This window comes from Amphiura filiformis, chromosome 17 (genome assembly GCF_039555335.1).
Source record: "Amphiura filiformis chromosome 17, Afil_fr2py, whole genome shotgun sequence".
NCBI lineage: Eukaryota > Metazoa > Echinodermata > Ophiuroidea > Amphilepidida > Amphiuridae > Amphiura > Amphiura filiformis.
The window spans coordinates 56,594,808-56,666,896 of record NC_092644.1 but is presented as its reverse complement, the minus strand read 5'-3'; the positions used below and the strand labels follow the sequence as shown (position 1 = coordinate 56,666,896).

General features: G+C 36.8%; 1 protein-coding gene across 1 annotated transcript; it reads left to right on the top strand.

The window, feature by feature from the left end:
• The first annotated feature begins 13,286 nt into the window (after window positions 1-13,286).
• On the top strand, window positions 13,287-49,550 carry LOC140138017 (uncharacterized). Its single transcript, XM_072159849.1, has 9 exons — window positions 13,287-13,468; window positions 19,402-19,807; window positions 21,620-21,667; window positions 24,703-24,753; window positions 25,126-25,455; window positions 33,658-33,911; window positions 39,505-39,651; window positions 40,221-40,374; window positions 47,874-49,550. The coding sequence occupies exons 1-8, from the start codon at window positions 13,355-13,357 to the stop codon at window positions 40,368-40,370; spliced, it is 1,500 nt and encodes a 499-aa protein (XP_072015950.1). The 5' UTR covers window positions 13,287-13,354; the 3' UTR covers window positions 40,371-40,374; window positions 47,874-49,550.
• Window positions 49,551-72,089: the final 22,539 nt, after the last annotated feature.

Below are 72,089 nucleotides of genomic sequence, written 5' to 3'. Positions count from 1 at the left end.
ATCCACGACCTCTGGCAACACCACCTTGTCACGGGTCAACGACCTTTTGCCACCAGATCATCAGACGGCCTGAAGATGCACCTTGGATTAGGTGCGATACTGTAGCCTCTCAAATAAATGTGAGTCCAGTTGATCAGTTTTATGTTTAATTCAACATTTTATGATGTAAATTATGTTTTTCATATTCATAGGCCCACTCTAAGGCAATAATTTTGTTCACATGTGTTTTAAATGTTGTTGCTGCCTGCCTATCTTGTGCACTGTGATGCATCCTGTGTGCAAAAGTTATGTAATAGAGTGAGTCACTCATATATATTTTTTTCCTACAAGTGTTTTTGCTTTAATTAATGTGTATCTTGTATTTATATTATTATTGTTATTTTATGTACTTTAATATAATCAGGAAAGGAGAACACATTGTGCTTGGACTGTTTAGCCTACTTCTTCTTTCCTGGATTGTCATTTAAATTGCTTTTAATGTTTTTTCATGTTTGTAATTTATGGCAATTGAAATAAATATTATTATTATTATCTATCCAACTAGATTGCCTGCAGGGCTACAAAGAACCACAAACGGCAAAATTTGGATATCCAACTAGATTGCCCCAGGGCTACAAAGAACCACGTACATTTTAGTTATAGGTCTAGCTACATATACTAGCATTTTTTATTGTCATAAACCAAGGATAATATTATTTAAACATCTATTTTTCGTTTTATTCGTCTTATGGAGCACTTCGTAACCGGATGACTTTTCAAGCTTGGAGCTACTCGGCTACATTCATAAAAAGAAAGGAAATCTATCAAAAAACGTTGACAACGTAAAGAAAGCAGCAAGTTTAAAAAGCCCCACCTCGGCTCAGTTTTTGAAACTTGGTCCCATTTTGAACATCAACAGCAAAATCAGCATTTTTGTTTTATTTTTTAACAAAATACAGCGTTTCCAACAAGTTATAACATTTTAATAATAGCATCACTGGCATTACATGCCTACTTGTTATTCATTTAATTCAATCATTAATCATGAAATAAATATTATATTATAAAACAAAACATATAGGATGTTGGCTTACCATGCAACAGCAAGATTATAACCTTTCTGGTCTTAAAAATTAATATCGCATCGGCACATTAAAGATGCATAAGTTAACACATCTGGAAATGTTTTAAGTTGATAATATGATCAAGTTTAAATCAGTCCCAAGAAACTCCATTGCATGATCGATATCTGTTTATGCGACTCCTGAAATTTGACTGACATTCACAGTTAAAGAATTTGATTAACAGTTAATGGCAAATAGCGACTCAAACAGAACCACAGAACCAGAAATAATGATACTTTCATTGTAACGTACCTAGTTAATCATGTACTACATGAGTAAATGGCGTTCATAAAATAATTCAAAATCCCTACTTGTTGTATTTTACATGACCACATTGTTTGTAATTACGAGGGCAGGTCAAATAGTTCGTAGCAATCGGTATGTTACTTTGTCGCACAGTAATGAATTTGGTCTCATTTGAAAGCTTGTTCCTTCAAAACATTACTGCAAAGATATCATATTTTTGCATCATTGTATATGGGCAGGACACTCTTCAGAGGAAGCCTACCTCCATGAATTCACAGGTGCTACCAGAAGTGAATACAGGGTCATCATGGAAATTTCTCCCGACGGTGGTGAAAACTCAAATAAACTTTAACAATGTAGAGTTGTTGTAAATGGTAATGAAGTCCTTGGTATTCAACAGCAACGAAATGGTTTTTAGAGTTCAAGAATGGCATGAGCGTCCTTGAAGATCATCCAAGGTCCAAAAGACTTGTTGACGTCACCACTAATGATATACGCGCTGGTACAGTGGCATTGATAATGAATAAAGAGCCAAATAAGAAAGATGAGATAGCCACAAAATATGACAACTCTGATGAATGTGTTTTCAATATTAATCCATTAACATTTTGGTATTCCAGGGTGTCTTCTAGATGGGGTCCCGGAATCTTTATGTACGAAATTGATACCAGTTGACATATTCAGGTCCACACCTTCTATACACTTAGAATGAGGACCAGGACAAGTTTGATCTATATGTGGCTAAAGGTGATAGGGCATACATTAATCACTGAAATTATGAGTGAATTTGGTGGAAGCACCTGGATCTCACACCCCTAAGAAGATCATCACTCGGTCACCGTAGTGCAAGGTCTTCATCGTTGTTTCTGAGATCCAGGGATAGTCTTGATGACAGATCATTTGCCAAATGAAAGTACGATCATAGACATATATCATACAATTTTGATAGCAAAATTGAGGCAAGCCATCATGTGAAGAAGGTTGATGGTAGGAATGTGGCTGTTATCAGATTGTGTCCTGTACGCTATTCTTTGTTTGTCAAGCTGCCATTCACGACAGAGGGGTCAGTTAATTAAAGTAACCATATTGTGGTTCAGGCATGGCCTCCAGTTAGTGAAAACTATTTTTGAATTTTAAGTCCTACCTCCATAATATCAGGTTTGCTGATGATCAATGCTGGTGAGCCTTCACTGAAGAGTGGCTCAAGGAGCTATCGGATGACTTCCATTTTGTTGACATAGAAGGTTTCAAGAACAAGGCGGTTCTCGAACCACGAGTCTCGCCTGCTTTTGCGACCGCCTGCTTTTACAATTACTTTTGGTCGAGGTAAATGAATTTGGCGGCTGGGCACGATTATCTGGCTGATGGTGACTGTACCCACCAAGTGTCATGCCCATGCAACAGTTTTTACTAATTTGACCCCTGGTGACCCTGAAATGACCTTCCAATAAGTTGGCTCTAAATGTTGACTGTACCCACCAAGTTTCATGCCTATCCGACAGTTTTACTAATTTGACCTCAGATGACCCCTGGTGGCCTCGAAATGACCTTCCGAAAATTTGGCTTTGAATGTTGACTGTACGCACCAAGTTTCATGCCCATACAAAAGGTTTTACTAATTTGACCTCGGATGACCCCTGGTGACCTCGAAATGACCTTCCAAAAATCTGGCTTTAAATGTTGACTGCACCCACCAAGTTTCATGCCCATACAATAGTTTTTACTAATTTGACCTCAGATGACCCCTGGTGACCCCAAAATGACCTTTCAAAAATCTGGCTTTAAATGTTGACTGTACCCACCAGGTTTCATGCCTATCCGACAGTTTTACTAATTTGACCTCAGATGACCCCTGGTGGCCTCGAAATGACCTTCCGAAAATTTGGCTTTGAATGTTGACTGTACGCACCAAGTTTCATGCCCATACGACAGAATTTACTAATTTGACCTCAGATGACCCTCAGATGACTCCTGGTGACCTCGAAATGACCTTCCAAAAATCTGGCTTTAAATGTTGACAGCACCCACCAAGTTTCATGCCCATACAATAGTTTTTACTAATTTAACCTCAGATGACCCCTGGTGACCCCAAAATGACCTTTCAAAATTTGGCTTTAAATGTTGACTGTACCCACCAAGTTTCATGCCCATCCGACAGTTTTACTAATTTGACCTCAGATGACCCTGGTGACCTTAAAATGACCTTCCAAAAATTTGGCTTTAAATGCTGACTGGACCCACCAAGTTTCAGCTGGTTTGAGAATGGTGGACATTGAAGCTTTCTCACAAGCTCAAAAACTTTTTTGGGCAAAACTATTGCTTGATCCTGGTTATTATGTCTCTGCTTGGAAATGTATTGAACTAAGCATTCTCAGTAAATTCCATGAAAACACATCTCTCTTGTGGAGAGCAATGCCCCTAAGGCAGTTCTTTCCTCTTTGAAAAACTGCCAGCTCTCTGAAACCATCAGGACTTGGTATATTTACAGGGATAAAATTAAGCACAATATGGGCCTTGGTGATTATCACTTACAGGATCTGCTGTGGTGGAATAAAGATATTCATCTAAAACGCAGGAGCTTCTTTTGTTATCCTGAATGGATTGACGAGGGTATTTATACGGTTGCTGATCTGGATCGGGGCTATAATTTTGTTAAGACATTTGAGGATCTTGTGATCGAAGTTTAATATTCCCATCAAACATAGGAGAAAGTATAATTCCCTTATGAATGGTATCCTTCTTGACTGGTTCTACAATCCTCCTAATGTTGATGTGAATATATTTGATGAAATTGTTGAGGGCCTGATCAAAGCTGACAAGGCAACTCGTCATTGCTACTCTGTTCTAAAATCCTGTAGTAAAGCTGATCATGCTGAAAAATTTTGGACAGAATCCTGTGATGTAGCTGAGGACGACATTAATTGGTCCGATATTCATGCCAACAATTTCGAATGTTCTATGGATACTAAAATCAAATCTTTTTACTTCAAAAATATTCCATAGGGCTATTTGTACAAATGAATTCCTGCATAAGATAGGCAGAATTACATCTCCCAATTGCTTCTTTTGTGACAGGTCCACGAAACCCTTGTGCATTTATTTTGTGAATGTACTATTATCACTCCTCTTTGGGATAATCTCTTGGTTTTCATCAATGATATCACTAAGGAGAATCAAACCTTTTCCACATTTGAGAGATTATTTGGAGTTACTAAGGACGTCTCTCCTCATAGTACTGGCATTAACTTTTTATTTCTCTTTCTTAAATTTTATATTCATAGATGCAAATTTCAACAGGTGGCTCCTTCTCTTCAGAATTTCCGCAATTTTGTTAAGCTTAAATTCAATATTGAGTACAAAATTGCTGAGAAAAATGGCAATCTTGGCAAGCACTTTAAAAAGTTTCCTTTCGACATCGATAAAATTTGATTGTGTTTTTTTTTCAAGTAACTTTTATATTTTGTATATTATGTATACTAGCGGGACACCAGCGCCACGCTGCTGGTCCCCGCTAGATGAGTAAATGGGAGCGTTCACTAAAACAGGAGGAATTACTGAACAGGTAGAATCATTGAAAAGGTAAATTTTATTTATCTGAACCTGACCATCTTTAAGCCTACATTTCCATTTTAACTTCTTTCTTTCTTTTTAGTTTTTAATTCTACATGGGCCAATTTTGTTCCATTTTTAAAAAAAATTCTGCTGCTAAGCTTCAGATTTTCCGTTACCATGTTTTTTTATTTATTCAACCCCGTTCCCGTTATTTTCTAAATCTGTCCTTTCTTACATTTCCATTTTAGCTTCTATTTTATTTGCTGCATAGCTTGTGATTTCAGGTTTTCATGTTATTTATTTAATTCTGTCCTCAGTTTAATAGCTTTTTTATTTAAACTTCCTGATTTTATTATAGCTTTTTTTCCCCTTACATTTCCTGAAGAGTTTCTTTCTTTCCTTCTTTAGCCTATTTTATTCCCGATTTCCCGGTTTCATTTTGTGACTTAGTATAACCCACATACTCGTACAGCCTGTTTGTCCTCATTTTGTTTTCTTTTTTATTTATAGTAGGCCTAGGCCTACCTCTTCATGTTGTTTGTACTTTTTAACACAGATTCTGTTTCCCGTATTTATTACGCTACGGTCGTTCACCCGTAATATCATTCATTACGTGACTCTGCGTCGTTTACGCGTGCCATGTCGTAGTGCTGCGTTTCCCACGCAGTATTGCTGCGCTACGCGAGCGGCTTGGCATTAGATACGCCCGTGCGACGCGCAGGCCTAGCTTAGTAACTGACTCCTCTTTTTGTTTACCTTGGATAGCAACGGACCACATTTTCACTGATTTTGAGGCCAATTCTTGACCGTTTTCAACCAAATAAAGTTTAAACACGTTCCTGTATATTCCTCGATCTCCCGTATGAATTTGGCGACATTTGGATCGAAACTGACGGAGCCTTTATAGTGATACATAGATAGATAGATAGATAGATAGATAGATAGATAGATACATACAACATTTCCCTATTTATAGCAAGATATCATGGCTAGTTTTTTTAAAGTGTGTGAGTAGAATATGAATCCTTTTTTCTTGTTTGTCTTCTGTCCTTTTGTTTGTTTTGTATGAGTGTGAGTGTTTGTTGTCTTCGTCCATAGTCTTTGCCTTGTCTGTCTCTCTTTGTACCTGTTGCTCAAAAAGAATATTTTGATTATGTAATTATTGTTCATGATCGTTGGGAACTGATGGCTCATTTTGTATGTCTTTTCTCCCTCCATCAGTTCCAAGCACAGGGAATAAAAAAATTTAAAAAAAAGTTTCATGGCCATACGACCCCTAGATGACCTCAGTGACCATGACCCACTAACCAATACAAACCGGTTCTGTCTCGGGTCAAGATGCACCCACCCACCAAGTTTGAGGAATGTGCGACTCATAGTCTCCGAGAAAATAGGCGGAAAGCAAACTTTAACCAAAACTTAAACCAAATTTGTCACATACACACACACAGACACACCCCCACCCCTACACACGGAAAAGTGATTATATAGTCTCCTGCCTTATCAGGCGAGACAAAAATTGCAACGGGTACATTCAGGTATGTAATGACCATGCTCAAGAGAGAGATAGAAAGAATTTGGCTAGTATTCTTTCAAGTACCTTGTTCTACGAACTTATTGACCGTCCCTCGTATTTGACATATTGAACATACATGTATATTGGAAACTATTATTATATGAAAGAAGCACAAGAAATGAAAAGAATTTATTTCATAAACTACTTCAATTGGTGTACGAGACAGAGGCGTACCGTGATTTGCCGACTCCAATGTTCATTTTGTACCATGATTATTTGAGGCACAGCGCTCGAAAATGTGTAAAGCGGGGGTAAGTAGCGGGGGGGTAGGAGCAACAAATTATCCATGACGATGCGTGAGATTTTACTCATTTTCCAGCTTTGCGTGAGATTTACTACCTAGGCGTGAGATTATACTACCTTGGCGTGAGACCGTGAGAAAGTGACCGAATGCGTGAGACTCACGGCCAATGCGTGAGAGTTGACAGCCCTGTCCTTGATCAACACTATAGTGTTCGTACTTGGTCATGTAAATGCAGGGTATACCCAGTCAAGCTCAGTCACAAGGGAAAATGGGAAATCAGGGGAAATGAAAATCCATTTTCCAGACTGTGATATTCAAGGAATTTGAGGGAAAAAACAGGAGAAAAGCAGCTAAAACTAGACATTGTGCTCACAGAGCATGGCCCTTAGCCCAGCGGCGTAGCGGCATAGGGGCACGGTGGGCATGTGCCCCCTAATCGATTGCAAAAATTAGAAAATCCCATAGAAAAATTGCAAAAGCGGCTTGTGCCCCCCAATGTGATAACCCACGCCACGCCACTGCCTTAGCCAGTTTATGACCTTTATGGTTATGATGGGTCATTATATCGCTCATTCTACAAAATCCGGTGCCAATAGCCTTTTTTCCATTCTTTGGTCCACAAACACTTTGTCGAGCATTTAGGGCATCAAATATGTTGTTTTTCTGCTAGAACTCAACGAGATCTACACGGACATATATAGTTTTCCATACTTTAAATGCTTTCGTCAGCCTGATTAACCCTTGCAAAGGCTCAAAAATCGCTAAAAATGCGTTTCCACTGCTCAAGTGTCACATCTAACCCTGAATATTTTCTTTGAATAAATGCGATTTCTTTACATATTTGTTGTTTATTAATTAGATAATGCACCATCATATTGTTTATCAACATTATTTTTTAGTGATTAAAACGTCTTTGTGTAATTCTAAAATAAATTGCACTTTCCACCAAAACACTGTGAGCTACGTTACCCCTTTTTAACACACGTTATTGGAAAGAAGTAAAACGGAGGTATCAATGTAATTTGCGGTTTTGAAAGGAAACATTCATAGGTTTTAAAAATCACAGTAAAAATCGTGATGCTGTAGCATTTTGGCATAGAAATGTTGTAAACATTGAAATTTCGACCGACCATGTTAAGATTGGTGAGCTACGTTACCAGGATTCTATAGTATGCACTTGTATTACATGTACTTCCTAATAATATGTGAAAGCTACCAGTGGTCGAAACCCATTTATATTAGAATTAACCGACATAACGTTCTAACGTTCGCAAATCACATTAAAAACATTAAAAACCAGTGAATTACGTTACTGTGAGCTACGTTACACACTCATTTATGCATCTTCAAAACTTCTATGAAATGGTGAAATATGTTTTACATTTCACTCAAGTGATCTTTAGTTTGCTTTTTATGACCTTGGATTGAGTAAAACCAGCCCATTTTGTAGTCGGTAACGTAGCTCACATTACATTGAGTTTTAGTGTTAAAAAACATCATGACTTCCTGAAAGAAAAATATGCAAGTGGTGTTGGCAATTTTTTACATCTGAAAGTAGTGATACATTTACTCTTAAAAAACACAAAAAGCAGGTCTTTTTGAACAACTTTTATTTTTTCAATTTTTATAGTGGATTGGCACCGGATTTTGTAGAATGAGGGATATGATTGATAGAAGAAAGAAAGAAGAAGAAGAACCTGACAGAAAGAGGGCCTTAGCCAAATGCTGGGTAAATACACAGATATGTCCTTGAAAAGCTTTGTGAAGATTGGTTACCTAATCATACAAATAAGCTACTGTATAAGTATAGGCCTATTAAGTGGACTGATCAGCCTATTATGCATAGCTCATTGAACCACAATGGGCCTGTATGGATAATAATTTTATCTTTGCTGTCTAAGCAAATCTATCATGAGGGGTCGTAGTCAATTTTAATGAAAATCATGTTTTCGGTTATTGACCGGAAGTGGGTGACCTTTGACCGGAAAGGATCATGTGACATTTGTGGTACCACCCAATGGTCCTTGTGACCAACTATGGTCAACATAGCCCAAAGCATGTGGCTACGATGGTTGATTTAAGGTATTTGGCTACATACCGGAAATGACCCCTTAATGATATTTGACCCCAATTCTGTGTACAACTTTTAGACACTGGTTATAGACCATGCATGTGTGCAAGTGACGTCACGCTGCTATGTAATATGGGGAAGGAGAATCATTTTAGGTGAAAAACACGTTTTGGCCATAATGACCTTGACATGACCTTTGAGCGACACATTTTCATGTGACATTTGTGGCATCCCTAGATGGTCCAAATTTGGTCAAAATTGGCAAACGCATATGGCTATGATGGCTCATCATATGATTGATAGAAGAAAGAACCTGACAGAAAGAGGATTTGGCTAAGGTAATCAGGGAAAGAGGCAATTATTTTTGGCATACACATGTCTTGTTTCTTAATTGTACCCATTGACTGACTGGCTAAACATGTGACTTTTTAGTGTGCATGCAGTATGTGTGACTGTGAATATAACACACATTTTCTTTATTGCCTCTTGCCTTCCCAACAACCTTCAAAAGTGGAAATATTTCTTGTGGAACTTTGGGTATTTGTCAAGGAAATATGGAGAAAAAATTCAGGAACCAAGTTTTAGGTGTTGGAGGGGCATCACCCCTTATTTTAGTAGCCTACATGTAAGCCAAAACTATCATGATCCTCAACTTATTTGGGACCCCTCCAAAGAAACTGACAGTCCCCATACAAAAATGTATCATGACATTGTTGAGTTGAATCAAGGATTGAGTCCACCCCAGACTAGTAAAATGTAATAAGTCACACAAAATTCAGGTCAATTCAAGTCATTTGGCCTCATTTTTAGACCCAAGTCACTGTACAAATTCAATGTGGGCAAGGCCTATAGCCAGAGGGGGTGAGGGTGGCCATCCATGAAATAACTACCCAAAAAAAGTCTGTCTCAGGATAAATTGATGCGGGAATTTGCCTAAAATCGCAGAGCTTTGGGGGGCTTTGAACCCTGGACTCCCATGGGGCTTTGCCCCTGGACCTCATTAGGGGCCATATATAAGGCAGGCCCTGCACCCTACCCATTCATGCTTGCACTCAAAAAGACTGCACCCTACAAAAAATCCTGGCTTACAGGTCTGATGGGGTCAAGTCATTGAATGTCACTTGCTTCTTCAAGTCACAATGAAGTCATGACTTGTTACAACACTGCCCCAGACCCCCAGGCAATGACTAAGGGCTAGTGTATTAAAAGGGCATTTCGTGATCCACAGCCTCATCCCCCCCCCCTTTTCTCAAAAAAGTTATATCACTGGAAACCTCTGGCTACATAATGTTTATGTACAAAATATTTCTTGCAGATTAATTCGTTTTGCAAAGATATCGTGAAAATTGAATTTCGTTCTGGTATACCAGAATGAAATTACAACACATTGTCTATGGAGCGCAGTGCAATACACATAATCATGCATAACTCGCAAATGCAAAATCAGAATCAACTGAAATTTTGGGAATAAACTTTTTTCGTGGATATCTACTGAAAAATGTCATAAAAAGAAGATGCTAGGATCACGAAATACTTCTTTAAGTAGTGGTAGTAAAATTGTAAAAGCATAAAGTCAAAGTCCAAATTTTTTTTAAATAGGCCTACTAATAAATATCATATTGACATGAAATTATTATTTCTTATCAAAAGAATCTGAATAATATGGCGTATTTCGCTGTTTACATGTCTATGTCACTGTTTACTTTCATGTATCGGAGCTGTCAACATGACTGTCACATCGACATGAAACGAAATTTGCTTTGACTTGACCCCATAATGCAACACGAGTGCAAAACTCAAGATCCAGGTAAAGCGTAGCGCTCACATAATGTCATTTATTTTACTATTTGCTGATCTTTTTCTTGAAATTACAGCCGCAGTGGGTTTCTATGGATCCAATCTATCAAAATGAACCATGTTATATCATGACATATCACATGGCACAGAACCGCTGAGATTGCAGAAACTATCAAGTGTTTAAGAATAGGTCTAGACCTGTTTTTATACCCGCATGCGAAGCATGGACGGGTATATTGCCATCCTATGGTTTCTTCTCCTCCTCCTCCTTTTCCTCCTCCTTTTCCTCCTCCTTCTCCATCAAACACATCATTCTGTCAAGGCTAGCGTTAAAACTACAAAGGCCCTGGGGCCCATATGTGGTACACTTATGGGCCTTACCCTGTAGAAGTGCCTTTTGCCCATCTTGGCCCCAGAGGTCAAAGGTCACGGGCCCCAGGGGCCCAAATGTTAAAATACAAAGCAGGCCGTTTCTCATCAAATGAAGCAGCCTCAGAGCCCTGAGTTGGAACACTAATAGCCCTAGGGGTACTCTATATTTACAAATATACAAGAGCCCAATATGTTATATATTGTGGGCCCCAAGGGCCCAAATGTTAAAATATGGTGCAACAGATTGACAAGCCTAGCTCAAAAAGTACAAGATCACTAGGGCTCATAAGTGGCATATGTATGGGCCCTAAGTTGTAGATGTGCCTTTTGCCCATTTTGGCCCCAGATGTACAAGGCTAGGGGCCCCAGGGGCTCAAATGTTAAAACAAAGGGCCGGCCGTTTCTCAGCAAATAAAGTAGCTACAGGGTTCAGATTTAGTACACAGATAGGTCTTTAGTATTATATTGTCATATGTATATATAAGTCCTATATGTCACATAATATGGGCCCCAGGGCCCCAAACACTAAAACATAGGGCCGGCCGTTACTCAGTAAATAAAGCAGCTACAATGCCCAGCTTGAGTGTACTGATAACACTTGAGAATTATACTTCATCATATGTAAATGAGCCCCATAAGTCAAATATTATGGACCCCAGGGCCCCAAATCTTAAAACAAAGGGCCGGCCGCTTCTCATCAAATAAAGCAGCTTCAGGGCTCAGAGTTTGTACACAGATTGTACCTGAAAATTACATTGTTCTATGTACATATGGGTCCCATATGTCACATAATATGGGCCCCAGGGCCCCAAACGCTAAAACATAGGGCCGGCCGTTACTCAGTAAATAAAGCAGCTACAGTGCCCAGCTTGAGTCTATTGAGAGCACCAGAGAATTATACTTTAATATATGTTCATGAGCCTCATAAGTCAAATACAATGGGCCCCAGGGCCCCAAATGTTAAAACAAAGGGCCGGTCGTTTCTCATCAAATTAAGTAGCTTCAGGGCTCAGAGTTTGTACACAGATTGCACCTGAGAATTATATTGTTACTAACACCCACCCCATACACGTAGGACTAAACAGATCCACAGAGAATCGACGTTAAGGCTATTCCAGTAAAATTACATACCCATTGGCTGTTCCATTTAATTTACACACTCCCTCTGAAATGGCCCCAAAATAGGCTGTTCCGTTTAATTTACATACTCCCTCTGAAATGGCTGTTCCATTTAATTTACATACTCCTTCTGGAATAGTTTTCCCTAATCATATTGCATAGCCTCACTGTGAATAAGAGACTGACAACAGCAACCTATGGAGAGTAAGAGAGACGCCTCCCCTGGGAGGGGACATTTTACAATTTCTTTATTTTAAGTGCTACGAGAGTGCAACCTACATTAAATTAAAGCTTGTGACTTGGACTTTCACTTTTTACACATTTTCCGTCCAATTGGGCGACTTTTTACAATTTCTTAATTTTAAGTCCTCAGCAATAAAGGACTGTAAGTTTTTTTACACCGATAACATGCGGGTATAGCCGTATTTGTGTACAAATATATAGCCTTCTAGTTGATTTTGCCTTTGATGATGTGATCTTAGGATACACTGGAAAAAGTAAGTAATAAACTTACAAAAATAATCTTGAAGATTTTCTTTCATTTGTTTGGAATATATTTTTATATTAATTTATTTCTAATTTTGTAATTGTCCTTAACAATAAAAAAAATCTCAAACCTGATGACAATTCAGGGCTCTGGTAGCAACGTTTGGACAGTATTATTTTTGTGGGAAATGAGAGCACATCAGACATATTAAATTGGTGTTCTCTCAGCTCCCACAAAAAATACTGTGCAAACTATCCGATACCTTAATGTTATTATTATCATAGCTATAAAATACAGTCAAAATGACAGCTGAGACCCATCATGTTAAAGACTTACATTTATTATGATTTAAATCAACAGTGTATCTATGTGTACTCAAAAGTGTCTTGTTCATCACATGAATAATTGAGAAAAAAGTCAATTGATTTCAGAAGTATGTGGAGTACTGGTCCTGTTTACCAATAACTTTGCATGTAGAATAAGTCACTGTCAAATGCCTGTCTAGGTTTTAGGAAAAATAACTAAATTTAGAATTCATGACCAACATCGTCTGAAAGATAGGACTTGTCATTTATTGTCATATAAACCCTCCCTCTATTGTATGAAGTGATGTGATAAATATATGAATATTATTTACACAGTGGAATTTTAATGTGGTAATGAATATGATTTTACCCACTATATTAACTATATTACCGTACCCATTTGATGATTTGATAATGAACAGTCAACAATGAAAGCAGCTTATTGTTATATTTTTGGTGCCTATTCACAAATTTTCTGAATCATGGAACGAGGACAATTAAAGGTCAATCATGCAAGTTCATGGTTCAACTTCCAACATGTCACTATCTGTTCGGGAAAGAACGAAATGACATGCCAAAGTACACAATTACTTGAAGTGAGTATTATTCATTGAAATTGTAATTGAAATCATAGTATATGTAGGCTTAACATATATATATGTTATTTGTAAAGTTACATTGTAGTCATGGTAAACCTTGTAGACTTATTTTCCTGATGTGATGGTAGACCTTTATTAAAGAAAGTATAAATAAGTAAAGAAGACTTGATATGAACTGCCAATATTTAAGCTTTTTGTGGTAAAGTTTGGCTATGCGCAGCGGCGGTGCCAGGTATCTTGATAGGGGGAAATACAATTTTGAAAGATTGTTATGCAGCACGACTGCACAGGCCGTCGCGTTTGCGCAGGGGGTGTCTGAGGGGGATGTGCCCCCTCTGAATTTGGAAAAAAAATTCAAAATGAAAGCACAAATGAAGCTATTTGATGCACCATTTTCACCCTTTTTGGGGTTATTTATTTTCCAACCGCATATTTTTATGGTTCATTCACGATCACAGGCCCGACTTTCGGCCCGCTGGTTTTAGGCATGGACCTGATCAATTACTTTTTTTTCCTGCATGCTTTCACCTTTTCTTGAAATTAAATTTCTTTCTTTTCACCATGTTTACCCCCATTCCTTCCATATTGTCATCCTTATACACAAATGATCGGGCATTACAATAATTATTAGAGCGTATTTTCAAAGCCCCAGTTATATATGCAAAGTTTAAGTCGCAACCAGTGGCATAGATTTCTTTTTGACATGTGGGGACAGGATTGGACATTTTTTTTGAAGTATAGTAAATCCAGCATCTTTTGGCAACAGAATAATGGTACAAATGTTCGCGAAGCGCGCAAAATTTTTGCAATATTGAAGCTAAACTGGTGAAATATGCATGGTGGACAAGTGAAAAAAGTCGCACAAAGTGCGCAAAAATTGGTAGAAGAGGCCATGTGTGACTTTCATAGGGGGAAAATTTGCCGAACATATGGGCCCAAAATACAAAAACCAACAACTTAAAAACCGTGTCGGTCAGCATTCCACAGGGGGCAAGATGTCCGAAGGGGGAGCTTCCCCGTTTTCCTAACCATGGCCAGGGAGGGGAATGGCTCCTTTTCTTCTTCTTCTCCCCTCCTCTCTTTCTCTCACCCCTCCCTTTTCTCTCTATCTTTTCTCTTTCTCTTTTTCCTTCCTTTTACCTATTTTGTGCAAATCACAGGGGGGCAATTGCGCCCCCCCCCTCGTGGCACCACCCCTGGCTATGCGGATAGTTTACAAAATCCTGTCATTTTACTCCAGTTGTGTGCAGCATGTGGCCAATTGTATATCAAGGCAGATACTATGCTTGTTAAAAGGACAATTAACCCAGCAGACACAAAATATTGTACAGATAACGTTTGTATGTGGGTTACATATAACCTCACACTTGAATGTTATTGTTGCCATGGCAGTGGCACTAATATGGAATTTGCCCTTTAAAAATAGCCCATTTGGGTGCTATGTGGGTCTCTTATCTTTTAATTACTTTATTTATTACACCCAATGTTGGCGGAATTTATGTCTAATAACATTGGGCTCATACTGCTATTGTTGCCAGATTGGCATGGAATTTGCTAAATTTGCATTATGCATGAAATTGAGTTCATGTTAGTTGACAAGCTTGGCACCTATGTTTGCACCTATATGCTTCGTCTTGAGTTCTATTCAAACACATCGTGCACTCCCTAGGATTCACTGACTATTGGGTTAAGTCCTATCTGGTAGAATACATGATGACCATGAGATCGAGAGATAAACAATTTTCTCCAGCAGTTTTGTAGACTTGAAGATTAGGAGTAGGATGACTTTGTTTATTTTACTACAATAATTTAGGCAGATATTAAATGTGCTGGATATCTTTTTTGTTTGTGGGTGTATTTTGCTATAATCAACGAAATCTGGTGCATGACTCAATTTCAGTTCAGAATGACATCAACATGTTCAAATTGTTAACATTTTGATGGAAATATGATATTTTCTTTGAAGTAATGTTTGGCATTTTTTCCTCCTATCAACAATATTTTAGTAGTTGGTAGTATCATTGCAGACCTGCAAGACCACTGACTGAGCATAGCGTTAGGGTACTTGCCTTTAGTGCATGAGGTCCCCGGTGGCGATTTGCTGGGATTTTGACTTGGGAAAAAAAGTCTGAAATTAATTGGCAACTTCTGTAGATTAAATTCAGACTTCCGCTCTCCCCATGGTTTATTTAGAATTGGGTAAAAGAATCATGAAAGTACTCCGTCCTTCGGAGGGGACATTAAGCTTTACAATGTACCCATTGCCGATAACTCATCCAAGTTGGTGCCATCAATTCACCTACACTTTTCATAACATTTATTTGTTTTATTGTATGCAATTGCTAGAGTTCCAGAATTGAACATTTTTATACATTCCAATAGTGATCTAGGTTTGTTACTTATATTTTTTATAATTGACAGTATGTCTTTCTATACTCAAAACATTTACACACAACAACAACTAATTGTGCTGTGGCAACAAACACAAGCCCTAAACAAAATAGGCAAATACTATCAAACAACACAAATTGCAATGATGTATGCACGTACTGCTAAAGATTGACGTCAGAAGTCAACACATCTATACGTTGCAATGAAGAACTGAATTTCGTAATAATTACCCTATGCCACTATGATATACCATGTCTCCAAACAATACAACTTATAGTTCTGTATCTTCTTGTAACTTTTGTATCAACTTTTTATGTACATTACTTTTGTACCTTTTATCACTTTATATGTACCAAGTGCCATCTATATGTGTCATATTAATAAATATCATGTTATCAATAAAAACTTAAAACCAAGCAATGCTTGTCTGTACTTCATTTCATGTGTATTAGCGTCAACAAGGAATAATCCTTTTCACCATGATTACCACCAATCAACCAGTACTTCCCACCATCCAAAATCTCCCTATTTTGCCAGCCAACAATATCACATAATTATCAGAGATTACCCTATATGTTTAATTGCAAGCATCCAACCAAGGCCAATCAATTAGATGTACATCCTTGAATCACAATTGTCATTTTAAAACCATGTCTCGCTTGTCAAATATTACACATTACAAGCATCTTTCAGAAGGATTATTTAATCTTCACATGAAATCATTCCTGTCCCGGTACATCCCTTTTTAAAGGTTTTTTTTTATTTTACCTTTCCCAAAATGAATTGTCAAAATGCTGGTCCTGATGAAATCGCTACAAGAGTCCTGAAGATGTGCAGCTGTTTCACCATAGGCTATTAAACATGTTAACTAAAAGGCACTAAATTTAATGCCCATGTGACCCATGGCAGCCATTTTGAATATTTCAAGATCAAGTGAGGAGACATTGGCACTCTGCCAATAATAGAAATTCTATCTGACAGCTTTCAAAACTTTTAAAGATATGTTCACGGCCGTGTGTCCTGAACTCGCCACCCTTAGCGTTACATGACAAATATTATGAATTTTTACACCAACCGGGTTTCTAATTAGATTATCTCGACAATCATCAACCCTAAACTAGCAAAAGTATACATTTTTGGAAAGCTGAAGGCATAAGCAATTCAAATATATACATTTCAACTCATTATACAGGGTGACCTGCAAGTTATACAGGGTGGAATAAAAAGATTTTGATAAAAATGGGTCACTCAATGCATTGCTTATTACCAACTTACAGTAATAAACTGGAAGTAAACATCATTCATTTAGTTAGAGGATATGGAGAGCCAACTGACTTTGGAAGAAACCAAAATCACAGCTGTTTGGTAATCTAGGAATATAGGGTGTCCCAAAGTATGTTAGATTTTTTTACAATTCAACATATTTTGAACCTAAACATTTTCCGCCTAACCCATACAGAAAAAATATGTCCATATTTAGATTCCTCGTCAAATTTCCCTTCAGAAAATCTATACGTTGACTATGATAGGATAAGTAATTAAAATTTTACAGTAACCTTTAGATTTTGAAGACATCTGCATTACTTACTACAGTGTTTAATATGACAACGGGTAGTTTTGTATGGAAAAGTTTGTATTTTCTAGACTAAACCAATCATAAATTATTAAAAACAATTAGTAGAATTGTTTAGCTGTAAGGCCATGAGTGTTTTAGATGCTAAATAGAGTCCAAATCCGATTTACAGCCTTTACAGAAGCAGATTACGCACTAAAAATACCAATCCCATAGAGTTTGTGTGTACCACATCCCCCACCACCACATCCCCCACCACCGCCACCCTGCCCATTCTGAATTCTATGAAGCACAGTGTCGGTATTTAAAAAGTTCAAGTATTTCTTTTTACAGGGTTGAAAGTGCATTTTATTTAGCAATAAAATGAGACCACAAGCATGACAATACCTTCTTGCTTGACAGAGATATCATCATTTGTTTTGAGTTGACTTTGGCAAAAGGTAACGTCGTCACCTTTTTTTGGTGGCGAGCTCAAGACACGCGACCTCACGTGATGTGAAATTTCATCACCTTTCGATGCTTTCCTTGAACAGTGTTATAGTACTAAATAAGTAATACCAGCCTTTGTGTGAACTCATCAGTCTTGATACATTATACACATGCAAAATCATATTGTTTAAATTTTGGTTTGACAGTGTGTGTCCACAATTAAGTGGTGCCCGGGATAAGAATGTTCGGGTTCAATGCCTAAAAGAGCAAGGCAATCGCCAAGTACTATAAAGCGTCACTAATGCTGCCATCGGTTCCAAAATTGTTTGGCAAATGCTTGTTAGGGCAGTCAATGCACGGTGTTAATGTTCTGCATTTGTCCTCTGTAGGATTGGCTTTGGTCTGCTCTTTGTTTTGTTTTTTTGTAGTCTCAATGTTTTATTGCCTTTGCAACTTTCGTTATTTTTCAAAATTCTGGTTTTTTTTATATAAAATAGAATATATATGTCACTAGCCCTGTTCACACAGAGGGCTATTTGCTCGAGCACTGCTTTTCTCGAGCACAGACTCGAGTAAATCTGCCGTCTGAATGCTTTCGAGGATTCCAGCCCTTGAGTTTTCCCCAAATTTATCCCCAAGAAATTTAGGGATTTAACAAGTTCCCCGAGTGGTTCTCAAGCTCTACTGCCGTGTGAACGCTACATTTTGTGATTCTCGAGCACTGAGATTGACCTGTGCATGGTGGTAGAGTTCCATTGTTCTATATACAGTAATGGTCAATGATCTGTGCCTCAAGTCCTCCAGGCTCCCACCCAATTATGTGATTTTGGGCTGCTGTATGCACAGCGCCATAGCTGATTTGTGAAAATTTGTGAACTAGACAAGTGTGATACGATCGACCTCAAACCAGTGATATTTTTCATATTGCATGAACAAGTAGGGGATAACACACACTCAGGGATTGACTTAGGGATGGCAATCCTCGAGCACGCCGATCCTCGAGGTTCCTATGACTGTCTGAACACGGCTACTGTCAATCAGAAATAATATGTCACAGGCAGTTAGTCTACTGAGCTGGATAATGGGTAGACCTGTATTATGAAGAGCTTTGTTGCAAAACCCCTTACATCCACTTGAGCAATTTTGAGAAAACATCAAAAAATCATCAAAAAAAATCACTGATATAAGGGGGTTTGCAACAAAAGCAGTTTTTGGCAGGATGCTTGGGTAGGATAAGCATCCCGCCAAAAACTGCTTTTGTTGAAAACTCCCTTATATCAGTGATTTTATTGATGATTTTTTGATGTGCTCTCAAAATTGCTCAAGTGGATGTAAGGGATTTTGCAACAAAGCTCTTCATATGTGTCCAATGCCCGGGTCCAACAAAGTACATATTCTCAGTATATAGAAACACTAATTGGTGATTATTCAAGATACTAATTATTTGTACAAAAATTAAACACAGTAATCAGTATAACCTTAACTTGGATGTAAAAAATGTATATGATTTTTCCCGGGGATTTTTCTCTTTTTTCAGATTCCAACACCAAAAATGGCATCCCATGTTGTATCTGAAATAGCAAAGGTAGCAGACATTGGTTTATCTATCAGAACAAGGTTGAAAATTGTCAAGCAAAATGATAAAAACTCGAGATCTGTATACCAGCTATTGGAAGATTTAGAACCAGTGTTATACCGGTTTACTGATGAAGAGAAAGTACATGTATTTGTTGAACGGCTAGAAGAGATTGACAAAGAACTTGGAGAACTGCTTGGGAGGTTTGATGATCCATCTGTGCAGCAGAAATTAAACCAATTCTTAAAGCAGCAAGAAACAGCAAGGAAATTTGAAGCAATACACAGGAAACTTACAACTTGTATATTATCCATACTTTTGTGTCAAGAGCCAGAAAGGAATCGTAATGTAGAAAAACTAAGCCAAGGTAAGGGGAACCTGTGATAATATAATGGACATTAGTCCAATGTCAGATTTGAGTCACTGGCGTGGTTGGCTGGACGTCTGGTTGGAAGATGGTTGCTCAATGGCCATACATCTTTCCGACGATGTGTAAAGACGTTGGGTTGACTAAGGTCTGACTCTTTACCGACAGACGTTTTTACCCCAATATTACCAAAGACCTATTCCCGACTAACACTGACGTCAGCCCGAAGAAGAATCTACATTGGGCCTTCACAAGTACGACATAGCATTTCCGACGTTGTGCCAACCTAGTAATATATAAGTACGATACACCATAATGTTGAGACTGCATGTCCGACATCGTATGCTCAAATTTGTACTTGTATAAAATTGTTGAAGCATTTTTGAGTAAAGTTGATAACCTAGGTATCTCCCGGGAGGTATCTTTACTAATTTGGACCTGCTGAATCCAAAAAATGTGGCAAGCAAGCGTTATTTTGAGTCGATGACCCTCAAAATGACCACAGAAATGACCCCATATGGTTATACAGGAGTCAAAAATTAAACATAAAATTATAAACAAAAGCATATTCAATATTATGTGAGTTTAATAAAATTGTTCAACACATAGCCAGCATAATAGACTAGATTTCAGTCCCCAATAATTGGCTGGGGAATAATTAATTCAAAGGCCTACCCCTTTTCCACATGACACATAAAGTTTGCCAAGTCATGATGATCCTGATTCTGGAAAACATTTTTGTTTTAAATCATTTTGCATTTAGGTTTTTAAGCTACCTACAGGAAACAATGGTGTGCAGTCCTTACAGGTTCAGGTTGACACATTCTATAGGCCTATACCACAATTTTTTTTTTTTTGCGGGGACTGATACCATTATACAGTGATTCACCTCAAGTTTGGTAGGGACGTTGATGCTTTTTGGCGGTTGTGCCTAAAGCGTGCTGACAAAACGCCCTTGCACTAGTGCATGTACACTCGATAATGCACTAGCCAAACTACCAAATTTGAGGCGAAGCACGGTACCGTGACATAAAGTAACACTTTTTATTTTCCCCTAATGATGTTAAAAATATATCTGTGCTTTATAGGAGGCGAATTCAAACTTTAAAAATAATGGTTGTTGTTGTTGCTGGTGCTGTTGTTGTTGAAACCAGATTTGAGAATCTGTGCTTATATTGATCGAGTCCTCCCACCCAATTATGTGATTTTGGGCTGCTGTATGCACAGCGCCATATAGCTGATTTGTGAACTAGTCAAGTGTGATACGACCTCAAACCAGTGATATTTTTCATATTGCATGAACGCCTTGTGTGATACGACCTCAAAACCAGTGATATTTTATCGTATTGCACGAACAAACAAGGGATAACTAATAATATTGCTGCATAGGTTATGTGTACATATATTGCAATGTCAGAGGGTCTTTAAAGGTTAAAAGTTAAAAGAAATAAAGAAACGGAGACAATTTTCAAAAAAAATTGTGCGATGTGGAATTTAAGTTGAAAATTGATGTATTCAAGAACAAAATTAATATTTTTGAAGCACAAATAGTCAGGATGTTATTTTGGGATGTTTGTCACATGCCTACAGTTTGGTAGAGAAATTAGCAAATCCATAAAAATACTTGGTAAAAAAATAGATCAATAGAGTTTATAAAGGTGTTCTTTCTGTTATTATGATTATATTCAGTTTTTTATCATTAATCCCCAATTTGTTGGTAAGTTGGTTCACAAAACAAAGTGTCTTCATTAGCTTTCAGTTCTACAGGATTAATGTAACCTTATGTTTTTATTCATCTTACTTATATTACAGATTGTTCCAAGGCAGTAGATCAGCTAAAGAATGACATTCAAACTAAAAGTAAGAAATTCATACATTTATTCAACACATATTCAAGAATTATTTTTGTTTTGTTTTTTTGCTTAAGGGCTGGGGTATGAACGTTTGGACAGTATTTGTTTTGGGACATCAGAGTACATCAGACATATCGAATTGCATTCTGAATACGAAGAATGTCATTCTGATATCAAATAATTTTGATTTTTGAAATTCGCAATTTAATACACATTTTATGGCAAATCATTAAAATTGATATTTTTGATATTTAACAGTATTTGAAGTAAACTTTATAAATCTGATGATTTATACTTAAAGTGTATGTAGGTGGGATGAAAAGCCGACGATCAATTGAAAATTTTGACCTTTCATTATTGAAGATATGGATTTTTTTCCCAAAACACCAAAAAAATTAGGTCTTTTGGGAAAAAAATCCATATCTTCAATATGAAAGGTCAAAATTTTCAACTGACCGTCGGCTTTTCCTCCTGCTACATACACTTTAAGAATATATCATTAGATTTATATAATTTACTTCGAGGACTGTTATATATCAAAAATTTGAAAAATATCAAATTTTTATAGTTTGTCATAAAATTTGTATTATATTGTGATTTTCAAAAATGAAAATTATTTGATATCAGAAAGACATGCTTCGTATTCAGAATGCAATTCGATAGGTCCGAGGTGCTCTCATGTCCGACAAAAAATACTGTCGAAACGCAATAAACGCTCATTGTAGATCCCTTAAGGATGCAGAATAATGTTTTGTGCATTTTTAAAAGGATGCAAAATGTTTTATGAATTTTAGACTGAATTTTAGACTGAATCTAAAAAGTTAACCAAAATTGGCACTTAAATGAAAATTCAGTCCTTAATTAATACAGGGATTCTGTTCCAACAACCCCCCTTTGATATACCATAATTGCCTATATATTCCTTGCATATTCTTTGTTTACTATGCTAATGTTACAATTGTTTTCAAGATTAAATGTTATCCAATTGGTTACATTTCCAGCTGTTTCAGCACATCGCATCAAAGCTCCCATTGGGTGCCCCATTCCTTTTTTAAAGGAATATTTATTTATATGTGAAATGATCTGGTCCATGGAGGCCAAAGGAAGCATTTTTGAAAATTGAGTTATTAAAATTATTACCTAGAAGCATTAGTACGGTGTACCATGAGGGACATGAAAACTTCAATCAGGTTTTTGCAAACTTCAATCAGTTTTGCAAACTTCAATCAGAGTTTTTGCAAACTTCAATCAGTTTTGCAAACTTCAATCAGTTTTTGCAAACTTCAATCAGTTTTTGCAAACTTCAAGCAGTTTTTGAAAACTTCAATCAGTTTTTGCAAACTTCAATCAGTTTCTGCAAACTTCAATCAGTTTCTGCAAACTTCAAACAATTTTCGCAAACTTCAATTGTTTTTGCTAACTTCAATCAGTTTTCGCTAACTTCAAACAGTTTTCGCTATCTTCGATTGTTTTTGCTAACTTCAAACAGTTTTTGCTAATTTCAATTGTTTTTGCTAACTTCAATTGATTTTGCTAACTTTAAACACTTTTTGCTAACTTCAATTGTTTTTGCTAACTTCAATCACCCGCGCGGGTCGCGATAAGGGTATCAATTTCAAGCTTTTTGCAAAAAAGGGCAGCCTTTTTAGCCACTTAGGCCTGCAAGTAGGCATTAAGGGTAGTGATATTCATGTTTTGTCCGATCGGAAGCCGTTTTCCAACTGGTATTTTACATACACAGCAATAAATATCAAAGCCTGTACGGGAGCCTGAGTATTTAAGTCTACTTTATTGTATCAGTGAAAAGGGTGTACATATTTTGAGCTGATCAGTGAAAAGGTTCCTACTTTGCTCCAAGGTCAGTAATAAGGGTTCATTTTTTACACACAATAAAGGGCGGTGTTTAGGGTTGGGAATCTGAGGGGGTGCTTGAGGATGACAACACATAATGGTATGTGAGTGGCCCTGGGGGGTTCTCAATGTAATGGCGTAACAAGACATTTTCTTGGGGGTATGCAGGGGCAGGAGTATTGACATGGATGGGGTGGAACTACATAAGCTACATTGAAGTTACTGTGGTGGGGGCATCATGGCTTCTGAGTGTAAATGCCCCTTTCTGGTTCTTGCCACTGCCGGCTCTAGCGTCCAGTGATGTTGGAAGGGGGAAGGGTGATGTGGGGGAAGGCCCATAACCAGGGGGCTGGGCGGATGCACCCCCAAATGCCCCCATAGTTACACAAAAAGTCTCCGGAGTTTTTTATGCCTTTTTGGTTCAAAAAAAGGTCAAAATTTTGGGGGAAAATCCACTGTGTCAAAATCCGACCCCTGGGACCCCTAGTCCAAAAATTTTGAAAAAAGTCTACTTTTTCTAAATCAGCCCCCCACCATTAGTCCTGGTTACGGGTCTGGGGCCGGGGGTCACTCCCATTGTGGCCTGTATACCATCCGCGATAATAAAAAAACGCGTTAAGGGTAGTTTTTCGTGGGTATAGTCATGATACACGCATATCGTGTTTAGGGTGTTAAAAACATGAAAAATTGGAAAAAGGCTAGCAAAATTGCAATTGCTAATATGGCCAATGAAATTTAGTAAAATCCAAAATTACGAAAATGTCGCCCCCATTCACTTTGCCCTCCTCCCCGAAAAAAAATTCATGGCGCCGCCACTGGCACCACTTACCTAGTATCATGTCAACGAAAATTCCCGGCGAAAATACTGGGGTTTTATAATTACAAAAGTTTGCATGTCCCTCATGGTACACCGTACATTAGGCTATCATATACTAAAAACGCCAAGGAATTTTTGTTCTTTTTTACTCGATATTTGCGCCTTAACTCAATTTCAAATTTTCTACCTTTGGCCTCCATGGACCAGATTGTGTCACATATTGTAAGGCACTTTGGCCTTTGTTTAAAGGGTCCCAAATAAATGACTTTTAGTAATAATAATAAATGTAGGGAAATCTGTTCCATTTCTTAAAAACAATATAAAAATGTAGGAGCTACTAATTTCTGTGGAATTGCTCTGCTTTTGTCTCACAGATTATTCCAAGCAGCAAGAGAAAGTGGATCAAATGTGTGAAGGCCTTCAAGGTAAGTGTGTACATATTGTATGGTAGATCTGCTAAGCAATACATAATGCTTCATGACTCTGGCTCCGGCTTAAATATCAGGCAGGTAAAATTTCTGTCATGCTAGTTAATTATAACTTTTATTAGTTACCAGCCCGACTGGCTAATGACCAAAAACGTTAGAGCACCCCCTCTGTTTAAAATTGTGTCTTTTGTACCTAAAAGTGTTCTGACTCTGCCTAGCTTTTGGTGCAGAGATGTTGCAAAGTGAAATTCAAAATATTGGTCAGTGATTTTAATACTTGCAAACAACATGACGATAAACATGAAGATGTAAAAAAAAATTCCCTCTGTAAAACTTAAACTAAATATTATTCTCATTGTTCTTCCCCAGGCGACACTCATAGCAAATCTGTGTATTGCAAAGAATATTCAGCAACTCTAGACCATAAGCATCATGTAGTAAAAGTTCCTAATACCAGCGTCAGGCTAGAAGTTCCAGAAGGTGCACTTTGTGTCACAGAAACTGTGGAGATCACTATATCAGTTTATCTAGATGGGAATCATCACCTGCCTTTAGAAAATAACCAATTTGTTTTAGGACCAACTGTGTGCATTGAGCCACACAGTGCCAAATTTCTCAAGCCAGTTGTCTTAGTCCTACCGCATTCAGCTCAAAACATCACAGAGAGAAATATAACAGTTTGGTCCAAGATCACAAAAGGTAAGAACTTTTGTAATGGCATGTGCAAGAACAAATTTAATACGGTATCTTTGTTTTTGATGCTTTTTTACAAGCCAGTTCATCCACAGAGTAAAATAAAAACTTGACCCCTCCAGAAGTAACCATACCATATACAGTGAGCACTGTTGATAACATTGTTTTTACCTTGCTTGTAATTGTCATATAAATCCAGTTCAAATTCTACTTCTCATGCAATAATTTGTTGTGATAATTGCTTACCTTGAGTGTATAGTTGCTGAGCCCCATCTGAAAGGCTAGACCAAATTCATTTTGAATAAAAGTGGTACCATAAAACAGCCGGGTATATGGTGACTTTATTAGATTTAGTTTTTAATTAATAATGAAAAATATTTTATTCAAACTTACAGGATGGTATAATGCTTCTTTATTGTTATGCCAAGTTTGGTTTTCATCGATTGAGAATATTTCAAATAAAGTAAATAAACATGGCAAGGCAAAAAACATGATGTTTTCAACCCTGCAAAACTAGAGTTTGCATTAAGCATCAGGATTCATATTTTTCTTGAATATTATAAAATGTCCACATTTCAGTTGTGTAAAAAAGGTGGATGGTATTACACATATGGTATTGTTACAGCTAAAATTATAATGGGGTGTGGTAACTCGCTTTATTTCTAAACATGCCAATATCCATATGCCAAGTCAGGCATAATAAACCTTATATTAGCACTTGTTCAGTGCCTGTATGGGACCATGACAACCCCTCTCTGACATTACAAAATCCACCAGTCCTAAGCGCCTCGTTGGCCGCTTCGCGGCCATGCGTGCTTCGCATGCACCCCCGCGGCCCTCGAGGAACTAGAACTACAATGCTGGCCATAAGTGTTGGGACGGTTTGATAGGGTAATGTAAATAAGCCCCCCACTCCCCCCGATCAATGTTGAATCCAACTTTTTTGGTCACACGAGCCTTGTGGCACCCAACAAAGTGAGAAATTGGTAATTTTAATAAGAAAGCAAAAAAAAAAACCCAAAAAAAAAAAAAATTTTTTTAGATCGTTAGGAATCGAACTCAGACTTTTTGAGCATAAGACAGACGCCTTATCAAGTGAGCTAATAGGTTCAAGTAACATTACGAAGTATTTTGGGGCATAAAAGCTATTGCGAAGTTAATAAAAGTGTTTAAACTAACCCGCTGCTATTAGGACATGAAAATTGTCTTATTGGCTATAGAAGAACGGTATTCCAGGCCTTTTTGAAGAAAATATATTCTAAAAGTGTAAGAAAGTCTGAAACCCACGGTATGCACTCGTAATCTAAATAAAGAGATAGTAGTGATTCTCTTTTATTATAGCGGCATACCGTGACCGAAATCACCTTCCGTGTACAAATGTCAATGATGAATCGAATTATTGAACGGTTCACTGAGGCATTGTATTATCTAAATGACCTATGCCGTGCATTAGGGTTTCAGCTTTGCGCATAATGGTATACGCGAGTTATAAATATGTTTAATAAGGAAATAAATACAATTATTATGGTGCTGCTGCTGCTGCTGCTGCTGCTGCTGATGATGATGATGGTGGTGATCATCATCATCATCATCATCTTCATCTCATCATCATCATCATCATCATCATCATCATCATCATTATCATCATCATCATAATCATCATCATTGGATCCAAAAGGTGTGCCTATGCCTTTAATAGACTAGTCGAATTTCTTGGAAAGGGGCATAAGCCATCAAGGTGCATTTTTTGTTTAAAGTGGTATCTATGAAAAGTCAGTTTTGGTATGCGGAGTTCATGAATCACGGATACCAAAAATAATTTATATACTTTGACTTGCTAATTTGCATCAAACAAAATGACTACCAAAGTTATCAGAGTTTTAAATATTAATTTTATGATTTTGGCGGTTATTTTGTTTTTATGCAAATTATAATGTCAAAACATTACAATTGTTGATGGTATACACGTTTGTTGGATTCAGCCTACCCCAATCATGCCAATTGACTTTAAAAAAAAATAGATACCGTTTTTAACTTTAAAACAACGCACCTAAGACTTCTATTACTCAGCAGAAAGTCGACTAGTCTAATAGGATATGAAGGTGAATAGTCAATGATGTTTGCTATCTTCTGAAGATGATGAAAATCTGATTTAGAAATTATGTGTAATATTATGATAATTACTTTTTTATGTGCTATGTTATTTTTTATACGTAAGTTTCTTTGAAAGCGCTTTAATAAATTTCAGTCATAAAATGTAATTTAAGCCTACTCCTGCCGACTATGATTATATTTACACGATATACTCGTTGCAAATACCACATACGTTTTTGATGCAAACGATGAAAATGATTTAAGTATTTTTTTCCCAAAATCACTCTTTTAAAAGACTTCAATCAATTCCTGTCAACAAATATCATGTATTTCTGGCGATTAAATCACTACTCTTTCAAAATAAAACGTCATTTTAAGCAAAATACGTAGTTGGCGTAGGCTAATAATGTTCAGAACGCACTGTAAAATACATGATATTGCGTATAAAACGTGACCATATCCCTAAATCACATGAGGAAAATGCAATAATTTTTATATAATTGAAAAGATAAATAGTTTCTCCGTTTTCATGTAAAATTTGATGAAAATCCAAGCTATGGTTGAGGAGATATGGGCCAAAACACACATTTTAAAATTTGATTTTTGTACCTTAGAGACAATGCTGGCCATAAGTGTTGGGACGGTTTGATAGGGTAATGTAAATAAGCCCCCACTCCCCGATCAATGTTGAATCCGACTTTTTTGGTCACACGAGCCTTGTGGCACCCAACATTGATTGGTGGGGAAGGGGAGGTTTGGGGTGTTAGGAAAGTGTTTAGGCTTGACACCAAAGAAACCTCCACTTTATCACGTTAATAATAACGGAAATAAGGTCATACTATAGTGTACGTTTTCCATAAGTGTCCCAACACATTTTGGCCATGGTTGTAGTTCTACCTTATATTAGACAAAAGTGATAAGATGCAAAATAGATTGTTATGTCAGTTCTGATAAGAATTTAATATACTGGTTTTGAAGCATTTTGGCAAATATTTGTCCACCTCCATATGTACTTGCAAAAGTGTAACCCCGGCGAAGCATTGGTGATTAGGCCAAGAAAAAAAATTGTTTGTTTGCCCTTTCCCGACCGACCATAAAATCACGAAAATCTTGGGTCGCGGTTTTATTTTATTTTGTCCTTTAATAACCTCAAAAAATTAGTAAATTTTTGCAAAAAAATCATTGAAAAAATAATTTCTACTTTTCTAAGATCTTTTTGCGCATTTTGAAACACAAACTTTGGCAAATGATACCTCATGATCATGGGGGGCACTTCCATGACAGATATGCATCATGTGCCTCGGGATAGACCCCTTTTTCAAACCGGCTTGTACCCAATGACCCCCTTTTTTGTGTTATGGTCCTACCTATTACCCAATGACCCCCTTTAAAAAAATTCATGTACTCAATGACCCCCTTTTACTATTTCGTGCTATACCCAATGACCCCCCTTTTAATTCCCAAATTTAGGTGGTATTTGTGTTCTCCTCCAGAAATAATGAGATTTTTCACATTTCCAAGGTGGCCAAGTTGTTTTTACACAGTTTGGCACTTATTTATGTGTACTTAATGATACTCTTTTGGCAATCCTGTACTCAATGACTCCCATTTTACTTTTTGTTACCCCAATGACCATCCTTTTTTCAAAGTTTCATACCGAATGACCCCATTTTTTCAGGTTGTGTACTGAATGACCCCATATTTTTGTAATTGTACATTTGACCTGAATGCCCCCTACTTTTAAAGGGACAATTGAAAGAAAAACATATTTGGTATCAAAATAAAGCTAATAACATATAGAATCAATTTCTAAAATGATAAACGCAATTTTCCTTTATTTTACCCCCCAAATCAGCAAATAAAGACAAAGCGCCAATGTCGCGTCGTTCCGCCCAATTCATATGTGCAGAGACACGTGGCAACCCCTGTGACGTCAAAGTGGTTATCCTTTCCGCTGCATGGCAACACTGCGTAGTCCAGACTTGGAACTAAACCAACGCATGAACGTGTTTACAGCAATGAACTTTTATGTGCCTTTTAGGCCTAACAAGTATATTAAAAAGGATATTAGGGGGCCTATAATATAAATTACAAAGCTACAATGACTTCTATGATATGCCTATATATAAATTCTAGCTAGGCCTACAAAATTGGCCAACAACGAGGAAACATTAAAGTAAGTTAGGCCTAGGCCTTCATATTGTCAAAGTCAAAGCTGTCAGTGCTAGCTGCTCGGCGTTTGCAAGAGAGTAGCCCCCCCTATCATTTGTTTTGACTGAGGCATTCTGATATAGCAACTCTTTACTTATTTCCTCTGAAATATCTGGTGAGGATAGGAAAGAGAAGGCAATGATGTTTCGGGTTAGCCCATGACATGCGACTTAATTTCTTTAGGCCTAATTAGCCTACCTCCCGGGCGTGCGGCCTAGAAAGACTCATGTGAACTTGGTTTATCTCGATCCCGCAGGTTTTCTTCGGGATTTTGGGGGAGCTGAAAAGATAATTGGTGGATGTTACAATCCAAGTGCGACTAGATTTGCGACAGGTTCGGCAGCATCCAGCCTAGATGTAGACTTCTCCGTAGTCCACTTGCCCATTTTGCATACTCTGACGATTACATTTAAGCATAAAACTCTGATTTATATTGATTTGTGTGCAACTGATAGATTTTCACATCTGTATCTGATCTTTTCAGTCACCGCACTCCCTCTGTTTGTTAGCTTCCCAAGTGGATTTTCGGGGTTCGCTATCAATAAACTTGTAGATTCCAAAATCAGAATTAAAGTGAGCCATTATAATTATGCAAGATAATGTTGCATTCAGTTACTTTTATTGTCACTAATTATCTGATATTTTTAACTCTTTATGACCATTTTACTATTGAATACTTTAATTTTAATAAACATCAGTATAATTTTGAGTTCAACGAAATGGGTTCATCATGATATAATAACATATTTTTCGACTATGGCATAGTCTAGCCTAGATGATGCGATCTGATTGTGATAAGTACCGGTACCATGGCAGCGAAATTACAGCGCTTTGAACCCTCCGAGATCTGGGAAAAGGCGTTATTATATAGGCCTTAAAGCCGAAATTTATTTTTATTTATTTTTAAAAGCCTATGAAAAATGAGAAACAAATTTGAAGATAAAGAACCACGAGAGGAACATAGGCCTATAGGCCTAAAGGCCACTCCAAACAATCATATGAACAATATTTACTGTCAGCCTTTAGTTTACGTTATGGAAATGCCTATAGGCCTAATCCAATCTCAACTACCACTGATACTTGAAAGTGCAAAGTGTCCGAGCGTTTTATCAAAGGTAGGCCTACAGTTACAAAGTTTATGCTGATTGGGTAAATCTTGTAAAATACAGCGCGCCTGGCTGGATATTTCGTTTTTAGAAATGACGGGAAATGACTGACATCAATTTCGCATAGCCTAGGCCTACCACGGTCCTAACCATCCATGGATTGTAGGCCTATAATATTTCCCATTTGATGTTTGTAGCATATATAGGCTTTTTGAAGGCCTCGGCCTATGTATGTTTATAGGCGCTCCTCGTAATTTATTTCAAGAACAGCTTGCATGTCATGTTCTTCTGAACCAACTTCTTCATCTGCCGTTCAGCTACTGCCCCAGTGCCAACGGCTCAAATAATATTGGCAAGTCTCCCGTATAACACATTGTAGGCCTATTGGGGAATACATTTGCAAAATAAAAGGGCCTAGGCCTACTTTGCATTGCTTGGGGTATGAACATAAGCACTTATGAAAGTTAACTTATGGAAGAAAAAGCTTTTTTATACCAATTGTCAGGTTTTGGAAAAAATAATCACTCTTGAATATTTTTTAAGGTAGGTCCTACGGAAAAAATACATAGGCTTATAGGGCCTAATAATAATACCCATGGGAGGTGCTCGCGCCGGCACATCATCTGCAATTTATGTGTTGCGACAAATCTTGGCGATATTCCCCTCAACATCGTCACTATAGCCTATCATAGGCCTATAGGCATAGGGCCTACTCATAATTAGTTTTATGGTTTTATATATACCATGTAGGGCCTACATAAAGTCATCGGAATCATGGTCATGTTGACCGGGGGGTTGAATTTATGAATAAGTAAAATAGGAAGCTGCATGCTTGATGATGATAAAAAAATAACAATTGATCGTCCCCGTCCGCTTCCTTTCGCATGGCATTGCAATTGAGGGAGTCTGAAATGTTTAATGTTATTTTCTTTATTAGGGGAAACTTCTTTTTTTAAATGTTTCAAAAGTTAATAATATTGTCAATAGTTTAGATTTGCTTCTGTCCAATAAGCATTTCAATTTAGAGGCTTTGTTTTAATCATCCTCTCAGAGAACCATCAAATAACAAGAGCCTCGATCCTATAATCATCCTCCTCTACAAATTACACAACTAGTAATAATGTTCGGGAATAATACATAGGCCTAAATGATCCATTTGCATTGTAAAAAATAACTAATAAATGATAAATAAAAAGGCCCTCCACTTCCTCTTTTTGATAACATGTGGACAATCAACTGGAATTTTGTTTTTACTTGACCTTTAAATAATTATAAGTGTTGTATTACCATGATTATTGCATCTGATATTTAGATCGCGATCGCTGTTGTCAAATCATCCCGGCAAAAATGTCAACGCAACACAAAACGCGTAACCACAATGACGTCATCAGGAAAGCGCCCAATTTTCTACTTTTGATAAATGACGCGCGATGTAGCGTCGGAAGGGGGTAAATCGAGTACGTTGTTTTCATTGTATTTTTATTTCTAAAATAGTTAGTTCTTCAATTGTTTTAGATATTGATTCTATATTTTATGGGCTTTATTTTGATACCAAATCATATTTTCTTTCAATGGTCCCTTTAACATGGCCGAGGCACATCCCTGCCATTTCAGATAGGGAGTGCCTCCCCCGGGCATGACTGTTTCCATGACTGCTCTCATTTTTCTTTGCTTGTGTTTTGTTTTTGCAGACATCCGCTGCTTACATCATATTTTAAAAAAATGAAAAAATGAAAAAAAAAATGACCTACTGACCCTCCTGATTTTTTTCATGAAAGGGCAAACAAACAATTTATTTTTCATGGCCTTATGATCATGAAGGAAATCGCTCTCTTCCATATGATGTAGAGCATCATCATTATTGCTCCGGGTATTGCTCTCATATGCATGATTAACTAACACGTTGTGTGGTCTGTCCACTGTATAGCAGAATTTAATTGGGCAATGTATTTTACCATAGCAATGCGGAAAACATGCAACCTGTTTGCAAAATACATTTTTGCTGTAACTTTGCATGCACTTCCAAAATGATAACAAGAATTTCCAAGTTGTCAGATTTATCTAGTAAGTGACTCTAACCTGGAAATAGTGTCCTTTTTCAGTACAGATTCTAAGTAGTACCTGAGTAATAATCAAAGATTTGTCATTTGCGAGATGATATTTCAATATTTTTTTATATCCAGGAAAGAGTATATGAATTATACTGTTCAAGTAAACAGAATTTCCAATGCCAATTTAGCCACAATTTTGGTTCTCCAAAGATGTTTTGGTTACATTGAAAGTAGGTCCACGGTTCGCATCCCATTTTCTAATCAGGGCTGTCAACTTTTTGGAATTGCTGGGCGTGAGACAGAGGCATACCGGGATTTGCCGACTCCAATGTTCATTTTGACCCATGATTATTTGAGCCACGGCGCTTGAGAATGTGAAAAGCGGAGGGGGGGTAGGAACAACAAATTATTCGTGAGGATGCGTGAGATTTTACTAATTTTCCAGCTTTTTGTGTGAGAATTACTATATAGGCATGAGATTATACCTTGGCGTGAGACCATGAAAAAGTGACAGCCCTGATTATGGGATTAATTTTCTCTAAACGACATGACACTACGGACACTGATAGCAACCAGAAGACTGTATCTTTCTGGAGGAAATATATTTCTAAAAGTCAACAAGTCATGTGTATGTGGGGGTGTGAATAGACTTCTAAACATTTTGTATTGTATCAAATAGGCATGTTCATGGTGATATGCAAGGAAATAATAACATTTGAGATCGAATTTGTTTTTAATTTTATCAGCTTCAAAGTGGCATGTTATATTTGATGGAGCAGCTGAATCAGATGCTAGTGAACCAGCCACAGTTTGTGTCGCAGAAAGCAAAGTTAAGATTGGAGTTACTCACTTCAGCTGGTTTACAGTGGTTCTCTCATATCTCACTACTGGAGGACTCCACCCTTTATTAATGAAGATGGAGATGAGGCCATATATGCAAGTTATAGGTACAGACAAGATTCATGTACGAGTTTATGCTCTACGAGAGTATCAATCACAGGTAATCATAATATTCAATTCATAGCATGTGAATTCATCTGTCTCTGAATTCATCTGTCCTATAAGTGTTGCTCTTTGGCCTCCACAGCTGTGTGGGGCTTATGTTATGGGATATAGCTGTCCTTACCTATGCCTGTTTCTTTCTTTGGTAAATACCGTTTCTTTTGCTGGCTGGCTGGGTACTACAAAATACTACTTGATATATGTGCTGTTCATGCGTGCATTCCATGTGGTGTGATGACGCAATCGCCCTAAGTGATATATAGGCATGGTTTTGCTGCCCAGCGAAGCCCAACACCTGTGGCAAAGTGTCGCCGACCCAGTGCTTGGCATGCAAGGGGTCTCGGGTTTGAATCCCACCCAGAGCAAACAACTTCTTTCTTTGTTTTCTATCTTTATTCCTTCCTTCTTTCCCTTTGAGGTGGTTAGGATTAGGTTACCACTATTGAAACTCAGTATTAGAGTCACGCGGTAGCCGTGACCAGCAAGTTTTTAAAAAAAAAGACTGATAAAGAAGACTAATAAACAGATGCTCCCACGAGACTATATTTACACCTAACATTAAAACACTTGACTTCTATTGTTCGATGTTATTTTTCGCTGGGTATAAAATGTATCTAAAACCATGCTAAATGTTATTTACAGTCCCAGGTGACAACTCATTAATTCCAAAAGGGCCACCAATCCTACAGTCAATCATTGTTTGTAATAAACAAATATTTTTGCTTCCATTTCACGCGGTATTTCACAGCGAAAATTAGTTGCAAATCATACTGATCTAGAATTTTTAGACACTGCTACAGGTCTACCTGGTTATCACCTTCACACTACTTTTTCAGATTCACTTCCAAATATACCCTAGCAGTTTCCTGGATACCCTACATACAAATTCTGAGCCCCATTCAAAAAAATCAAGTTTTTCACAATTCTTTTGTTGTTATCGGACGACGCATCCACTTATATAATAAATGCTGTATTTTGACACAGTAATTTACAGCAGAGGCCCGTGGCCTAATGGTTAGAGCGCTTGTCTCCAGATACGCTATCCCGAGTTCGAAAACCGTGACCAACTGATTTTTTTTTTTTCAATGTTTTATTAAATAATTTATTGTCATTAATCAAGGATAACATAATTTTAAACATCCAGTGCTATTGTGATATTATTTTTTTTATTAAAGCAAGTTGTTTGATTCTCATGGAAATTGTTTATTGTGTTAAAGGGGCATTTCGTGATCACAGCCTCATCCCCCACTTTTCTCAAAAAAAGTTGAGATTTTTATATCACTGGAAACCTCTGGCTACATAATGTGTATGTACAAAATATTTCTTGCAGATTAATTCGTTTTGCAAAGATGTCGTGAAATTTGAATTTCGTTCTGGTGCACCAGAACGAAATTACAACGCATTGTCTATGGAGCAGTGTAATACACATAATCATGCATAACTCGCAAACGCAAAATCGGAATCAACTGAAATTTTGGGAATAGGCTTTTTTCGTGGATATGTACTGAAAAATGTCATAAAAAGAGGATGCTAGGTTCACGAAATACTCCTTTAAGGGCCTATTTAAAAACACAGCATAATGTGATACAACACCATCAAGGATCAAAAGAAATCTGAATAACACAAGAAACTAGATCAGGTATTATAGGGTATGCAATACGACGTTACTCATTGTTATTCTCATTTAAATATATTTTGTCAAATTCGCATGATAATAGGACAATAAAACATGATTGTGATATGTATGAATGGTTGTTGAATCGATTAAGAGACCTGACTCTCTGTCATCTTCAGCTATCATAGAACATGACAATTGTCATACCGTCCTGGTAGGTTGATTACAAACACTCTGTAGGTGTGGAAAATTGTTCCGCTAGTATGGAAGGCCAGCAGGAAAAAAATATCCAAATAACATTTATCAAGCCTATAACGGAAGCGCCTATGTGACACAACTTGACAAGATAATTATCTTGCCATGTCGGCATTATGTCAACATGACGATATAAAATATCTCGCCAAGACAACTGAACAAACAAGTCAACATGGCAAGATAAATTATCATGCTAAGTCGACATACCAAAAATGGATGTCGTCTTCGCGAAATAATTTATTATGATGAGTCAATTTAGCAACAAATTAATGTCTACATAGCAGGATATTTTGTCACGTCCAGTTGACTTACAAACAAACAATATAAGTCAACATGGTAAGATAAATTATCATACCAAGGAATAGTAATTTTTGACATCGTATAATTTAAATTATTGAAAAGCATCCTCGGGATGTAGAGGAGGGGGCGGCCCGAAATTAAAGGAAAAATTAAATCTCAAAAGACCGCCGACAACCGCCGCTCAATAGGGATATGCAACTAGATTGCCCTCTTGAGGACTACAAAGAACCACAAACCGCTAAATTTGGATATCCAGCTAGATTGCCCCGAGGACTCAGGAACCACAAATCTTGAAATATGGATATCCTACAAATTAAAACCACAAACCGCGAAAAACCACCAACAACTGCCGCTTAATAGAAATATTCAACTACATTGCCCCGCAGGGCTACAAAGAACTACAAACCGCGAAATTTGGATATCCAACTAGATTGCCCAAGAGGGCTATAAAGAACCATAAACCATGAAATATGGATGTCCAACAAGTTTTAACTATAATTAGCCCTTGATAGAGGGCAAAGCTTGAAGGATTAGGGAAATTATAACCACGAACCGCGAAAGTTGCCTTAACAAACAATATAAGTCAACATGGTAAGATAAGTTATCATACCAAGTAATAGTAATTGTTGACACCGTATAATTTAAATTATTGAAAAGCATCCTCTGGATGTAGAGGAGGGGCGGCCCGAAATTAAAGGGAAAATTAAATCTCAAAAGACCGCCGACAACCGCCGCTCAATAGGTATATCCAACTAGATTGCCCCGCAGGGCTACAAAGAACCACAAACCGCAAAATTTGGATATCTAGCTAGATTGCCCCGCAGGACTCAGGAGCCACAAATCTTGAAATATCGATATCCTACAAATTAAAACCCACAAACAGCGAAATATGGATGTCCAACAAGTTTTAACTATAAATTAGCCCTCGATAGAGGGCAAGGCTTGAAGGATAAGGAAAATTATAACCACGAACCGCGAAAGACCTCCAACAACCACCTCAATAGAGATATCCAACTAGATTGCCTGCAGGGCTACAAAGAACCACAACGGCGTAAATTTGGAAATCCAACTAAGAGGGCTACAAAGAACCACACACTGCGAAATATGGATATCCAACAAGCTTAAACAATAAATTAGCCCCGATAGAGGACAGGGCTTGAAGAATAAAGGAATACCACGAACCGCGAAAGACCGCCAACAACCGCCGTTCAATAGAGATATCCAACTAGATTGCCTGCAGGGCTACAAAGAACCACAAACGGCGAAATTTGGATATCCAACTAGATTGCCCCAGGGCTACAAAGAACCACGTACATTTTAGTTATATAGCTACATATACTCATATTTTTTATTGTCATAAATCAAGAATTCTATTTTTCGCTTTATTCGTCTTATGGAGTACTTCGTAACCGGATGACTTTTCAAGCTTGGAGCTACTCGGCTTCATTCATAAAAAGAAAGGAAATCTACCAAAAAACGTTGAGAACGTAAAGAAAGCAGCAAGTTTAAAAAGCCCCCACCTCGGCTCACTTTTTGAAACTTGGTCCCATTTGTAAAAGATACTGATTTAAACTTTGTCATAATTATCAACTTAAAACATTTCCAGAAGTGTTATGAATCTTTAATGTGCCGATGCGATATATTACTTAAAAGTTGTTAGCATTCTGGAACGATCAGAAAGGTTATTATGTTGTTTTTCTCCAATATCCTATATATGTTTTGTTTTATAATAATTATTAAGATCAATGATTGAATTAAACGAATAACAAGTAGGCATGTTAATGGCAATGATGCTAAAAAACACCGATTTGCTGTTGATATTCAAAATGGGACCAAGTTTCAAAAAGTGAGCTGAGGTGGGGGCTTTTTAAACTTGCTGCTTTCTTTACGTTGTCAACGGTTTTGTTGGTAGATAGGCTTAATTAACCCTAACAGGATGGTGTACTGCAAAATACTACTTGATATATGCGCTGTTCTTGCGTGCATCCCTCGTGGTGGGATGACACAATCGACAGACACAAAGACAGACACAATATTCATGCATCAAGTTGTATACGGTAGGCCTATACATGGTATAAGCCCAAGCACAAGACCGCAGGTCTTGGCTTGTCTTTGCGCTGGGAACATTGAGATATTGAGACAGCAACCTTATTAGTACGGTAAACTGTGACGGACAACAGCTTATGCACATCTACCTCCAACAGCCTATACAATAGCTTACAATTAAGTCGCTGGTAAAAAGGGACGAGGTTGTCAAGCTTTAAGCCTGCAAGCCACTAAGACTAGGTTGGATTTGCGTTTAAGAAATCCGGCTAGAATTAAGACTAGGGCCTCGAGAGCGGGCTAGGCTTAGTAGCCCCAAGGCCACCATAAGACTAAGGCTTACTAAGACTCCTGTCAGGAAACTCGCACCCATTATGTTTTGATGAATCAAACTGTGTAGAGATATTGGATCCAAAACATAATGATGATGAAATTAGCTGCTTTACACCCTACACCCATTATTTATTGGTCTCCCTTTAAAGGTATTGTTTTTAGCTACTGTTGTGCATCTGTCGACTCATATAACACAGACGATATCATAAAACAATGAGGTGAAGCCAAGTTGTTTTACGCCAAATGACGCCAAAATAATGATGTCGCCTGTATTTTTTTGTCAAAATAGACATGTTGTTGCAACTTTCATTTTAGTTCATGTTGAATTAATTTGACTGTACCACAAAATGAAGTCCAAATAAGGACATTCTAAAAATGTTAGCCAACCACCCCACAACATCTGTGAATATGCCTTTAAATTGATTGAAATGTCAAAACTGGTCGAAGCACATGTAGAATGATTTTGAATTGGTTGAACTAGTGTATGCATTAAGTTGGGGTAACAATATTGACCAGGAGTTGTACAAATCGTCGGTCTACGAAAACAAACAAATAAAAGTGTTTCACATGCATTTTATTAGCCTATACACTGGCTATCCAGGTTTGTGATTTTTTAGTTTGAGCATGGAATGGTCCATGGATTTCCCATGGATTAGTGCGTGTCCCTCACGGACCAACCTGGTTAAACAAACAAACATACAGAGCTATACAATACTGGTTTTAGATTTAGCCTCAAACTTTCTTATTGGCAAAGGGTATTTTTATGAAGAATACACTTGAAAGATTTAATCTTGGTGAATTCTACATGCTAATCTTTCTAGTAACGTTGTGTAACATGGTTATTAAAGTTATAGCTCTGTATGTGAAATGTTTTTGTTTAAAATGGTATTCAGGTTATATATAGGTCTGTATGTGATGTGACTGATGAAATATCATGAACCAGAAGAGTAACAATTTATATTTATTTAATTTTGACCATTTAAAAAAAATACAAATGTCATCCTGATTTCTGTGTTCTTTCTTTGATCATGTTTGTTCTTTTCAGGACGTTCGATATGAAGAAGAAAAGGTGAATGGAGTCCAGTGTGGAGTAATGACACCCTTTGTACTTCGGTTAAATGGAGAAAACATCTCTTGCCAAATAAATGCAATCATGCAAGAAAGCAAGTGGAAATTGATTGCAGATCAAAAGGCAAGAACACATTTCTTCATATTATTCATTTAAATGTGAGCGTAGAGTATCTTGAATGACAGTGCAGTGACAGTGAAAGCTTACTTTAAATGTTCCATTTAAAGGAGTATTTTGTGATCTTCCTTTTATGACATTGTACAATAGATATCCACAAGAAAAAATTATTCACAAAATTTCAGTTGATTCCAATTTTGCATTTGCGAGTTAAGCATGATTTATGAGTATTACACTGCTCCATAGGCCACTTGTTGAATTACGTTCTGGTATACCAGAACGTAATATTTTTGTAAATGAATTATTCTGCAAGAATTGTTTGTACATAAACATTATGTAGCCAGAGGTTTACAGTGGTATAAAAAGCTCAACTTCCTTTGAGAAAAGTGGGGGGATGAGGCTGTGGATCACAAAATGCCCTTTTATTAAATAAACAATTCCAACCGTAATTAATCATATATAAAAACATAAGTAAAATTAAAATAAACTTCAAGCTTCCAAATCTATTTTACTTCAAGTTCATTTTACTTTTGCTGTCTAGTATAACTTGTTTTTGTATTTTTACATTCTTAAAGGAGATCTTGTATGAGCCGCTGCAGCATGGTCTCTACGCCAGTTGTACATTTACCTTTGTGGCGGTAAATGAAGCGGTGTATGGGTTGATTAGAGCACATCAAGAGGATCACATTCTAATTAAAGAATCAACATTTGTATGTCATCTATAGAGAGGTAGGGACATAAATTCACAGGATTCCAAGTCTTTCTTTTTAAGGTTTTTCTGTCGTCAGGTGATTTGACTTGATATAAGCACCTGTTTTCAAAGCGTACATTTTCCGCGTCCTGCTTGGCACCCGGGCTTGGCGTTGCATTGCAGACATCGTAGCAAACATTATGTTTTGTGGGTGTCGCTGTTATTTGCACAGTGACGATAGTTAGGGCCACAAAATAAAGAAAACAATGTTTGTTGAGCACAAAAAAGGTGGCTGCTTCTAGACTTGACAAACCAAATCTTGCAAGGATATACTTCGCCTGATAACGGACCCCTAAAGACTACGAAAGATCAAACATGTTGTGAAAATGGTATTGTATATTATTTTTGGGAAAAATTTGTGCAAAATATTTTGTCAACACATTATGCGTCTGAGAGGGCATCCCTTTGTGCAATGTTCTGATTTTTAAAGAATGCATGAACTGCTCTGCTTTATATATGATTGTTTACTTGCTGAGTTGTTGTATCATTCGGACTTTTTCATGATGTTATGCTTTTTATTACTCATGTGCTGAAATTATGTGAGGCCCATTGACTGGCTACTTGGAAACATATCAGTAGGTCTCTCATACTTCCTCTGATGCTGCTTATTGTAGTGCTTGAGAGAAGTGTCTTTTAGTGCAATGTTTTGATTTTTAAAGAATGCATACGTATAGTTTGTATGTGAGGTGCACCGACTATCCCATATTGCTCAGTGATCATATTTTTACTGTGATTTATCTTTTTTTTTCCTTTAAGTGTCTTTATTGCTATATGTGGTGTTTTTTATTTTGTAATTATTGTTTGGTGGGTGGGGGCTATGTGAGGTGCACTAGCTGCTGTTGCTTTCTTGGAGTTGTGATGGTGGGCCTCTCATTTTATGATTGTTGGGCTTACACAATTACTTCCCAGCAGCCATGTTGGGAAGTTGTTGTGTGAACTCAGAGATGTTTCTGCTGTGTCACAAATAATTGTGGTATTTATGAAATTGTGTTTTTATTCGTTTCTCACATTTTGTAATGGTTGGTGCACTTACCTATTGATTGTTATTAATTGTACACATTGTGTGGGATGCATGGGTGTGGCTCCCAGGAGCCATATCTGTGCATCTAACCCGGGCATTTAACACACATGGTATTGTGGTTGAGGGTATGTGGTTGCATCCCAGCCCTTTGTTTGGATGCAGTTGTGTGTGTTTTACCACTCTGTTATGATGATTGATATCATTGTGTATGTTTTTATCGTACGCTATGAAATAGAGTAAAGATTATAAGAACGCTTCTGTCTGAAGATCCGTCCGTCAGTCCGTCCTTCCTTCATTGTTAAAAATTATTTCTCAATAATTGTGTTTGTAGTCGCTATTATTTATAAACAGGAATAAATGTAATAGAGTTGGTATCATTGTGTGACGTTTTTGTTAAAGTTTGTTCAACAGAAAAAGAGAAGAGAAAGGTTAAATTACGCACAATTGAGTAGGCCCGTGTGACTAAAAACTGCACAGTCGGGTCGATCGAAGGCCTATAGGTGTGGGATATAGGCCTACACCTGTGATTATTTTAGGCACTTGCATGAAGGTCCTCGGCCCAAAAGCACGTGAAAATCATAGTACTGCAAGCCCGCTGATATAAAGCTCTAATAGGCCTAAGCAGGGCCCGTCCACCTGGTATTAACACGGAGTCAATGCTGACGTCAATCCATGCATGCTTTAGTACTCTAGTAGGCCTAATTGTGTGTCTCAAAGTGGCAGCATGGTCAGTGGACCAGTGTAACATTTAAAATTTTGCAAATTCAATTCGGGCCCTTTTGTTTAAAGCAATGATATTATACGGAGGGCCCTATGGTGTTAAAATGATGCACCAAATGGCTTCAAGTGGACCTTCATTTTGCAAAATTCCCCCCCCTCAGACACCCTGGGCCTCATGGAAGAACAGAGGATACCTTAAAACATCCACTGAATGAGTAACCCAGGCAAAAGAAGAAATAAAACAAACAAACAAACAAACCCCTACGTAGGCCATTTTCGCTTTTGTTTCGGACACCCGTACACTTTAGGCCTACCTATATTGTTTTAAGTAATAACTTGAATGATTAGGCCTACAGTAATAGTGAATAATGGTCCACGAATGGCTTCGATTGGGCCTTCATTTTCACGTTCCGAACTTTATCTGACTAAAATTTTACATAATAATAGTGTCAAAATTGTCCACCAAATGGCTTTAATTGGTCCTTCATTTTGCCAAATTTTCCAACTTCGGAGGGGAACATCCCCTCAGACACCCCCTGCGTATATGTATAAAGAAGTTACCCTTTTCTTTATGCTTTGGATACCCGGAACTTTATGTTTAAAGCAATTGAATTTATACAATAATATTGAAAACTTGTCCACGAATGGGAAAATTTATTATAAGCTCTCATGTTCATTCACAAATTTTCCGCTCTTTCAAACTCATATTTTACACAATAATAGTGTCAAAATGGTCCCAGAAATGGCTTCAATTAGTATTAAGACCCCCTTTTTCACCATCGCTGTCACCAAAAAGACCCCATTACCAGTACATGCTGTGTAAACCAAAGACCCCATCTATCACCCAAAGACTTTGAAATGACAAAGCCATTTGAAGTCATTTTGAACTAGAAATTCAATTTTCGAGGCTTCTTTAGGCTCTCACACAAAGACCCCATTAAAAAGTCATTCTCACCCAATGCCCCCCCCCCTTATAATTTAGATCCAAACGGATCTACTCTCTCAACCAATTACCCCATATTCTGTACATTTTGGTCTCCCTGAATGCCAAAAACCATGCTCTCACACAATGTTATAGGCCATACATGCAATGTTAAATTGCAATGTTAAATTGGGGGAGGGGGGGGGGCAAGGGGGTATCATTTTTTCAATCAATTTATATTATGGCATTGTGTCGTTATCATTATAGAATAAAAATTCCTTTAAAAAACAACAAAAAACAGTAACAATCCTGTTGACCCTGGCTGGAGAAAATTATAAACGACTGCAAATTAGTCTATGAGTAAATTGTAGGTCAATGAATTATGCAAACCACACAAAATAACGTTGCACAAGCCAGTGATCTCCTTGCAATACAAACCGCACAAAATAGCGTACGATATGTTAGCAGTCTACTTGTTGTCTATATTTGATCTGCTTTGAATGACTTTGTTACTTGTGCACAGAGATTTGAAGTCCACAAAAGTGACTGTCAAGGAAAGTTGGTACTCCTTGAAGCCATCCATGATCCTCCTCAAAATGTGTATTTGCTGAGCACAGCTGCATCCTGATCTAAAGCCAGCCTGGTTGCTTCTCAGTAAATCAATGTGATGTCGAATTCTGTTCAGAAGGATCTTGTTGTACACCTTTGCAGCAATGGACATAAGCGAAATACCATGGTAGTTTGTCATAAGAGAAAGGTCACCTTTCTTTGGTAGAGGAATGATTACATTTGTGACCCATTGACGTGGCGGTGTCAGCGTTGAGAATACTTCCATACAGAATTTGAGAATCAATCATGATATCACCTCCTCCTGAAGTATTTCAGCAGTCATAGCGCAGTCCATTGCTGCTGCCTTGTTGTCTTTATGGCTGCTATTGCTTCGACTACTTCTTCACAAGTTGGGAGCTCAGTGATAATAGGAAGATCTTCAACAGCTGGTGCAGGAAGTTCTGAAGCTGCTGTGCCACTGTCGTTGTTAAGACTGAGCTCAAATATTCCTTCCATTCCTCAAGCAGTTCATGGTCTCTGGTTGGGGCTGATCCATCTCTCTTTTTTACTTTTACCCCTTTCCTTGAGTCCTCCCCAGAAAGCAAGTGTATAATTTTCCAGGTGGTCTTCCATCTGCTTATTGAAGGTAGCAAGCTCATCAGATTTATAAGAGTTGTTAAGGCTGGTGTTCAAGTTCCTCCATCTTTCACTAGATTGACGAGACTTTGAAATGGAGTACCACTTTTTGGCCTCATCCCTTTCAAGTTTAAGTCTGATGGTTGCATCTGATACCCAACTTGGCAGTCCACATGGTTCATGCTTTCCAATAACTTTCTCAGCAACTTCACAAACTGCTGTTTCAAAGGTCTCATACCTATCGGAGATGGGTGTGGTGTTATCCATGTTCAAGACCTGGAATCTGATAGCTCCAGCTGAAATTCCTCCTTTGCATCAGGATCTTAGAATTTCTTCCAGTTGAATTTTGGTCTCTTGCAAGGTTTTTCTTTGCTTGTTTGCAGACTGGCAGGTAGATGGACACTCACAATACGATGATCGGAGTCCATTTCTACTGAGTTGTATGCTCGACATTTGCAGAGAGAATTTACCCACTTGCCGTTTATTAGATGGTGATCTAACTATGCATGGGTTGATCCAGCTGGATGGGTCCAAGTCCAGAGACAGTTCCTGGGTTGGGGGAAACTCATTTGGGCCAGATGTTGACCAGATGGTCACCATTGTCATTGGTTGAATCATGGTAGCAGTATGGACCCAAGTATGGGAAAGGTGACTATCTGTTCCTCTGGCAATAAAATCACTGAGGATGAGATGGATGTTATGCCTTTTCATACCATCCAGAGACAGTTCCTGGGTTGAGGGAAACTCATCTGGGCCAGATGTTGACCAGACGGTCACCATTGTCATTGGTTGAATCATGGTAGCAGTATGGTTGAATCATGGTAGCAGTATGGACCAATGACCCAAGGATAGGAAAGATGACTATCTGTTCCTCTGGCATTAAAATCGCTGAGGATGAGATGGATGTTGTGCCTTTTCATACCATCCAGGTGGTCAGATAGAGATGAATAGAATTCCTCCTTGTCAGAAGATGTTGAGCACTCAGTGGGTGCATATACAACAGTGATGATAAGCTGAGGGTTACCATGGAATGTTACAAATAGTATCCTCTCGGAAACAGCTTCAACACTCTTAAGACTCTCTGTGAATGTGCTTGGACATGACCAGATCCACTCCTCCGTGCCTTTTTGCTTAGTAGCAGAACTGAATATTAAAAACCAGTTCCTATCATCTGAACAAAGTTCATCAGTTAGCCTTGGTGTAATGAGACAATGTTTTTGAATTCCAGCAATGTCAATACCTGCATCAGCACAGCCCACGAATAGCTGATGGGTTTTCCATGTTGATTAACAGTACAGACATTAAGTAGATATTACAAGAGATTTTATTATTCATGCAGGTCAAATTCACCAGCTCCAATGAGCCTCCGCCCCTGGACCCTGTCGGTCATTGCACCTGGATCCCACCTGTATACCACTTCGCACCACGGTGATCATGATGCTCACGATATATAGTATAAAATTGCAAATTTTTGCGCACTTCACAGAAAATTTACCCAGTGTGTACCAACTTCTAAGGCTTTTTAGTATGAAACGGTAAATTTTCGTGTGCGCAAACATCTGGGTAAAATTGGGCTGGTCTAATGCTCAGTGGGCATTTTGCTGACAGGGAACTCTTCCCTAAATCTGCCACTGTATTTGGGGTAAGTCAGCCAGTGGAAAACATGGGGCGAACATGCCCTATCCTCAAAGGGACAAAAGTTCCCATTTGTGCACATTTTTGTATTTTTCTGCAAAATCTAAATTGAATGACAAGTTTATAACAAAATCTTTGACAAGTCCCATATGTTCCCAAAGCAGATTTTCATAAAATCACTGTAATTATGTATCGATGAAAATGTAACATTATTAATACAGCAATATTTTACATTTTGGTGTAATTTTTATGTTTTGGCTATAGTTCAGTGAACATGTTCCTATATGAGAAGTTTATGATGACCTATGTCATCTAATTTTGTTATCACCATTCACCAAATTCCCCAATGGCTGTAGTGATGAGAAGCACATGGTGGGCATACCTGCCCCCATGGAGAACATTTCCTGCTCTCCCCTACAAGCAGTGTTGCCAAAACTTTTCAGCTCTAAGGTGCGGCACATTGGCTCACCAAGCTGCGGTAAATGAGTCTCAAGTAGCCCAATTTTTAAACTTCCTAAAAAAGTGCCCAGTACCAAATATTTGAGTGGATTTACCAGAATTTAGAACGCAAATCACCCAATTGGGCGGAAAAACACTTGACTTCAAACTTCCGGTACTTAATGGGAAGTTAAGGACCGATCAATAAATGGTCACCAAACCCATTGTAATGGCAATTTTGATCTTCAGAGTCTCAAAACCTTTATAAATCGGCTAAATTGAAAGGAGAATACATCAAATTACTGCCGCGTCCTTACACTGGCAAAACTATCCCAATTTTAGGCAAGTAGCGGCATGCTTTTTTGAGTAGCGGCAAGTGATCGCCAAGTAGCCCAATTGTGCGCCTAACGCGTGGCGTTGGCATCACTGCCTACAAGTTTGACTCAATTGGACTTTACTGATGAATCCACCTTGAGATCAATCGGTATAGTTTTTGTGAACCAAATCTGTATGCAAAAAGGTTAGTTTTCATCTTAAAACGGCACTGAGTATAATGTTGTAGTCAGTCGAAATGCATTCTGTGAGATTTCAACCAAAATTTGCCTATAATAAATATTGTTGTAGGCCTATTTATAATAAGCCTATATATCCACCCACGTTGTCAGACGCTTCGTTTTTATAAATCTCCTTTTTTTTTGTCAGTCGGATGAAAGTTGAAAATTCCTCACTTATGTGTAACTTGATATTAAACTTCTTTGGCCCAATATCAAAACAAACTTGCAGTTGGCCTATGGGCTTAGACCCAGGGGCATAGTCAATTTGCCCATTAGCGAGCCAAAAAAATTAGGTTCTTTATACTTTCTTGGTCAAAAATGCCCAAATTTTAGGGAAAAGGTCCAAACTAAAAGTCTGGTTTTTCAAAATCAGTTCTCCCCAAAATAAATCCTGGCTATGTGCCCCTGCTTGGACCTGTTTATCACCAAAATTAGCATTTGGCCTAGAAAAGGCTTCAAAATGGTATCGGGTACAGTGTCTTATTGAATTTGTAGCATAAATATCCTGATTTGAAATAGCCAATCAAATATTAAGTTCTCAAAATACCCCTATTTTTTCATTTGATCTGTCACCCAAAGACCCTTACTTGTTCAATTTTAACAGCAACTTTCATTTGTCACTGATTTTGTCACTTATTTTGAAAAAACAAAGAAATTTGAAGCCATTTAGAACTAGAAATTGATTTTCGAGGTTTCTGTTGCGCTGTTTCGCTCTCACCCAAAGATTCTGTTTAAAAAAGGTCATGTTCTCACCCAATGACCCGTATTTTTTACATTTTGCTCTCACCGAATGCCCCTTAGTGCGAAAGTGCCAGCCCTACACCTATATCCATTTCAAATTGAAGTGCCCCCGGATTTTAGCCTCCAGTAAAAAACAAAGACAAACACACCAGACCGACAAACCCTACTTGAAAACATGTAGTAGATACAGGGTGCACTTATTTTTGGTAATTATTATTATTATTATTTTTTTATTTTGATTGTTTTCTATTTTTGTTACAGCACAGCATGACAGGGAAACATCTGCATGCTCTGGTAAAAGTCTTTCCAACAACTCAAGTCGGCATCCTAATGTGCAAAATTTACAAAGGAATGGCAGTGGCACTGGCCAACCTGCTCATCATCAAATGGACTTTGAAAATATGGAAGGAGAAGAGGACCTAGACCTGTTTGTTATTATTAAAGTAACACCATCATCTCTAGAGAAAATTAATACATCATAAAGGTGTCTTCATTTGAATGTTCCATCAGTTCTGTTCATAGATGCCCAATCTCTGGATCCAGATGGATTTCTTGACCATCTTATCACATTTAGAATAATTTCAATACTTCAATAATTCAGAAACAAAGTGTATCTATGGTTGGTAGAAATTTGATTGTCAAAACATAATTGTTAATGTTAGCTTCACAATTTTCATACATTGCTCCAGTTCTTAACTTTCATAAGCAACTTGTAAAGAAACTCAACACAATGTTCTGAATACTATTATTGCAGATTATGAAAGAGGTGGTATGAACATTTTTCATGTTGAGATGTTTTTCAATGCTTCTTGGATCAAAACATTACACAATTTTAGTATTGTTTGCTGGAAAACATTCAGGGCCAGATTTACCATTGGGCCAGATGGGCCCAAGGCCCCCAAAATTTGGGGGCCCCCAAACTTGCCCCGCGCATCCGCAAAACAACCAGTGGCGTAGATTTCTATTTGACATTGGGGGCAGCGTGGTAAATAAGGCGGGCCCGGAGGCCCATAGCCCATGAAAATCAATGCGGGCACGACGCAAATGTGCCATGAGGGCCCGACTAGCCCATGAAAAAATAAGTAAATAATTAAATAAATTTAAGCTTACTGAAAAACGGGACTGAAAATACAATAAATCTTCCAAGACATCGTCCATACTACACTAATTCATAATGGAGATTCATTTTAAATGCTGATTTTTTCAAAAAATGTGTTCATTTTCCACTCTCAATTTATTCGGGCCCGCAAAAGTTTGTGAGGGCCCCTAAAGATTCAAGAACAAGGGCCCAAATGGCCCGTGGTCATTTTTGCTTATTTACCACACTGATTGGGGGGATGGAGCTGGAAAAAAATTCTTGAAGTATAATGAATGCAGCACCTTTTGGTGACAAAATAAGTTTATATTACAAATGCACGCGAAGCGCGCAAAAATTTTTGGCATATTTAAGCTAAATTGATGAAATTTTGTGCACAAGCAAAAAATTGGCACTTAGGGGGATAAAATGGTCAAATATGAGGTTAATTTGGTCAGAAACCCACATACAGGCATCAACATTGAGGGGATGAATGTATGGACCATCCCCCCCCTGGCAAAATACTGTAGGGATTTATCCCCCCATCCCCCGGGATCTATGCCTATGAAAACAACCATGTTTTGGCCAAAATATGGTAAAATTGCACAATTTTGCCCGCTTCATGACCTTTATATAGCAATTTTTATGTTCATTTTTGGTTAAAATGGTCTGAAATTGAATTTTTTCGTGCACTTGGTGCTCATATTAATTGTAAAATCTGAACAATATATGCTTGTCTTTATCTAAATTCAATTTAAATGCTTCCGCCGCCACTGTCAATAGTATACGTAAACCAAAACTTGGCCACTTAAGGTTGGTCTGAACCCTGGAATTATGGAAACTTCCGGGCCTCATAACTTCTAAATTGTTGGTCTAAAGTATATAAAGTATACATATTTAGAATGGCAAAGACTTGATAAGTTCAGCTGTGAGGTCAAATTTGGGCCAAAATGGCACTTTTTTGGCCAAAATCCCTAAAATAATGGTTTTGGCCCACACTTTTTTTGTGCACCATAACAAAAAACTTCTTGGGCCAAAATTTTGTTTTTATTAATTTTTAAAAACTAGATCAAAATATCTAGGACCCGTTTTTTCATTTTTTTGAATTTCGACTAACTTTGAGAAATTTGCCCCAAAAATGGTCAAAAAATGTTGATTTTTCAAAAAAATCATAAAAAAGCCCGATTTTGGCACAAATTTAAAATATTTTTGGTGAAATTGGTCAAAATTCAAAAAAAAAAAAAAACGGGTCCTAGATATTTTGATCTAGTTTTTAAAATTAATAAAATTAAATTTTGGCCCAAGAATTTTTTTGTTATGGTGCACAAAAAAGAAGTGGGCCAAAACCGTTATTTTGGGGATTTTGGGCCAAAAGTGCCATTTTGGCCCAAATTTGACCTCAATTTGAACTTATCCAGTCTTTGCCATTCTAAATATGTATACTTTTATATACTTTAGACAAACAATTTAGAAGTTATGAGGCCCGAAAGTTTCCATAATTCCAGGGTTCAGACCAACCTTAAAGCCATATTATAACATTTTCATACAAAATAGATTAGCATTTCTTTGCCATAAAATGTTAGTTTTTACTGTCAGATATATCCCCTTTTATTTTTAAGCCGAACAACTATGGCAAAGCAAAGAAAATTGGAATTTACTACCAGCGCATATGTAGCCCCTTCGGTCATGTTATGGTACGACCCTTTGTTGTGTAGATCACCGTCCCGCACGCTGTGTACGTACTGTGTGTTATGAACAGCGTGTATGCGTTTGACTAATAATTCCATCGTAATAATAAAACGCCGGTTCCAGCATTTTATTCAAAATCTCGGATTTTGACAAAACTACAGCACCTAGAGTCTATTGGTTTAATAAAGTACAATATAATTGTGTAAAAAATTAATTAAAAAAAATCAGTGAGGGCATCCTCCTCAGCAAATGTTATAATATGGCTTTAAGGGCACAATCTGCACATGCCTTCTCACGGTGACTTTGGGGCCTCCAAATTTTGGCCTGGCCCCGGTCCCCAAAAGGTAAATCCGGTCCTGAAAACATTCCACTTCACTCAGAACGCTACCGACCATACTGTATTATGCATAGTCGTGCTGGAAGTAGATCGATATATGCTGAAATCAACACAATTCTGAGATACAAGTTTTTGCTTTGAAATTAATTTTCTTGATCAAATAAAAAACAATAATAGTTTTTTTTTTTTCAATAATGTCAGATAAAACCAAAGTGCTTGGATATACCTTTAAAAAAAATCCTGGCATTGAAATTAGGCATGAAATTGTATCTTCTAGTGTAAAGTTTTTACAGACCTGAACTTTGCCTGTGAGAATTTTTAGGGTTAACATTAATTAGTGTTTCAAACTAATATAGCTTGCTAAAGAAAGATTTTTCCAACTCTATATAAGGCACACGGGTCTATATATTTGACTTTAACGTTCAAATCATTTGGAACAATGATGCTGTAACTATTAACAAGAAACCTCTTTTGTATATTTATTCATTTATTTATATCAATAAATAAATATTTATTTATTTTATTTTAATTTATTTTATTAAAACCATAAAAGGTTTTAGTTAGCTTGTCTAAATGAAACCAATTTACCCCAGCAGAGAATGGTTGGTCCTTGCGTTGCTAAGGTGTTGTTTACAATGCCAATCGTTTTTCCCTGTTCAACCAATGGGCTTTCTCTGTTCAATTGGGTAATTGTGATATTTGGTTTGTTGTGTTTAAATTGTCACTATTTGTCTGTAGATACTTGGAGAGGATCGAGGAAAATGTCCCTCCCATCCAGACCACGTTTGAGGTTTTCTATCTCTAAGGGCAGGATATTTTCCTTAGGGGCCATCCATAATTTTTGCCATTTTAAGTTATGCACAAAGTTAATGATCGAATGATTGATTAGTATTGCAGATTAGTGAATCAATTCAGTCCAAGGTGATACAAGCAGCAGAATTGGTATACTCAACGTTAGTCTTATGTGCAACCCCATAATTCCGAGGTCAAAGTTTATACTGGGGTCAAAATTCAAAGTTGCTCAAATTTTGTGAAAATCAAGTCTAAAACATTCTTCTGGTCATAAGGATTCAGAAAATATATAGTTTAACCTATCTATGACTACGCATGGATGAAAACAAAAAAGAACAATTCCAATAAGGAATAGTTTGCAATACCTGAGATGTTTTGTCACATAGCTAACACAGTGAAATGGGACAATACATATCAGGCCTATTGGTTGTGACCTATTTTGCTGTGTTTGCTGTTGACCTTTGAACTGTGTTCTGTAGCCCATAGTGGAGGGGGTTTTTACCTGGGGATGATATTAGTTTCAATAATCATAGGTGTTGACAGATTGATAGTGGTCTGGAAGTTCAAGTTAGTAAATTACATGCTCATGAACTTCAGATTTTGTTTGCCAGCTAGGTCAGTGTGCATGGCCAATACGTACAATACCAAATACCCACACTGCAAATAATGTTGGTCAAAAAAATGACCAACAGTTTGGTCTATATACAACACATGAAACAGTTGGTCAAAATTTGACCAACAAGAGTTGTATAAAAATTATGACCAACAGTTGGTTTACAAAAACTTGCTCAAATATTGGGCAAAGTATTTACCCAACACAGTTGGGCAATTTGTTTTACCAATTATTGTTCAAAATTTGAACAAACTGTTGGGCATTTTTACACGGTATTGGTTCATATGTTGGTTTATTTTTGCATAACTGTTAAGCAAAATATTTGACCAACATAGTTGGGTAAATATTTTTCACTAAATGTTGGGCAATATTTAATAAAACTGTTGGGCAAATAGTTGATTGCACCAATTGTTGGACAAAATTTGATTAAACTGTTGGGCATTTTACACATTATTGGTTCATATGTTGGTTTATTTTTTGCTTAATTATTAAGCAAAATATTTGCCAAATTAGTTGGGCAAATATTTTTCAATTGTGAGGTGAGTTTTCTCTAAATTAATTATAAATACATACAATATTATACGGTGTTACTTGCCTCATTTCATTCTGACCACTGTGTATGAAAACATACTGAGAAATTTAGTGAAGTTATTTTCAAATACTTGATTGATTAATACGAACTGATACGTAAGCTTATTAACTGCTCAGTGCAGACTGCCATCATGCATGCATGGCTATGCATGCATATCACGAAAGTGTCTGACTCGTACATGTAAATAAAACAACTTCACTAAATTTCTCAGTATTTTTCATACACAGTGGTCAGAATGAAATGAGGCAAGTAACACTGTGTCATAATATATGTATTTATAATTAATTTAGAGAAAACTCACCTTTAAAGGTGTCAATTAGCTGTGCCAGCCCCCACTCTGCCAGCACCCATGTCATCCGCCATTTTACGATAAGATCGAAAATGTGCTTTCCAGAACCGCACCGCGCGAATGTTGACCAACTGTTGTTCAATGAAAAGACAACAGTGCGCATGATCGAAAACTTTGCTCAACATTTTACATCTTTTTGCCCAACAACTTGTATTTCACGCAATATAATAAGACCCCTTCTGTGAAAAACTTAGACACAGAGACCCCAAAACATGCTATTTTTACCCATTTTTTCAAAATATTTCTTAAAGTGTTTTTAAAAACATCTAAATTCTATTATGAAAAGAAGTCATTGGATTGAATCTAAATTGATTTCCTGAAAGGTGTGTATTCAAAGATTGCCTGTTCAATTTTTCACATATTTGTACATAATTATGAATTTTTGTGATAATTTTTTGAGTGGTATTTTTTACATTACCTACGAATACAATTTTTCATAGCACTAGATATATCTTTAAAAATGGAAATCACTAATAAATGCGCAATTAATAAAAGCTTTGATATGTCCAATAGTGAAATGCATTGCATTCAGACATCTTTATTATCGTGTTTAGCTGCCAGAAATTCTAAATGGCACAAAGGTAGGTTTGGTAAAAAATATGCATTACCTCCGAATACATGTTAAAAGCTGTGTCATTTCCACAAACTGAGAGAATAGTAAACAATAGTTAAAATGGAAAAAACGACTGTTCTCATTGTCTCATGATCTAGACAACACAGTGATGGACCCTGGTATAAAGCTAATTGTAGTTGCCCTCAAAGGAAAGGCCACAAGACGTAACTGACTCCAAGATGGACTTCACAAGTCTGCAATAACGGTTTTAAGCGATTTGTGTGCAATTAAGCAAATTAAAGTCACTTTAGTGCCTTTGTTTCTTACTTCAATCCTCTTTCAACGCTGTGAACCGACATTATTAATACATGATAGGGTCTCAAGTATCAATAAACGCACATAAAGAAAATAATACATTCAAAGTGCTTTATAAAATGAAGTTTTGATTGCGATATCCACCAAAAGTCTAATTCTTACCTACAAATACTGAAATGTTACTTACGAATACAGCATAATACGTGCCATGTGTAATGAAGTGTCCATACCAATGGAAATTAATTGTCAAAAACTTTAAGCGGTACCCCAGGACACTATTATTACCCATATACGGATTCATTCAACAATTATTTATTATGTAAAATTGCTGATTAACTACTTGTATATCAAAATGAAGTGTTCAAAATCTTGCTAAAAGCATCAAAATTTTTGATCTAAGGTAATAGCATTTATTCATTTGGACGTACCATCTGAAACAGATCTAAAACTACCATTTTATTAATTCATTACCATAATAGCAAAATTTAAACCTCTAAACTCAATATAGATATTGTTAAATCGCTCATGTTACCTACGAATACCCGGGTTTCTTCACCTTTTCATTTTATAAAGCATTAGGTGTACGCGTATAATTCCAAATTTTCCTGAAAACATATATCCCACTCGTTCTTATACAATGTGTAAATTGATTCATACTCATTTGATAAATAAAATACAGAAACTGACCTAAACTTCATTTTCAAAAATAACCTAGCATAAATTGACTAAGATCATATTGATCGCGTTATAAAAACAAAAACAAATATTTTTTGGGTGAGCTAGCATTTTCCTGACACCCTGTGGTCTACATTACACGAAAAAAGCGTTAATGGGAATATTCCACTTGTTTTAGGTTGATTAGTATTGCGATAGTGAAAGCATCCTAGTGGTATTCAGTAGGTAACATTGGGTTTTGATATCACATTTACTATCACACGTCCTGGATTTATTTTTCAAGATTAGTAATGGCACTTTTGGTTCCTATAAGGCCAATATGTCATCAATCAATGGGCAAAAGGAAAAAATTGTGGAGACATTTTTATTTCGGACTTTTATTTTTGGCCCGTGGACACTTTTGGTTGGATACGACCATATACATATCCCAACAGTCTCTACATTAGTAGATATGCAGTCTCTTTTATATTGAAGAGGTAATCACCTAGTGGAACGTTATATTTACCCTTTTAATCAAAATGCTTAAGGATCTTCACAATCTGATATCTTAATCTTATGTAGGCCTACATTATAAAACAGTATCATTAGCCCTAATTATAAGAAACGCGGCCTCATTCAACATCAACGACCTACATTGCACAACCATGTGTTCCAATCATGCCTGAGCACTCCCTTTTAAAGGGGTTTTTATTTTCTCTTACTTTATCAAACCATCAAAAACAAAAAGTTGGCATAAATTTGAGTCTCATTTTCATCAAACACACTTTTAATTCTGGGTAAATTTTTGAAGACCTAGTCATATACATACCTATGTTACAAAATTTGAGAAACCCGGCCCCCTCACTGGGTTTGTGATGCAAGAAAGGATGTACACCTTGATTTCGGATAGTTTGTTTGATAAGTAATATTGTTTTTTATGTTTTATTATGGAAGTCTTGTAGACCAAGAAATAGCTGCCACACATGCCAATGGGAATAAATGGTGTTTAATTTGATCCAAAAGTTAGTCTGACATGGGGGAAGAAAATAAAGTTGCTGCAAGGAGACCTTTGTGTTATTGTCATAGTTTAATTTTGATTTATATAGTGGGTGCTCCCCCACTCCTCCCGCACTAAAGTAGCATTGTATACACCCGTACTGAGGTATCCACAGCAGGGTTTTCTTTAAGCATTTTGCTGAAGGGGTATTTTCAAATTTTTTTGACCCTTTCAATTGTGAATTTTTCCTCTGAAGGAGTCAAAACATTGCCCAACGGGTATTTTTATAATATTATTTTTGAAGACATTTTTAACAATATGTGTGTTTTTGGAGCCATAGGCGTAGATCCGGAGGGGGTGGGGGAATCTCCCCCAATATTTTGCCAGGGGGATTGTCCATACAATCATCCCCCAATGTTGACGCCTGTACGTGGGTTTTTGACCAAATTAACCTCATATTTGGCCATTTAGCCCCAAAAGTGCAAATTAACAGTTTAGCTTCAAAATGGCAAACATTTTTGTACCATAAACTTATTCTTTCTCCAAAAGGTGCTGGATTCACTGTACTTCAAAACAACGTTTGGACAGTATTTATTTTGGGACATTAGAGCACATCAGACATATTGAAATTCGCAATTTAATACACATTTTATGGCAAATCATTAAAATTGATATTTTTGATATTTAACAGTACTTGAAGTAAACTTTATAAATCTGATGATTTATACTTAAAGTGTATGTAGGTGGGATGAAAAGCCGACGATCAATTGAAAATTTTGACCTTTCGTATTGAAGATATGGATTTTTTTTTCCCAAAACACCAAAAAAATTAGGTCTTTTGGGAAAAAAATCCATATCTTCAATATGAAAGGTCAAAATTTTCAATTGACCGTCGGCTTTTCCTCCTACTGCTACATACACTTTAAGAATATATCATTAGATTTATATAATTACTTCGAGGACTGTTATATATCAAAATTTGAAAAATATCAAATTTTTATAATTTGTCATAAAATTTTATTATATTGTGATTTTCAAAAATGAAAATTATTTGATATCAGAAAGACATGCTTCGTATTCAGATTGCAATTCGATAGGTCTGAGGTGCTCTCATGTCCCACAAAAAATACTGTCGAAACGCAATAAACGCTAATCCCTTAATGTATAAAATTTTAGTTTAAAAATGCCGAACATTTGTGAAATGAGCAGTCCATGGAGCCTTTCGTGGACGGCAAGTTGTCCCTATTATGGTAGGCCTATAAATTGTGTTAAACATAAATTGGCAAATGTCGAAAACAGAAGTGAAAGTGGCCATTTGTTTATCAACTATGCAGGGTGATGTTCCCCCCTTAGATAATAACTTGGAATATTTTGCAAAATGAAGACCTAATTGAAGTGATTTGGTGGACCATTTTGGCACTATTACTGTGTAAAATTTAAGTTTGAACAGTTGAAAAGCCGAAAATTGTGAAATGACGGTCCATAAAGCCTTTCGTTGTCACGTTTTCCCCATTAGACCTATAAATTGTGTTAAAACATAGGGCCTAAATTGGCAAATGTCAAAAGCAGAAGCAAAAATGGTCACTTGTTTATCCACTACGCATGGGGATATCTGAGTGAGGGGAAGTTCCCCCCTGGAAAATTTTGCAAAATTAAAGTCCAATTGAAGAAATATTTGGTGCATCATTTAAACAGAAAAAGGACCCGAACCCAATTTGCAAGATTTCAAACTGACACTATACAATTTTAGAGAGTCGATGGGCCTATATACATATCGGGAGTATAGGTCCTAAATGCCAAATGCCGAGAATAAATGCACAATATCGGGTGTTTCTCTATTCAAATCTTGCAATATCTGAACGCGTACGTTTTCAAGATTTTGTACGCATTGGACTTTGGTGCTATGGATTTAAAATGTTCAGAAAAGTGCCTGAACGCGTAAATACGCGTGTTTTGTGCGTTAAAGAAAACCCTGATCCACAGACTCCACAGAGTATTTGGATATCTATTTATCAGTATTACTCATGGCAAATCTTTCGCCATTTTATTTGTGCATAACTCGAGGGGGGAAGAGGTAAAAAGTGAAAATGGCAAAAATTATGGACGATCCCTAAAGAAATGAGTCAAATTTTCAGCTCAAATTGCGTACACTGTAAAGGGACGTAAGCTGTAATTGCTACCTAAAAAAATAATGGTGTGGACATGGGGTGCAAACAGATGCAAATTTGCATTGGAGTCTTCCAGAGAAAGCAATAACTGTTTTATCTGTCTGGTGACCAGTCTGTGACCTACCTACTAAAGCAATTAGTTTTGAAAGCCTGCTTCTCCCAAATGCATCATAAACCCTGTTCACATAAGAACATTTTCTTCTTTCGACGAACCTCGAACGAAGATTAAAAATCGTTTTTTCTTAATGTGTACGCACTTTTCTTCCTTCGACGAAGATTAAAATTGCTTCGTTCAACGAAGCTAAAAAGGTTGTTTCGACGAAGGAATACTTCGTTCGACGAAGCTACTTTTGTAATGTGTACGCTCGCTTCATTCGACGAAGGAATGTGATCATGTGACAATGACCTTTGCCGGCTTAAATAGTAGCCGGGCGTTATTAGCTTCGTTCAAGCTTCGTTAATTTTCATGAAATGTGTACAGTGCTATGTCTTCGTTCAGCGTAATGTGTACGCATGCTTAATTAATTAATCAAGATTAACTTATCTTCGTCGAATGAAGAAATCTCCTAATGTGAACAGGGTCCCTGACCCTGTTCACATTAGGAGATTTCTTGAATTGACCTTGCATAAGTTATAATCATATGACATGTTTATGACATTAATCAACAAATTATGTGGATCTAATATGTTGCATTTTGATTTGGCAGTCTTGTCCATAATCACTAGAAACTGATGGGTACCAATCATTTCGATACACCCTGTACTTGGGACAAAAGTTTTGTAGATTTCTAATAAAATCATGGAACACAAGAAACGTTACCGTAGTAGAATGGCTGAAATTGTTGCGTGCGTATATCTATGAGATGTTGATGATACATTGAGCTAATGAGCTTATCAACCTCATTAATGATCGAATGATTGATTAGTATTGCAGATTAGTGAATCAATTCAGTCCAAGGTGATACAAGCAGCAGAATTGGTATACTCAATGTTAGTCTTATGTGCAACCCCATAATTCCGAGGTCAAAGTTTATACTGGGGTCAAAATTCAAAGTTGCTCAAATTTTGTGAAAATCAAGTCTAAAACATTCTTCTGGTCATAAGGATTCAGAAAATATATAGTTTAACCTATCTATGACTACGCATGGATGAAAACAAAAAAGAACAATTCCATTAAGGAATAGTTTGCAATACCTGAGATGTTTTGTCACCTAGCTAACACAGTGAAATGGGACAATACATATCAGGCCTATTGGTTGTGACCTATTTTGCTGTGTTTCCTGTTGACCTTTGACCTTCATGTGCATATTTTGGGGGGCTTTGGGGGTGCGAGTCTCCCGGGGAAAAAGCAGGGGTGGCAAAGAAGGGGTGGCAGAAGTAGAAGGGGCGGCAAAAAGAATTATTAAAGAAAAAAGGGTGGAAATTTTTAAAGGTTTAAAAATTGTGAAACCAATGGAACTATAGTGCCTGTTATCCTTTTTTTTTCTTCACTTTTTCAAACCATCAAAAACAAAATTGGGTCAACCTTTTTGGGCTGTTGATGAAGGGGGCAGCAAAATTTACCTTTTCTGCAGCCCCTAGGTAGGAGCGGCCACGTTACGTTACTGACCTTTTGCTTAAGTCCAGAACTATTAGTCGTAGATAGGTCAAACTATACATTTGTTGGATCCTTGTGACCTGAGGAGTATTGTGGAATTGGTTTTAACAAAATTTGAGCAACTTTGAATTTTGACATGTTTGATGCCCTGTATAAACTTAAACCTCAAAAAATTCTGGAATTGCACAAAGGTCTAACATTGACTAATGTATTTCTCATAATAAGTGATCCACAAGGAATGTTTGTTCGGCTCTAAATTAAAATAGCACAATGATCATATCTGAGACTGATAGTGAAAACAAATTTTGTGGGGAAGAAAATAAAACTATTTTTCATGTAAATGTTACAATATTACTTCAATAGTACTTGTTGCTATTCTGTAATCTGTACAGTTGAAGAAGTTTAGAAACTTATTTGTCCAGTTTGCTTCAACATATTGCTGCTATCTACTGAAGATAGCATAGTAATTACAGAGTGATAAAAACTAATCATTACATATCAGATTTGTTGTAGATGTGGAAACTTTCATTTTAGTTGCTTTGGAGTTGTCAGTTTTATTCTATATACCACACCTGTTGCATTTTAAAGCATAGAAAATGTGTGATTGCACCATTTCATAGATGTGTCATAATCAGTGGAGTAGCGTGAGTCGTCATATTGGGGGAGCACTGACCATGATTGGGGGCACCGGGTCTGATTGGGGGCATAAGCCATTTTGCGGCAATTTTCCTATGGGATTTTATAAATTTTCAGATCGATTGGGGGAACATGCCCCTATGACGCTACGCCACTGGTCATAATGCTATGATGGTTTGTTACAATCGGCTATTCCAGTTTAAATTCAAAACCCCTTTGAAGACAATGACCTTAATCTTCCACACAGGGGGTATAGATTTGAGTACGTCCCCCCATTCAGGTTACCCCATTTGAAATTTACACCCCATGTGTGGTAGATTACGGTCATGTCTTTTATAGGGGCATAAGGATTACAACTACAATCCTCGAAAAAAGTCTTGGAACACTTTTGTGTCAAGAACAGAAAACTGACACCCACTGTCCAACATTGATTGGGGAAGAGTAAATCATTGTTGTAGGTGTCATGCTTGTCCATAAACAAAATACACATAATTTCCATGGTCATTTCAAATTCTGCACAGCATTACGACAACATGTACCAAGTGTTCCAAGTACTTTTTTCGAGGATTGTAGAATAATGTTCATGATACTCAGCTAAGAAACTGTGACAGATGATCACTAGTGTCAGCACCAGTGGGGAAGGGGGTCACAGAGGGGTGCCCCTAATCTGGGTTTGCCAAACAATCCCAGACCCCCTCCAATCACAGAGATTTCCAGGGGATTGCATCTTATGAAAATTTTGCACGCCCTTTCTTTAAATCCATTCCCCTCTCCTCCCTTCCCATACTCCTGAACAATCAGTGGTGCCATTTCTGACAATAACCAACCATATTTTGTGATCAAATGTGATAAATATGGAATAAAACTCACTCACTTTAGCATTTGTTTGAGACTAAAATGAGTTACACATATTTTAAAATGTGGTTATTTTAAAATGTGGTAGTTTTGAGTGAATTATGTTGTCAATACTGGAACTTTATTGCTTGAAATAATCAAATAACATATGGAAAATATGTCCTTTTATACCCGCATGCAGGGTACGGTATATTGCCATCCTGTGGTTTCTTCTTCTCCTCCTCCTCCTCCTCCTCCTCTTTCATCAAACACATCATTCTGTCAAGGCTAGCACTAAAACTACAAGTACCCAGGGCCCGTATGTGGTACACTTATGGGCCCTACCCCGTAGATGTGCCTTTTGCCCATCTCGGCCCCAGAGGTCAAAGGTCACGGGCCCCAGGGGCCCAAATGTAAAAACACAAACCATGCCATTTCACATCAGATGAAGCAGCCTCAGGGCCCTGAGTTGGTACACTGATAGCCCTAGGGAGACTCTATAAATACAAGTATACATGAGCCCCATATGTTATATATTATGGGCCCCAGGGCCCCAAATGTTAAAAATAAGGGGAAACAGATTGACAAGGCCGGCTAGCTCTTAAACTACAAGGACACTAGGGCTCATATGTGGCACATGTATGAGCCCTAAATTGTAGATGTGCCTTTTGTCCATTTTGGCCCTAGATGTTCAAGGCTAGGGGCCCCAGAGGTCAAAATGTTAAAACAAATGGCCGGCCGTTTCTCAGCAAATAAAGTAGCTACAGGGTTCAGATTTGGTACACTAAACGGTCTTCAGCATTATATTGTTATATGTATATATGGGTCCTATTTGTCACACAATATGGGCCTCAGGGCCCCAAACGCTAAAACGCTACAATGCCCAGCTTGAGTATGCTTATATATAGAACTAGAGAATTATACTTCAACATATGTACATGAGCCTCATAAGTCAAATATTATGGGCCCCAGGGCCACAAATGTTAAAACAAAGGGCCGGCCGTTTCTCATCAAATAAAGCAGCTTCCGGGCTCAGAATTTGTACACAGATAGCACCTGAGAATTATATTGTTACTAACACCCACATACCCACCCACCCCACACACGTAGGACTATAAAACAGACAGATCCGTATTATAATATAATAATTGGAAATACCAGCGTGAAACGTTAAGGCTGTTCCAGTTAAATTACATACCCATTGGCTGTTCCATTTAATTTACATACTCCCTCTGAAATGGCCCCCAAAATAGGCTGTTCCGTTTAATTTACATACTTCCTTTGAAATGACTGTTCCATTTAATTTACATACTTCCTCTGGAATAGTTTTCCCTAATCATATTGCATAGCCTCACCGTGAGTAAGAGAGACTGACAACAGCAACCTATGGAGAGTAAGAGAGACTGACTCCCCTGGGAGGGGACTTTTTACAATTTCTTTATTTTAAGTGCTACGAGAGTGCAACCTACATTAAATTAAAGCTTGTGACTTGGACTTTGACTTTTTACAATTTCTTTATTTTAAGTCCTCAGCAAATAAGGACTGTAAGTTTGGGTACACCGATAACATGCGGGTATAGCCGTATTTGTGTACAAATATAAGGCCCTCTAGTTCTTTTTATAGTGCAGTATCATTTTCAATGCATACCGAGCAAACAACAGTGCATTTTTTTTTAATACAGAAAACGTTTATAAAGGGTATAACGTTTTACTAACATTCAAAAATTCAAAAAGTTGCTGCAAAACATTTTCACATAACGTTATTTATGTGTTGACAAAATATTTTGCAAAAATATTTGACAATAACATTTGGCAATTTTTTGGATGTGCTATTTGTTCATATAAAACGTTTTCAAGTCCTTTATATAACCCGAGATTTAATGTTATTGAAACGTTTTGATCAAAACCAAAACATGTTTATAGCATTTTTATAACGTTTTGACAACATGTTTGTGTTTGCTGGGTAGGTACATGCGATTTCATAGATGTCACACAAGCCATGATCTACTTTTCATATAAACATAAGCGCCCAGTTTTAGAGTTGGGGTGTGTATGCATGGTTTCAACTAGGTTAGGGTTAGAGACTTACACTGTTCAAAATAATTATGCCATTTCAAATTTAATCATGTTTTAGTTTGGTAGGAGCCTCGGATAATATGCCCATAAAGGAAAATAGCCACTATATCAAATCAGAATTATGTATCCACATCAAATGTATAACCAATTTAAGATAAGTCTTTACTCCACTTATTTTTAATGTTTCAAAAAAATTGAAACATTTCTAATGTTTTTCTTTATTTTGTGAAAATTCCTATTTTTTTCTACAAATAATTATTACTAGCCCAGAGGGAATGTGATATGGTTTCCAAAGTTTGAGGGGTGGTTAATAAGCCTAATACCTAAATTCTCTCGCCAGATTTTTTGGATAAAGTGTTTATTTTTTGAGAAAAATGTGGTTTTTTTTTTTTTTTTAAATTAGAGAAATCTAGAAACACCCATAACTTAAAATAGAAATATTTTATTAAAAAAAGCTGGCGAGAAAAGTTTCTAAATTTAATAACATTTCATATGACACCTTGTTTGTTAAAATTGGCCCTATGATTAGCTCAGACAATAATTATGAAATTGGGTCATTCAGTGTTTCTAGATCAAATCAAGAAAATTTGAGCAAGTACTAACATTACCTTCAAATATCCCCTTTATTACTGGCCAATATATTGGAAAAAAGTCACTCAAATTATTTGGTAACATTTTTGTAATAAAAAGATCCAAAAAGCAGTTCTATAAAGGGGATATAAAGGAGAAACAAGAATTTGTCTTTAAAAAAGACAAGTTCACGGATAGTAGGCCTACGTGTAGGCCTACTTTCAGCTACTTTGGTCTAACATTTGATATTCATATCTAACCTACTCTGCACTTATTCGACAATAAATAAGTGATATGAGGCTTAATAATGATACCTGCATCTTGACTCTGGAAAACAATATTTTGTAAAAACCTCATTTTGCATTTAGTTTTTAAGCCCCCTCGGGAGCCACCTACAGGATCTCATTTTGCATTTAGGTTTTTATTGTGTTGCAAAGTAGAAAAACTTTCTTTATATATGGCGCAATTTGTGCCTGGAAAAGGCTATCCCCTCTTACAACCTATCGACAGGTCTGATTTCTATAATGAGGTGTCACCGGGTTTGCAAGAGATAATAATACCAAATCTAAACACCATGAAATTCACCACATCACGACCAAGCTCACATTGGGTGCCCCATTCCTTTTTTAAAGGATTTTTCTTAAGCTACCTATACAGGAAACAAATTTGGCTAAATTGCAAGATGCCTTTATCACTAAAGTAAACAAATCGGGAAACAAATTAAACAGCCATTTGCTCTTGCTAGCTTTTGTCAGGGTCATGGTCCTGTTTTTATGAACTGAACACCAATATTATACAGGTTTATACACATGGGTTATTACTAGAGTCAATAAACATTCAATTAACTATAGATAATGGACTTAGTTTTGTGCAATGTACCGGTAGTAATTTTCTGAAGTAAATCGCCTGCTGCATAGTTTTCTATACAGATGATATGTTTATTTTGTGATCAGGCCTGACCATGACATGCTAACCAATCAGTTAGGGTACCTGCAGGTAATATGGGACCATTAAGGACGTTTAGCTTATGTGCATAAAAACTATAGAAGATATGCCCAAAAGAGATAGTTATGATGAACAACCTGTCCTTTAAGATTAATAAAACAGGCAATGTTATCTTGTTTTTATGTTTGTTTGGACGCTATGACGTCAAAATGACGTCATCGTCAAGTGTCCCATATTACCTGCATGTGCAGGTAATATGGGACACTGTGTTATCTCTATGGCGAAAATCAAAATGTTCAGAAAATCACTCTTTTGTTCTAAAAACATTTTTGTTACATGATTTTGAATATTAAATGCAAATTTCAACAAGAAAATTCAATTTTCTAAATAGTTTTGCTTTTCGCATTGACAATGCACACAATTTCCTATGTGTCCCATATTACCTGCACCCATTCAGTTGAAAATCAGAGAAAATAATCATTTATAAAGGAAAGTGCCACTTTTCAGTGGAATTTTACCTGCTGATAAGCTTAACCCATCACCTAAAGATCATAAAAAGTGACAAATGCACCCTCAGTACCAGAGTATTTGGATACACAATCATAAAATGTGGCGTCATTGATTTTATATCAGGCCAAAAAAACGACGTAAATTTTTGGGCAATTTCACTCTTTTTGGCATTGATTTCCAAGGGTTTGATACACAGACTCCAAAACTGCATTTCTAGAAGCACAATTGATGTCTCTAAACACTTAACAAATCAACTTAAAGTGTGTACCTTCTCTAAGCTACTTTTTGTTAAAATGAAAACAGGTGTCCCATATTACCTGCTGTCCCATATTACCTGCAGCTACCCTATGTGTATTGTCAGCATGTGATGGCTATATGCCAATTACAAACATGTTTATAAAAAAAGGCTAAAAAATTCCTACATTTAACAGACTCTTCCCCGGCATTAGATAAAGGCATACAAACTAGGGTATGAGATATTAGGAATTATTTCCTAGTCTCTTTAACCACATGCTTGGTGGACTATATAGCTATTCAAGACACAGGATATGTAAGGGATAAACTGTGCATATGAGATGTGGGTGCAAGTGGCATCATTTCACTGCCGTGAAAAAAATAATATTTAAACATAGTATCCATTTTCAAATATATACCAATTTTAGTGAACGAGGCTTAGTGTCAAAACCACTTTATGTACAAAGTCAATGGGGTTTCTTAATGATAAAAAATGGCATAACGCTTTGGCAAAAATTAAAAATTGGCAGGCAAGTTTTTCTTACCCAACTACACATCCTGTATCATTTTCAACCAAATCTGTGCATGACACCGTAGCTGATAATACTACCTCACTGCATGAAACGGATTGTGTAAAATCATTTAATAACAACCTGTTTAAATATTTCAAGCAACTGGTTGTTAAGGGGACTCGATCTTTTGTGCGTAATTATAGATGGCCAGGGGATTCACTCTATCATTAAAAAATCATTTGAAGAAGTCAAAGAGCCTGTAGTGTAATTCACGCCAGACACAATTTCTTTATATGACAAAATTAATTTTTGTAATCGATCAAAAACAAACGTTTTATATCAATTTTAAATTTAGCCTGAATCCGTAAATATGGTACCTCTCGCCCTTTTTTAGGTCAAGGCTGTTTTTACCATTATGCAGCGAACCATTGTTGAAGCTATTTCACATACATGTATAAAACATTCTAGAGAAAGAATGATGCCATATACTGTTGAAATATCTTTTGTTGATTTCGAATGATAATGTCATGAAGTCGTAAATTTTAAGGTCAAATTCCTAAAACCAAAACAAAACAAAACAAAACATTGCCACGCAGATATTTCTCGACTTACGCAATTTCATCATCACATCAGTGTCTTTACGCAATTTCATCATCACATCAGTGTCATGAAATACTTCTTAAAAAACTTGAAAAATATGGTGTTCAAGGCAGAGAGCTTCTGTGGTATATTTGTATAAAAGATCTCAAACAGTTAGTGTAAATTCTTCTTTATCTGATTTTGAAAATGTAAATATTGGAATTCCGCAAGGATCAATCTTGGGTCCTTTGTTATTTATTATTTTTGTAAATTGTATGCCTAATGCTGTGAACTGTAAAACCATTATGAATACAGATGATACAAGTTTAATGTGTAAAGGAAAGAATGTTTTGGAATTGCAAACTAAACTAGAATCAAGTCTTCACAGTGTAGCAAATTGGTTTCACGCAAACAAACTTACTTTAAATGTTGATAAGACCAAGTTTATGATCTTTGGTACCAACCACATGCTTGAAAAGTTTAATGATATAAATCTAACATACGAGGGTAGTTTTATTATTGAACGAGTTCATGAGTTTAAAGATCTTGGTGTAAAACTTGATTCTAAACTTTCTTGGTCAGCTCATGTAGATTATTTATGTAAAAATGTTTCTAAAAAAATTGTGTCATTAGGCGTGTTAAATACTTCCTGCCTCGTCAAACCATTGTTATGTTATCAAATGCACTTGTTATGCCTCAATTTGATTATGGAAGTTCTGTATAGTAATTTTTCTAGTGAATTTCAAACAAGACTGCAAGTGTTACAAAATCAGCTAGCCAGGACAATTTTATCTGCAGATATTAGAACACCAAGTAAGTAACTTAATGACTGCACTAAAGTGGATAAAACTAAATGATAGATGGCAAAATAAACTTCTCGTTTTAGTTTTAAGTGTTTAAGAAAGATAGGGCCATCCCAATTTGAATTTGTTCATGATAGTCATATGCATATTATCAGGAATCATACATCAAACACTTTGGTTGTACCAAAATGTAATTCAAATTCAGGCAAGCGTACATTCCATGTCAGAGCTGTTAATACTTGGAATGGAATTGCACCTCAAATCCGCAAAGAAGTAAATAATATGTCTTTGTATCAATTTGAAGTGCAAACAAATATTTCTGCTAAATAACTTGCATTTCTATTCCCTTATAAATTGTACTTTTATAAGGATATCTTAACTTTAGTTTGTATTTTGTATAATCTTTGCCATATGTAACCAATATTATGCTTTTGATTTATCATGTGTATTTACCGTTTATCAATTTATGTACTTTACATTATTTATAATTGTATGAGGGCCTGCTTGGAAAGCAGTGCTTGACACTGAAGTGGAATTACCCTCAATAGAGAAAGATTATTATTATTATTATTATTATTATTATTTGTTTGAAACCTTTCCCAAACGTTCGTGCTCTTTATGCATAAAACGGCTAATCTATCTTTACAAAACGCGTCTTTTTTTAGTAAACAGAAGGCTAAAGATGGCATTATGAGATTTATCATTTATCATTACACTCCTCCACTCAACTGCCACCGTGGCCGAACGGTAAAGCGCTTGACGCGTAATCGAAGGAAGTTTCGAATTGCTGGTTCGAATCCCAATGAAGCCTGTGGAAACCTTTTTTTCTTTTATATTCATGATCGCATTCCGAAATGAGTCACTTGTCGGTAAATCATGTATCGTATCCTTAAGTTCACCCATTAAACATTGTTGTGTCAACTTGTGTCAACAGCGTTTTAGCAAGTGTTTATAATTATAGGCAAGCTTAAGGGGGTACTACACCCATTGCATTTTGTTTGTTTTTTTTTTTTTTTGTATTTTGTGAAGAAATGAGAAAAAAATTGGACAAAGTGGTATGCAAAATGAAGGGGCAAATTTTCTCGTTCTATTGGTGGCATTGGTATCAATGTAGCTTACATGCTTTTTAAGGTAGAAGCCAAAAAGTGGTACATCAGTGATGTAGTACCCCCTTAATGTTTGGGTTACTTAAGAATTTATTACAGTTGTGCTATAGTCGCGGACCTCACAGGGGGCGTAGCAAGAGCCTTGGGCCCATGGCAAAGGACAGTGCGGGGCCTTTTAACATTATCCTTTATCAGCCCTTATTTAATTTTTGCTTTTGCCTTTTCCCCCTGAACCCTCGGGCCCCTGGACTTCGTCCACCTGGTTGCTATGCCCTGGACTTCGAGTCCCGACTTAAGAAAGTCTACTCATCATCTGCATCATAAACGCTTCTCGTCAGCAGTTTGACATATCGCCATCTATATATAAAGTTTCTCCAAGCAAAAAATTAAGTAGGACTCTCTCTCTCTCTCTCTCTCTCTCTCTCTCTCTCTCTCGAAAGTTCAGTCGCTTTCTTTATGTTTGAGTCTTCGTTGATTTCTTTCAGCTCTTTGAATTGCTAATATATTAATTTATAATACTAATGGAAATCATTCCCGTCATTAACCTTAAACTTAACTTACTGTCATAAATCATGTAAGATGTTCAATCCAATTCAAATTTAATTCATACAAGGCAAGGCCCAGATCAACCTTTGAGCTGGTCTTCCTAAGGCCTTGTTTTATAACAAATAAGTTAACAAAAAAGCAAAGATGCAATATCACATTTAAAATATTGATGATGTATGTACTTACTGTAACCTACTGAATCTCAAGCATGTCGGGAGAACATCCTGCAGTGTGAAAGGTTTAAAAACGATGGTGAAAATTGTGCCAACCACTGATGTCCATACACAGTTCTTGGAGTCAGATTCAGCAAGAATTGCGTTTGGACAATCAAGGGCAGACACTTGGTAAAACTTGCAGGCATGGTGGTGACGGAGCCAGATGTTTTGATGTTATGTACTCTCATGCAGATTGCCATATATTGCCTCATAGTAGCTGATCCTGAACTCCCAAATCAAAGATTCAAGCTGGATAGGTCGTAAGTTGATCTGGAGAAAATGAGAAACAAAGAATCGTTTATAATATTACCTTTATGAGTGAGGATGAACACACATTACAATAAAGGATGAGTCCTGTGAGTCTACAGACCAGACATGAGACACTTTGAAAGTGTAAAGATGGGCGTTCCGCACTGAGGAGATGCACTTAAAGCCCGTCTTAAAAGACGGGTTTAAATATCCCAAAGCAGTCAAGTTTGATGACGATCGATCTTATATACCAAAAGATTAAGAAATCCGCTTTATTAAATCTTATCATGGAGACTTTTTATCAAAATTCCTTGTCTTCAAAACAGATTATCGTTCAACTTATTTTGGTCGGGTGAAGATCATTGATTAATCCTTTTCCCGAAAGCTTTTAACAGCTATTTGCCAATGCTATTAATGTTTGAGGTTTTCGATAATAAAAACCGCGCGGACCTATGATCATGACGATATTCTCGTCACCCTTGAACGTACTCCTTCTTCCATCCCGAAACAAATACCTCAGTGGTGCTGCCATTAATCCTTAGTTTCACTTCAATGCGTTTATTTCCGTACTTTACACTGCAAAAACAAGTTTTTAATAGATTAACACTATTTGAGTAACACTTTTTGAACACGTTAAACCGTTATTCAACTTAATGTGTTAAAATATTAACATTTGTGTTAAAATAATAACAATTGTGTGTTAAAATATTAACACTTTCACTTTATTAACACATTAACACTATAATGATTAAATGATGTTAATTTTAAACGCTTTAACACGTTAAAAACACTCTCCAAAAACAAGTGTTAGTAGATTAACACTTTGAGTAACACTTTCTAAACACGTTAAACCGTTAATGTATTTAAATATTAACATTTGTGTTTATATTTTACCAGTTTTTTAACATAAATGTTAATACATTAACGGTTTAACATGTTTAAAAAGTGTTACTCAAATAGTGTTTTTGCAGTGTATTGTATTATCGGTGAAATTTAAGAAAGATAAAGATGTCGCTTTTGGTAGATGCATGTTAATCGTGTCAACTTGTGTTTTTTTTGTTGTTGTTGTTTTTTGGTGTTTTTTTTTTGGGGGGTATATTAAATTTGTAAAAATAATACAGGCCTACGTACGATCCTGTCCAAAATTCAAATATAATACTATAATTAGTATGATACTAGCCTACATATAGATCTGGCCCGGGTGTGCAGCTGTAGTAGGCCCTATTTAGTGATCAATAGGTATGTTTGACTTCCATTGTCAAAAGGTGTATATTATAATAAATAGATCAATGAAATATATCGGGATGGTCAATTTTTACGTCTATTCGTTATCATCAATGGTAAAATGATGCTGGTATACAAGCGAAGATGTTAAACAAATATTATCAGGTATTTTGATGAGGGAATATTTTAATAGAAAGTACGATTGTTTTAACACCATTGTTAGATATTTTGACAACAATAACACTTTCAATTATTGTCGTGGTCAGGTTGTTTAACTTTAGTTTGATTTGTTCGGGTAGAACCCCGGATAACCCATGAAAGCCTCTTTATGAAAGTTCTCACGAGTCCATTTGAACATCGGAATGGGTTGGGACAAAACACCCTTCTCTTCTCCAAACTGACCGTGGCTGCTATCTTCATGTAAAGGTATGGCTCTTCTGCACATGGGACCAACGACTTAACGTCCCCTCCAAAGGACGGAATTCAATTATCTCATGTTTAATTAAACCAACTCTAAATGCACCATGACGTGGGAGAACAGCCCTGATTTGTCCAAGTCAACAATATCCCAGAAAGTTGTCCACCTTCAGGAATCGAACATGGGACCTTGTGACCAGAAGCTCGAATTCGAAACACTGCTACGTTCTCCATATGTTATTAAAGTAACATCCTGTATAGTAGTAAGTAACATCCTGTATAGTAATAATAATTTTACCAATACATCTGTGTACGGATGTCTTTTACATAAAAAAAACCAGATTATTATAGACTAAGGCTATATAATAATAAGTAACTGTCCCAGTAGGAATACGTTAAAAACTTAAAAAAGTATGCAAACTTGGCCGTGATTTTTAAAGGGCGTCGTCCTACCTATAGTAAATCACATTAAATCAAAGACCTTTACATATTCATCTCTGATTAAATCATGATTAAATCAAACCGGAAAAAATAATGATATGTAAATCAGAAGTTTTATGTTATTTCAGCTGTACTGTAGTACTATAGAGATATTCAGATTTTTTTATCTGGCACACGTCATTTTCACAGCCGGCATTTTCAGAAATCTTATTTTCATTCTATACATTTTATAATTCAATTAATTTCATATGCAATTTGAATAAATGACTATTAAAATAATTATCCCATTTATTCCATCCAAAGTTTGCAAATACCAATCCATATGGAATATCTATGAATGAAACCCTTCACATCGATCTATTTTATAACATGATAATAATGACAAAAGAAAGGCTTTCCTCATCACAAAAGACGAGACAATAATGATGAATAAAAACGGTTTGCGCTCATCTTCACTTAGGTTCAATAAATAAATAACTGCCTATACACGTATAAATAATGGGAAGATCGGAGCCATCTTAAACCATTAATAGCAAAAGACTGGAAAATCTTGAGAGCTCTAACCAAATTTCTCTATTCACCCGTAACGTACTTTAAATAAATATAATACTTTTTTACAGTCCTTGGAATTTAATTCCGATTTTATATGGTCGGTAAGCCTCAGTTACTTCAAGTAACAAAAGATGTTTGGACAAGATTATGGAGCTTCTTTTTCTTTTCGGTGTGATGATTTTTTATCAAAATTGAATGAATATGAGATTTAGAGCACACTCTACTAATAACTAAAAGATGTGCAGTCAGTGTGGAAAAACAATTTCAAATTCCTGAAAATCAAACTTTTTATGACGAT

What these genes read in the sequence shown, in the direction of transcription:
- LOC140138017 (XM_072159849.1), top strand. Translation starts at nt 13,355, where the DNA reads ATGGAACGAGGACAATTAAAGGTCAATCATGCAAGTTCATGGTTCAAC. An exon ending in AAAGTACACAATTACTTGAA is followed by an intron (nt 13,469 to 19,401) that starts GTGAGTATTATT and finishes CTCTTTTTTCAG; the next exon opens with ATTCCAACACCAAAAATGGC. An exon ending in GAATGACATTCAAACTAAAA is followed by an intron (nt 21,668 to 24,702) that starts GTAAGAAATTCA and finishes TTTGTCTCACAG; the next exon opens with ATTATTCCAAGCAGCAAGAG.